At 45.7% G+C, this 72,089-nt stretch overlaps 1 protein-coding gene across 1 annotated transcript; it reads left to right on the top strand.

Annotated features, from left to right (window-relative positions):
- Positions 1–9,244: 9,244 nt before the first annotated feature.
- TMEM44 (transmembrane protein 44) lies at positions 9,245–36,355 on the top strand (the record flags this gene model as incomplete). Its single annotated transcript, XM_084232051.1, has 11 exons — positions 9,245–9,381; positions 11,855–11,981; positions 13,472–13,569; positions 14,581–14,740; positions 14,905–14,991; positions 16,691–16,861; positions 18,284–18,424; positions 19,949–20,053; positions 25,659–25,817; positions 33,813–33,845; positions 36,245–36,355. 11 exons carry the CDS (start codon positions 9,245–9,247, stop codon positions 36,353–36,355), a joined length of 1,329 nt encoding a protein of 442 aa, XP_084088177.1.
- Between the last annotated feature and the right edge of the window lie 35,734 nt (positions 36,356–72,089).

Below are 72,089 nucleotides of genomic sequence, written 5' to 3' on the forward strand. Positions count from 1 at the left end.
ACCCCAATTCACCTATGAATTCAGTTCAGAAGTCTTGCTTTAACCATAAAATATTTTTGAAAATGCGTTACATTGGAGAATTTTTAAGTTATACTTAAATTTATGTTCATTCACTAACCAATCATTTATCAACCACCTACTGGTGTGGCAGGAAGGGCAGTCTAGAATATAACAACGTGAGTAGGGCCCTGAAACAGGAAGCAGCAGAATGGAGGTCAGCAAGAGCCACATCACAGTGGACGTGTATACTGAAGGAATCCTGGCTGACTTCTCAAAAGCTACACTCAAACCAAGGAAGGTAAGGTACAAGATATTGTTCTACTTTGTTGAAATATCGGGTGAAAGGTTATTCAGTTCAAAGCTGAAATGGAGGAGACAAAACTAAAGATGTTTTAAGATTGTGATCATCTATAACATTCTGCTTTCAGTCATTCCCTTTTATCTGAGAAGTGGGGCAGTCAAAAGCTTGTAAGAGAAAAGAAACTAGCATTGGAGATGAACACACACTTTGGTCCATTCACTGAAGAACACTGACTTGTGGCAGAAATTTTCCTAATGAAAAGACAAAGCATGCACTTTAGATTGAGTTTTTCTCGCATGACAGTGTAGAAGTTAAAACATCAGACTTTTTAGAAAAAGTAATTAAATATGCTTACATGCCTTTGAATATTTTGGTAACAGTTCTGAGAAAATGTATATACTGTGTAAATTCATCATTACAAAGTGCATAGTTTGGTGGTTTTATGCATTCGAAGTTGTGCAACAATCACCACAATCAGGTTTACATTTTTATCACTCCAAAAAGATACCCAGTACCTTTAGCCATCAGCCTTCAGTCCTTTCCCATTCTGCATACAGCCCTAAGCAACCACTATAGAGATATGCATATTATGTGTAAGTGGCATCATACACTATTACAACCTTTTGTGACTGATTTTCACTTAGCCTGATGTCTTCAAGGTTAATATGTTACAGCATTTATCAAGACTTCATCACTTTTCTATTGTCAAAATGATACTCTGTTGAATGGATACACCAGATTTGTTTGCAGCCATCCTAGTGGGTGTGAAGTGATATCTCTGTGGTTTTGATTGGCCGCCCCCTGAGGGAAAAATGATGTTGAGCATCTTCACAGATCCCCAGTGGAGTTGAGCCCCTTTTGCCCTCAGCTGAAATCATCTCAAGTCACCCTTCATTGCTTTTCTCCTATGTCTCTTTTACTCCCTCACTTCTGCTTGGGAATTGCCTACCAAATAATCTAACTGAACCTAAGTCCTTTGTTAGAGTCTGGGCAGACTAGGACAACACAATAGGGGATTTCTAGTTTCACCTTTACCCTTGCCCGGGTTGTCTTGTTAAGCATACCGCAGAATTTTTTTTGTATTTCTTCCCTTGTAAAGGTTAGTAGTACTTTGGACCTACAAATTGCAAACATTATCACTTCATTATTCTGAAATTTCTTCCCGGATTTTATTACAAGGAATATACCTCCCATTTAAAATCGAGCCTGTTGTACATCTGTCATCTGTTTACTTTTTAGGAAATTAGAAGTTTTTGTCAAGAAGCCAATAGCCACATATGTTTTCTTGGTGGGAAAACTGGAATACTTGACAGCAAACCAGAAACCTACTTAGTGCCACCTTTTTTCAGTAGCCTTTTGCCCTCTTTGTGGAGAAATGAAAACCTGTAATAATCACCTCTCACTGTTGTGTTTGATGTACTCTATACCAGTTGAAAGTGAAGAACAACACAAACAGGAAAGGTCTTGCTTTCAAAGACTCAGTACAAAGAGGAAACAGTAATTCTGAGCAATCTAAAATCAAAGCCTATTATGTGAGACATGCCCAGCAGGTGGTAGACTGAATGAATTGTTGCATGTTTTATGGATGTGTAACATGTATAAAGTACACAAGCCTTAAGTGCACAAACAGCTGATGGAGACCCAGAAAATGACCAGTCCCATCATGCATCCTTGCAGTCACCTCAGCCCTTCCCAGGGTAACTGCATTCTGACCTTTTCGCTGATTTTGTATCATAGACAAACAGAATCTACAGTATGTGGGCTTTTGTATCTTTTCTTGAATCCAATATCGTGAGATTGGATATTCTGACTGTTCAATGAAGAGTAGTTTGTTCTTTCTCATTATAGTGTTCTGTGATATACATTTATCAGAGTTCTCTCTTCTATGATTGATGAAAATGTGGATATTGTTTGCAGGTTTGGGGATTTAATTTATTTTTTTCAGTAACTTTTACTTCGTGAAGGAGTTTTACACCCAGCAAAATTAAACAGAGTATTTTCCATATTGGCCTGTCCCCACACACACACAACCTTCTCCAAGATCAGTATCCCACAGTGGTACATTTGTTACAACCACTGAACACTAACACATGTATTTAAAAAAAAAACCACATCATTGTCACCCAAAGAGTGTTGACTTTTAAAAATGGGACTGCCATAGACATCCAACTGCAGAGCAGTCCAGTAGAACTTCCTGCTGTCATGGAGGAATATGTACTGTCCAGTAGTGCCTACAGCCATGTGTGAATGACTGAGTATATTAAGCACTTAAAATGTGGCTAGTGACATCTTCAGAAATTAATTTCCAAGGGGAATGATTGCTAAGTTCTGCCAGACCCAATAATCAAGGGTCAAAGTGGAGAGATATTTTTCAGGAGGGATATTTACCAGGTGGGCTAGGGGTACATTTTATATTTATAGTTTACACATCTTGGCTACTTCTAAAATAGCTAACAGTATTAAAACACTAATAATGTGAGAATTATTCAAAAAACAATTTCTTAAAAGATTCTTGAGCCAATATTCAAGAGGTGTGGGGGGAGGAGGAAGAAAAACTTATAAAGAACCACAGTGAAAACATGTCGGAGGCAAGATAGAATCACCACTGTGTAGCCAGCAGCAAAATCATGGCTGCAGGCAAAGGCTACCCACTCACCCAGAGTGAAAGGCGTTGGGGAAGTAGAGAATCATCCTAGACTGCTTATTTATTACATATGAAGGGGGAGTACCTCTTACAATGGGGCAATCTGGCAGACACCACCTTAAGCGAGTGACCAAACAGCAGCAGCAGTGGTGCCAACCCGCTGCCTTGCTCCTCCTGAAGCGATGCCACAGAGCCCAGCGGTGTTCTTGGAACACTTGGTCTTAATCTAATCACGAGGAAGCAGACAGACAATTCCAGATTGAGGATGTTCTGTAAGATGTGGGACTTGAACTAAAAAGGCACACAAGTGAATGAAAAAAAAAAGGATATTATTGGAATAGTTGGGTAATTTTTAATATGGATTACATATTAGATAATAGAAATGTGGTAGTGTAGGAGACTATCCATGGAGATACGTGCTGATTCATTTAAGGATATTGTCATCTGCAATTTTAAGTGCTTCTGAGTGGAGCTTAAGACAGAACAAATGTGACATGTAATAAATTGGTGAATCTAGGTAGAGTTTTTCACCTTTTCTGTAGATTCAAAATTTTTCAAATTAAAAACTTGGCAGGTGGGAACATAAGAGCAGACAGAAGGACAGAACCATACCAGGAGACTCAGATAGAATCATTATCACAATTAAGAGACACCTACTTCCCCTCCCTACCCTTAGCTGTGTTGGCTGTTGGGACATGAGATTATCCCACTCCCATATTGACAGGTAGGGACTTGACAGGATACCACTCTTTTTCTGAACTGTAAACTGCAATGAAAGCTTATATTTATAAAAAATATTTATTATTTCAATGTAAATATTTAAGCACAATAGACCCTTGAATAACATTGCTTTGCTATAACATAGAAGAGGGGAAAAAATTGACTCCAGGTTAGGGCCTCAGTGTAAAGTTTGTACATTCTCTTCATGTCCATGTGGGTTTTCTCCAGGTACTTGGGTTTCCTTCCATATCCCAAAGATGGCCTGTTAAGTTCATTGGCGTGTCTCAATTGTCCTAATCTGGGGGCGGGGTTTGAATGCCCCTTGTAATATACAGGATTAGTTCCTGCTTTGTGCCCCGAGCTGCCAGGACTGGCTCCAGTTACCTCTGTCCCTCAACTGGAATAAACAGGTTGGAGAATGAACGAATGAATGTTTATTATAAAACACTTAAAAAGTTTTATATTAACCCCAGTGGCGCAGCGGTTGAGCGCTGGGCTATGAAGCTGCCCACAGCCTCTGCAGCGCCCGTTCGATCCCCAGCCACCGGGTGAGGGTCCCATATGGTGTGCAGACCTCTCCTGCCGCGCCCGCTGCTCCCCTCAGCAGTATATTTCGTCCGTCTGCCTGTTCTGTTCCCCACTCTGGCTCTGGTGAATTCTCTCACCCTCCCGCGCTTCTGACTGTACCCAGTGCTTGTATAAATAAATAAATGAATCTTTTTTAAAAAAAGGTTTATATTAAAAAGCTTAATATAAAACATAGAGCTTAATATAAAACAGGTCTTTATTTAGCAGTTTGGTGATTTTTTGTGATAACAAATTAATTCTTATTTATATCAATTAGCCTATGGTAAAATTGGCTTCTTCCTTATACATGGTTTCACTTCCAGTAGCTTACTCTCAATAATCTATCGACCTTAGTGAGAACTTACTGTACTGAATTCTATTTAGTTAGCTCTTTTAAAGGTGAGTAGCCTTGCTAATAGACAGCACTCATTGATATTTGCCTCTTTTAAAATTCTAGTTTTCCTTGCTGTAGTGGTTCAACATCTGCCCATTCCATTAGTCCTTGCCTAGCTTCTGAGTACCATGAAGTGACTTGAAGCCATCAGGTATAATAAATGAGGGTGTGAGAGGAGAAAGTGAACTCCACAAGAGCAAAGTGATTAGAGTTTTAAATAGAACCCTGGGCCCCAACAGCCTTACCATCTGCTTCAGTCAAGACACTCCAACACGTCCACAATGGATTAAGATTTGCAAATACCATTTACTTCAAATGGTTTCTTTCAGAATTGATTTTGCTCTATTTATAGCAGGCAAATCAAACTGATGTGGAGTTGTTTTCTTTTTTTAAGGTTATTGTGTGAGTAGTAACCATAAGCCCGTCCTCTAAACAATGCATTTTACAAGAATTTTGGCAGCTAACAACATGTCCTCAGAAGAGGAAACGGTTGAGGTACTGGCCTGGCCCCCCCAAGGGCAGCTGGATTCATGGCCATGACTGGCTGCCCACTCCTGCAGGACTGGCCAGCTTGCTACTGTCCTGCCTTCTACAGGACAATGCTGGGATGCAATGCCTCTGCCAACAGGAAATGCCTCTGAGCCCTGGAGGGAGGGCATGTTATGGTCCTCTTAGTTTTTCTTTTTGGCAAACTGAGCCATGGCAGAAGGAAAACATTATCCTTAGCTTCTGGGCAGGCCAGTTGCCAGGCCTGTGAGCAGTCTGGTAAAGGAACTGATTCACTTCCTAAACCTGCCTGTGTGCGAGCCCTAAGGAAGTCCTGGGAGAATGTGGGAGGGTCCTAAGGGCAGGGAAGCAGTTGGTTTGAATCTTTCATCCTGGTATTCCCTGCAGGATGAAGTCCTGATTCCCACTTGACAGAGCCCCCACCAGATTCTCCTACCTCTTCTCCCTGACCTGACTGCAGGGCCTCTGCATTTTTGCCTGGATCCATGGCCCAAGTTCTTCCTACCTGCAGGAGGGCCTCTTCAGGGACTGGTGCCAAGGCCTCACTGCCAAAAGCAAACTTACTCTCCAAAGCCCAGCTCTGTTTCTTGAAAGCCTTCCCTGACACCACCCCCCTGCACATACAATGTTAGGTGTTGCCAGAGAATTTAAATATGCTGTTGCATATCACATTTTAATGGGCTCTTTAAAATCAATTTATTCATTTGGTAAAGGTTTTCCTTGTTCAGTACCAGCACTGAGCTGGAAGCTGTGGATACCAGTGTGAGCTAAACAAGCCTGGCTGTTAGACGCTCACAGCTGGGTAGAAGGGCAATACCTATCACCCTTTGAGAGGTACCCTAACAGGGGAGGAGTCCAAGCTCCAGAGCTGTGTCCCTCTAGGACCAGGAGACCGAATCAGCCTGTGTAAGGAAACCTGACTGTGCAAAGCTTTGAGAGGAGAAAAAAATAAGTGTTTGTTTAGATGTGTTCAATTATATACACAAGAAGAGATGTTGAGGAGCAGTTGCATACATGAATCAAAAGTTAGGGGGACAGTCTGCTCTGGTCCTCCCCATTCAGGAGCACAGGCATAGGGACAGTATTTAAAGCCCCCAAGAGAGGGTAGGTAGAGAAGAGAACCAAGAACTGAGCTCTGAGTCTCCCCACTGTTAGTTGATCTTCCTCATCTCATTTCCTTCAAATCACATTTTAGCAGGTCTGAGCTCTACCTAGGAAAGACAGTCACAATAACAATTCCTGTGTTGACATGGATCAGGTACTTTATCTGCCAGCTTGAGCCTGCTCTAGTGATTTCAGACTTCTGGCCCCATAACTGTGAGGGTTGAATTTCCGTCACATTAAGCCACGAAATTTGGAGTAATCTGTCTTCACAGCTCTGGGAAATTAATCCATGCAGATTCCAAGGGCACATGCCCCGAGATTGAATTTAATAGGTCTGCTTTTTGACAGGCAGCCAGGGTGACTCTGAGAGAGAGGGATAATCTATGGACAGCAATACCCCATCTGCTCAGGCAGGGGACTCATAGAAATGAAACCTTTCAACCAGGAGAATTTTGTCTGAGGTCTGTTCCTCCATGGAATCCATAGTTTAAGTTCAGGGGCTCCAAAAATGCATCAAGATCACATGAGAAACTGGATGTGCACACATGTTCATATTTTTCACATTGTCTTCAGATTTCCTGAGGGGTCACAGAAAAGATTGAGAACTAACTACTATTCTAAAAAAAATCTGTTGCAGTGTATAACCTGGTCTGAGGTGGGGTGGGGGAGAATGAAGTATTATTAAATCAGGCCCAGCCTCCAGAAGTTTATACTGAGCCTGAGAGAGAGGGAAGTCTTATAATGAGAGCATCATATGAAATAGTGTTATCTTCGTTTCAAGAAAACAGAACCTACAAGATAGCCCCACGGTAGACACAGGTCTGTCTGGGGCGTGGCCTCCGTTCAGCAAGACTGGGGAACACATAGGCAAACAACCTTGCAGAAGAGGTAGGCGACCACAGGTCAGCGCTGACAAGAGCGCAGAGCAGAGAGGACACACACGAACCAGCAAAGAACCAGAATTTCAGATGGTGGCCATTTAATGTTTATAGACTGTGAAAACTATAGATTACATATGCATTTTCCCTTTAATTTTGTCTTAGTTGGAATTGATTTTTATATCACAATATCTTGGTCATGTTACTATTTTAATTTTGGTCCCTGTGTTTAATAACATATTTTAATTTTACCTCTTTGCTCAACTGCTTATTTAATGTCTCTCTCTCTCCCTTTCCTACTGAACTGTAAAATCCACAAAGGTAGGGAGCCTGTCTGTTTTTCTCAACATTGTGTCCCTGGTGCCTGGCACAATGCCTGACATATACTGTTTCACTTCTGTGAGTGAGCATAACTTTTAAAAAGGAATGAAGAGTTAATACAGTGTATCTGCTTTAGAAAACAGTCTGACAGTTCACTGAAACCTTAAACATACAGTTACAATGGGACCCAGCAATTCCACTTCTAGGTATATGCCAAGGATATACAAAACTTGTACACTATAGATACAAAAGTGTACACAAATACACAAAACTCATGCACAAAAGTTTATAACAACACTATTCCTAAGCCGAAAAGTGAAAACAAATGTCCATCAACTGACAAACGGCTAAATAAAATGTCATCTATCTTATTATTATTACTCCGTCATGCAAATGAAATGCTGACACACATTACAACGTAAACCAACCTTTAAAAAACATCATGATAAGTGAAAGAAGTCAGTTATGAAAAGTTGCATATTGTATTTATAGGAGATGTCCAGAATAGCATTTATAGGAAATGTCCAGAATAGCAAACCCATAGAGACAGAAGGTAGGTATGTGGTTGCTAAGGGCTGGGGCTGCTCATAGGGAAGGAAGAACTGCTAATGGGTACAAGCTTTTGGTCTGGTGATGGAAATGTTCTAAAATTAGGTAGTGGTGCTGGGTGCACAACTCTGGATATACTATAAACTGAAATGTATATGAATATGTGTCTATGAATGATGTTGTAATAAGCTGCTATTTTTATTTTTTAAAGATTTATTTATTTATGCATACAAGAACTAGGGTATAGGCCAGAGGTGTGGGGGGTGAGAGGACTCACCAGAGACAGAGTGGGGAACAGAACAGGCAGATTGACCATAGTTCACTGCTGCGGGGAGCTAAGCCGCTATTTTTTTTTAAAAAATAAAATTAAATAATGGAGTCATGCTCTTTAAGCAAACTAAAATCTACAATGAAGATTTTAAATAATAATAATAATAAGTTGTTTTCAGGAAAACAGCCCTGTGTGCCAGAAATGTGTGGCAGTGAGGCTGGACGGACTGGGACAGATCCCCGAGGTGACAGCTCATTAGTTGCTGGAGGTCTCGGTCTGGCCGCAGAGTGGGGGCCGAAGGTGCCCTTGACAGCTGCAGAGAAGAAAGCAAGAGCCGGTGCAGGGGATTTGCTCGCCAGCACTTTTGCTTCCTCCTTCCTGGCCTCCCAGCGCACCCTCTGCATTGTGTCCTGTTAAACCAACCGGCCCAGGACCCACCGCTGCCTCGGGATGCCCAGCAACCAAACGCTTCGCCAGGCGCGAAGTATGTGTATTGTTTGGCTTAGAAAATGGGATGAATTAATGAACCGACAAGGAGCCTCACAGTGACCCGAGAGGTCACTGTAATCCGCTCGGGTGTCGGGGTTTTGGAGGCGGGTGACGGCGAAGCAAGGGGTCCACCCCGCGCCGAGGCGCGGCTGCTGCCTGGGGGCGCGGCGACCGCAGCCTTTGTGCAGAGGTTGCTCCCGCTGCCGCCGCTGGGGGGCGGCCTCCCGCCCTCGGACCCCCGACAATAGCGCGAGGGGTGGGGAGCCCGCACTCCCGGAAACTTTTCCCTCGTGCCTCAGCCGCCGCAGCCGACGCCCGAGAGCACCGAGCTGGGAGCGCCCCTCTTCGGCCTGCGGTGTGGGCGCCGCGGAGCCCGGCTCGGGGAAGAGGGCTCGTGGCGGGCGCGCCCCGGGGCTCCCCGCGACCCCGGCCCCGCGTGCGCTCAGGTCCCCGGCCACGCCGAGGCTCGGCGCTGGGCCGGGCGAAGCCGACCCGGGTCATGGGGGAGGCGCCCAGCCCCGCGCCCGCGCTCTGGGACTGGGGCTACCTGGACCGCTGCTTCGCCCGCCACCGCGTCTGCATCTCCTTCGGCCTGTGGATCTGCGCCTCCTCCTGCTGGATCGCCGCCCACGCGCTGTAATGGGGGCCGGGACTGGGTGGCGCGGTGGTGGGGGCCGGGTCTGCCGCAATGGGAACTGGCTCGACCCTCCTGCTAACTCCCTTTTGGAAACCTGGAGGGAAGGAGCAGAGAGGGAGCAGGCAGCAGGTAGGGGCAGCACAGTTCCAGGATTGAAACTAACATTTCGCTGCAGACTGAAGTCGGATACTTCCTTAGGAATCCCGAGCTCAGGGAGTCTGGGCTGTGAGCCAGCAGGAGGCGGCGGGGTGGTGCAGTGAACGGGGCCCTGACCTGGAGTCCTTTCCCTGTTGACACAAGTGAGCTGGGCAAGCTGCAAAACCTTTGGGCCTCGTTTTCCTCGTGTGATTGGGGAGGAAAACTTACTGGAGACATGGGAAGATGAAATGAGTCCAGGAATAAAGCTCTTAGTAAGCACTCATTAAGCAGTATTGCCCCAGCTCTGCCACCAACCCCTGGCAGAAGGCAAAGACACTGGACAAGTCTCAGAATGTTTCTGGCCTCAATTTCTCCAGAACCTCTTAGCTGAGAAGAGGGGGTGGTGAGCATCTGGCCCGGGCCACAGCCTTTGCCCTGGTCTGTCCAGCACCTGGAGCACTTTGGCTGGGTGGTCACTATAACCTGTGTTCTAAGGGTGAAGTCTGCCTAAAGGTAGCCTACAGGTCTTTGGCTACCCAGTCCCAAGCTCAAAAGGGTGGTGCCACCCACATATTCCCTGGCAGAGGAGAAGGGACCAGCACCCAAGGAAGGCTGGCACCATCTCACCTCAGATGGTCCAAATGACATTCCTTTTAGGCTTTTGGTATTGTCACAGATTCTGCAGTCCATTAACCAGTCAGTGGTGTATGAATTAAAAGACACGGAACATTTACGGTGGCCTAGTGTCTCACTGGCTCTTATAAGATGTGCTGCAACCCATGGGGCAGGGACTGTTCATCCCCTTTAGGTGAGGAAGCCCCTGGGTTCCAAGAGGGTAGATCACTGGCCCTGGTGACTGGAAAGAACAGAAGCCCCATCCTTTTGGAAAAGAGCAGGTGTGAGGCTTAAACTTCCAACTCAGAGGGTGGAAACTAAGGGCCCTGGGTGTGTGTTCTCACAGCTACCCTCTGAGGTGGGCATTACTGGCCTGGCTACTAAGGAGAGGTTAAGTAATCCACAGTGGTCAGTCTAAGAGCAAAGCCTCTGTTTTTTCACCTGATCTCACACACCCGTTTGTTTTCAGGACTTTGTCACCCTGAGCCTCTTGGACTTTGGGGAAAACATCTTCTCTGAGTTGCATGAGGGTTAGGTGAGGGCAGCCTGGGATCCCTGGCTCTGAAATAAGTTTAATGAGTACTTATTAAGAGTTGGGAAAGTGGTTGAAGGACACAGGATACACAGCAAAGCCTCCATACGTTCATGAGTCCAGAAGGCTTGCCATTTACTTACCTTATCACCATAGGCCTGATAGGCCACCGTAAGTTCTCCCTCAAATGGGAGGACTGAAATAAATCATGTCTAATCTGGCTCCAAATCAGAGAGTTTCTAATTTAGAGTCTTTACTGTTAAGCCTTGAATCAGCTTAAGGAGCCTAAGCCCCAAGTCAAAGTTTGCTGTTCCCAACGTGGACTTTGGGCTTTATCTGGCAGGCCAGGGAGTGTTTGGGAACCCAGTATCCTTCCATCCTCACCCACTAATCCAGGGCTGACACCTAGAACCAGCTGACATGAAATGAGTACTATACTGTGGTTAAAGGACCTGACCAGGGCTGAAATTGTGCCACTGTTTCCCCATAGAAATGAAGCAGGGAAGAGTCATCGCTTCTGAGATCCCATCAATGGTGCAGACACAAAGAGCTCTGGCTCCTTCCAGCCTGGCTTCCCTTTCTGCACTAGTTCCTGGGTGTGTGGGGGCGAGAAGCCAGCAGTGGGGGATACTATGGAGGTCAAGCCAAAGTGCCAAGGCATCTTCTGGGAGCTTTGCTCTCCCCTTATGTAGAGAGCATGCATCCAAATGAAATCAACTTGGATTTCAGTTGGCACAAACCAGGCCACCCCATAGCATGAATGGATGAGAAAGGGTTCACTTTAATCTCAAAGATGCAAGTTGCCTTCTAAATTTAGTCAATTAGCTGTTGCAGTTGACTGCAGTGATTAGGTTACTTTTATAACCCTCCTGTTTCCTCTCAAGAAATAAAACCTGACAGCTGGTTTGTCAGCACTAAGTGGTGGGTCATGAACTGGAGTCGGCCAGATTAGCAGGCAGAAATTCCACTTATTAGAGAGGTGGGCATTCCCAGGTTTCATGGGGCCTGGCTCCTGCCTTGGGCAAATTGACCAGAGGCTCAAGAGTCTTTCGAGTCTTTCTTTTCCCAGCTATAAACTGAGATCCCAAACACCTGCTGAATATCACAATTGCTGTTTTTAGACACCAGATCTGGTGCCCCAAACTCACAACTCCCCTGTGGTGCCTACGCCCTGTCTGTCTCCACAGGCTTCTGTATCTGAGATGTGTGAAGAATTCCGGACGGGACCAGTCGGCACTGTGCGCTGCGTGCTGCCTCCTGACCAGTCTGTGTGATGCAGTTGGGGCAATTCTGGCCAAACAGCTCACCATCCAGGTGCATGGATCCCACAGGCGACAAGCTCAGGCCAGGCCAGGCCTGGCCACCCTTTCCCTACCGCAGTCATAGTGGCTTCTGCCTCACTCCTTTACTATGAGAGAGTGTTTCACATTGGGCTGTGGCCTCTGCAGGTCTTTCTGTCCCAGTCCTGCTCTTGCACCATAACCATGGGGTGCACAGATCACCTCCTTCAAGTCTCTGCTTAAAAGTGACCTGTTTACAAGCCTCTCCCGTAGGTGCTCTAGATCCTCTCCTCCTGTTCTGTTTTTTCCCCAGAGTTTACCCCTAAATACCTCTACTTTATTTACTTATTATGTTTAGAATACTAACACTGGGATGCCACCTCCAGAAGGACAAGAATTTGTATTTACTCCATTGTCCCCATCACTTAAACATCACACAGTAGATGCTCAATAAATAGTAGTGGTTGTTCTTGGTTTTAAAACCTGGGGCCAGCGCCAGCTCATGCAGGGTATTTGAATTCTTTTCCTAGCTGGGAAGGTGGATACTGGAGAGACTAAGAAGCAGTTTCCAGTTTTCCTGGAGCCAATGCTCTGAGGCAAACCTGCCTCGAAGAGGCCTATCTCAACACACATGTCCCAAGGAAAACTTGCTAGGCCCCATTTCAGGGCACCTGATGGAGCTAGTCATGGCTTTGTGCCACCAAAGTAAACACGAAGGAGGGTGACTGAGTGATTGGGATGCAGGTTTGGAGAGATCTAGTCCCTGCTTTTAGCAGTGTTGTCTCAGAAACAAGTCCCTTTCATTTCAGGTGCCCAGTCTCATTAGCTGATAGGATGCAATGAGGCCCAGCTCAGGTCAGTCATGCTGATGTTTATTTAATACTTAGCTACGTGGCACTAAGGGCTTTGCAAGTAGTAACTCAGCTAATCCTCACATCCTATGACATGGGTATTCTCATTCTCTGTTTCACAACTCTGGAAACTGAGACAGAGAGAGGTTAGGTAACGTCTGTAAGGTTATCCTCTAGTAAGTAGCAGTGCCAGGATCCAAGCACCAGAATGCACACTCCTCACCACTAACTCTGCTCCCACAGCAGTGTGCTTACAGGTAAGTGCATCTTACTTCCCCCAGATGCACTCTCAGGACTTTGCACATGTTGGTGCCTGTGATGTGCTTCATATCGAAGAAGGCAGTTTTCAGAGGAGGAAACTGAGGCGCAGAGAAGTTCAGTGGCTGGGCCAAAGCAGCGATTACACTGTGCTGGGGGGAGCCTGCAGGGGACACTGAGGACTGGTTCTTATCCTGTCCCCAGGAGGGGCAGCTGTACCCCAGCATTGGTCATAGCAGCACCCCATCTTCTTATCAGTCAGATGGAGATGGTAACCATCTTTCTGGAGGTTGGGAGGTATCCCTGGAAGCACCATGTCAGAGGAACATGTGTGGAAGAGGAGCCAGGATGAAAGGTACATCGGTTGCTGAAAGATGTTTGAACACTGAGCCTCTATTATTCCTTTTTCTCCCAGGTTTTCACTGGTGCCTACCTAGCAGCGGTTGACTTGGTGAACTTTGTGTTCATTCTCTTCCCAGTCTGCGGCTCCAAATCCAGTTCTCATTCTGGTGAGTGGGTGACTTTCTGTTCCTGTCTTCGTTCATCCACTCATTCATTGGTGCTGAGCACCTACGCCTCTCACACCCAGGCTCCATGGGTGAAGGAGCTCCCTGACCTCAGATGAGGGAGACAGGCCTCGAAACCATAGTTCCAGCTGCTAGAGAGGAGCCCAAGATGCACTTTGGGGAACAGAGGCAGGGAGAGGGTGGCAGGTGGCAGAGAAGGGGCAGGAAAGGGCGTTCAAGGTGAAAAGAACAGCACGGCCACAGCCCGGAGGAGGGTTGGGGCCTGGCTTTGGGGTACAAACAGTGACAATCTCGTAACTTACTGAAATGGATGCCAGGAATGGAGGCTACCACAGGCCAGAGGGGGCTGGAGGTGGCATGAGCAGCCCTGAGGATGGGGGGCTGGCGTTCCTGAGAAGGGAGAGTAATGTCTTGTCCAAAGAGGGAATGCTTGCGTCACTGGGGTGATAGGAGGTGCCCTCACCTGCTCGATGCTGCCCAGTGGAGAATGTTCTCATTAGATTATTCAGAGGAACATCTGTCTCCAGGAGGGGAGGCTCTCCTCATCTGCTCACAGTTTTGGCGCCCTGTCACAAACATGTCCACTCACGGATGCACAGATGCCAAGCTCCGCCAGACGGTGGCAATTAGAGAAACTGCCAGGGCAGAGTGCCTGTCCTCGGGAGTTCCAGTCTAATGGAGACGGTGCTGTATGTACAGATACATGTGGTAAAGAATAGTGTCACTCCTGCTTTGAAACATAAAAGGCTGTGAGAGGACCTGGGAAGAACAGAGCCAGGAGCAGGGATTTGTGGGGGGACAGGTTAGCATGACCCAGAGAGAAGTGGGAGGAAAACTCCAAAGATGTGGCATGACCACAGAGCCTTGAAGGATATGAGGCATCTGGGCATCCATCTGGCAACAAGGCTGGGGTCAGCACCATTTCTCCCCACTCAGCTGTCTGTCGAGTTCTAGATCCAGGAGCCATGTCCATGCTGGTGTCTGTTACAGGGACCAGCTGCCAGGAGAGGAAGAGGAGGAGGAGGCTCAGGACTGGTGTGTTTGCTCTGGCCCTGCCACTGAGCCTGGGTCCAGGCTGGGCTGTCTGGGTTGGTGTTCCGAAGGCTTCAAGCCCCATCCGTGGGCCACAGCGGAGGCTTCTGGGAATCCTGCTGCAGGTGAGGCTGAGCAGACTGGAGGAGGTTTGGGGGTATATGGTTCCCAGGGCCCCAATAGCGTGAGACCTTGCATTATTTCAAGGAACCCACTAAAAGCAGAAAAGGCTGGTATGGGCACATGAGCAGTCTCCTCAGGGTGCTGAGTGTATCTTCTGTTCCTGCAGGATAATACAGAAATCCTTGGCTATCTGCTGGGTGGCATTGCTGCCCTTGGCTCCTGGGCTTCCCGGATCCCCCCACTCTCCAGAATCGTAAGGCTGGGTTGGGTCTGGGTCTGTGGGTCACTATGGCAGGTCTTAGGGCATCTGGGAGCATCTTTGAAACTCTGGGTCTTTGGGATGGAGAAGTGGGAGGCGTTACCGTGTGTGTGTGTGTGTGTGTGTGTGTGTGTGTGTGTGTGTGTGTGTGTACGTGCACATACTTACCCAGCTCAGGGAAGATTTTGAGGCCTGCTAGAGCCTTGCCAGAGAGCCCGGCACTGTATTCTATTTCTTCTAGCGAATGAAAAGCAGGCTTTCAGAAAAAAAGCCCTGTGTTGGCTGAACAAGTATCCCGCTAGGGAATGAGAAGGTTTTAGAGAATAGACTCTCAGCCCCTGGGTTCTTGTATAGAGAGCATCTTACTGGCATCCAGGCTCCTGGGGGAGGGAAGCTCCTTGTTAACCAGTCATGGGGGCTGCGGGGATACAAGCATGAGCTCACAGTCTCCTGGAAGACACAGCCATGTCAAGTAGCATATTTTATTTTTTATTTATTTTTTTTATAGAGGCATGTTTATTTATTTATTTGTTTGTTTGTTTTGTTTATACAAGCACTGGGTACAGTCAGAAGCACGGGAGGGTGAGAGGATTCACCAGAGCCAGAGCGGGGAGCAGAGCAGGCAGAGGGACCGAAGTACACTGCTGAGGGGAGCAGCGGGCGGCAGGAGAGGTCTGCGCGCCATGTGGGACCCTCCTCTGGTGGCTGGGGAGCAGCCGGGGATCGAACCGGCGCTGCAGAGGCCGCGGGCAGCTTCGCAACCCAGCGCTTAACCGCTGCGCCACCGGGGAGGCCCTCAAGTAGCATATTTTAAAGCTCCAAGAAAGATAGACTCAAATGTTTGTTGTTTTGGAAGACAGAGCGAAGACTCCTACACTGTTCAAATGAGCAGGGTGAGCACTGTTCACACTGCCTGACTGAGGGGTGCCAGTGGAGGCCTCAGGTTGACGGCGGGCAGGTGGGATCTCAGAAGGCAGAGAAGAGGGAAAGGGAAAGACACTGAGGCAGAAAAGCAAGGAGTCCTGGTGATGTGAGGGCCTCGCTGAGGGAACAGTGATGTGAGCTAACACAGGAATGTTACGGGCACATCATTTAGTCTAATAACAATGACTTGCCTGAGAGTCATTGAATAGCCATCCCAAGAGAGTAGCCCTGGGAGAGGCAGGTGGGAAGCCACAGCCTGTGCTTTGCAACCAGAAACCTCATTGGCAAAGGTGTCCTAACCAGGTGAAGGGAGAGGTGAGGGAGCACGGCGCTCCATTCAGCCACCCTGGAATGGGTCTCTAGGCTGGTGTGAGGGCTGGAAAGCCATGTCAGCAGACTTCCAAAGGAACTGGCTCAGTGCCCTGACCACGGTCCTCATTTTCTCAGGCTGCCGTAGCAAAATACCACAAACTTCCACAACAGAAGTGTATTATCTCAAAGTACTGGAGCCAGAAGTCATATATCCAGGTGGAGGTGGTCAGGGGAGTTTTGCAGAGTTGAGGGTAAGCCAGGGATGAACAGGAATCCATGAGGCAAAAGAAGTGCTTGAGCAAAAGCTGGAAGCCCAACAGAAGCAGCTCCCCAGGGCCATGGGTAGAGGGTTTTCCCATGAACCTGCTGTGCAGCCAGGGCCTGGGTCTTACAATCAGCTCCGCGGGAGTTGGGGGTGCAGTGTTCCTTCCAACCCAGCCCCCTGCTGTCTGCCCAGTGCCAGGGTAAGGCATTTCCCGCCATCCACCTGTGGACCCGACTCCTGTCAGCCCTGGCTGGCCTCCTCTACGCCTCGGCCATCGTGGCCCATGACCAGCGCCCTGAGTACCTGCTTCGGGCCACACCCTGGTTCCTGACCTCCCTCGGCCGTGCTGCGCTGGACCTTGCCGTATCCACCCAGGCCCAGAGAAGTCCTGTGCCTCATCTTCTCCCTGCCCTACCATGTTCTTGGACCTTTTGCTAGATAAAACTCTGCCCCAGCCAACAGGGAGGTAGGTGGTTTGAAGCCTGGGGCAGACAATTTGCAATTTTGTGTTTGTGGGGTTTTTTCTTAATACAAAGACCTATCTCTTGGCTGGAGCTCTGTGAAACAGCAGAGAGGGGTGTGGAGGGTCCTGGTCCTGGGGTCAGAGACCCAGTTTCCTATGTCTGTCCTGCTTCTGCCCGGAAGAGTCCCCACCCTGCTGGGAGCCGACTGTCTTCATCTCTGCTTGCCATTCTCACAAGGGGGGATGGGGCTCTGCCAACTGACCTGCCACACAGGGGCAATCTTGCCTGTTCTGTCTGGAGCCCAGGTGGAGAAGCAGAGTGAAAATCTGACCTGGGCTGCCCTTGGTCATTGACCATGAGCACTCTCCTGGCTCCCCAGGCAGGGCTCTTGGCCTGAAGTGCTCACACCCCAGGAACCTTGGCACTGCAGCCTCAAGGACAAATTAAGCTCAGAGAGTCTGTGGGTGGTGATAGGGCAGTGGGTGATGGCTTTGCTGTGCTGGTATGTGTGTAAAAACACCCTACGGCTCTAGCTAAATAGTTCAGAACTATGAAGTTCTCATGTACTGTATGAGTTAACTAGTGCTGTCATAACAAATTATAGGAGACTTGATGCTTTAAACAATAGATATGTATCCTTTCACCATCCTGGAAGCTGGAAGTCCCAAATCCAGGCAGAGCCACGCTTCCTCCTAGGCTCCAGGGGGAAGCCTTTGCTTGCCTCTGCTGGCTTCCTTGGCTCCTGGTGTTCCTTGCTTTGTGGCTGCATTATTTTAATCTCTGTCTCTGACTCCACAGGGTCTTCCTCCCTTTGTGTCTCCTGGTGTGTCCCCCTCCTCCAGACATAGGGTTTAGGGTCTTTTCTAATCTGCTGCTACCACCTCTTAATTAATCATATTAGCAATTTACATCAGCAAACTAATTATGTCAGCAAAAACTTCTTTCTAAAGAAGGTCACATTCGAGCTTCCAGGTGGAAATGAATTTGGGGGGACACTAACCCACCACATGTACTGTCCCTGTAAACCAAGCCCTTTAGGGAAGATGTTAAACAAAACATCAAAAGATGTGAATTTTTTGAAGAAAAGGATTCTTTGAGGGACAAATTTACAAAGTGGTTGTTAGAGATGGGCTCTTGCTGGGTGCTGGGTCCTGGGTGGGGAGAGGAGCTAGAGTGGCAGACCTGGTCCTGCCTTCCAGGGAGCTCGGGCCTGTTCCCTGGGGCCACTTGGGGAGAGCACATGGGGTGGGGGGGCACACTGGGGAGGCAGCACTGGTGGCTGAAGTGCTCTGCTTCCTTGAACCTTAACTCCACCTCTCAGATCATTCTCCTTTCCTGGGTGATGAAGAGCAAAGCGAGGCGGACCTTGGGCTTTACCTCCGAAGCCAGAGAGAGCCCTGACACTCAAGCCCTTTTGACATGTGCAGAGAAAGAGGAAGAACATCCCGAGGCGAGCAATGAGGCAAGTCTCCTTGGCTGGTGAATCGCTGTCCGGCCGTGTTTGCATTCTGGGTGGGCAGAGGGGGAACCTTGCCAAGGCAGGCTTGGGAATTCTGGAGTCCCTGCTAAGGCGCCCTGAATAAACAGAACTCTCCACTTAACAATTACAGCATTTTTTAAAACTTTTTTTGATCACTTAAAAACTTCATTTTTAACAATGTATATTTAATCAAATGTCCACTGTGCTATTTATTAATTTACCTGCTCATATAAATATTTAAATTCATATACTACATAAATTAACATATTAATTTAGAAATATCTTAAGTTTTGCCCTTGTATTTCATAAAAACACGTATTCCCACTTTTGTATGCATGTCTGACATCCACATCATCATCACCAACACTGTGTTTTTTGTAGTTGACAATGCCAAAAAGCTGATCTTTGAAAGTATTGTTTATAGCAGCACCCACCATCTACAATTATGTTGTACTACCAGCAAGAACACATTTTGAGAGAACTCGCTCCTTCCTTTGTTGATTTAATCGGGCAACTTCTAGAAGTAGCCAGAACTTCTCTGAGGTGCTTCGTCTTTGTCAAAAGTCCCTGGGTCCAAATAATGAAAAAATGCTTCATAATACAAGAGTGTTTGTAAAGACTTGAACATAAAGCAGATCCATCTTTTCTAAGATAATTTTTCAGAAAAAAAATCTTGCCTATTACCTGGGTCAGAACCACTGGCTGAGACATTTGGACCAATGAAAGGGAATACTACTCCTCCGAATGTTCTAGTTCAACAGTATAATCTGAGGTCATCTGACTATAAGGTTAAAGTGTTGGTATGGTGCTTGAACCAGAGTCAAGATCCTATGAAGGACCTAAAGGGAGGTCATTTTTGTTCCATTACTCATTCATTCCTTTCACTAAAATTCTTAGAGAGCTCTGTGTGTTTGTGTTCTGAAGGAAGAAGTAGAGACCTTTGCAATGACTTCAGCCTGTGGCCCTTTACAGAAGGGCCCTCAAAGTGTGGTCCCTGGGTCAGCATTGCCTGGGAACTTGTCAGAAAGGCAAACTCTAGGGCTCTACCCAGATCTGCCAAATCAGAAACTGAGGGAGAGGTCTGGAAATCTATGTTTCAGTAAGTCCACTGGGTGCTTCTAAGGCATAAAAGCATTTATCTAGCACCTACTGCAGTGTTTCCCGAACTTTGCCATACTGGGGGGCTTTTAAACTTTCCAGTACCCAGGTCACATCCTATATTCAATCTTAGGATGTCTGAGGGGTGAGGGCCAAACATCAGTTGTTTCGCTTCATTTTTTTTTTAAGGTCCCAGATGATTCCACTGTGCAGCAAAGTGGGAAACACTGAACCACTGTGTATTCAAAGAGAGATAAAAGACAGCTTATAGGAAGCAAAAAAAATGATATATTCCATAAAAAAACAAACTACTTTAAAGATCCTTTTGAAGAAAGTGGGACCATATTTTTAGAAATATCTTCTGACTTTAAGTATCCCTCTTTCTGTTTCCCTGTCTTCACTTGAAAGAATTCAGATTGGGTGCCTCTCACCACACTACCACACTGCAAGCCACTCAGGACAATGGCAGCCATCAGTCGCTACATGGAGCTGACAATTGAACCTGTGCAGCAGGTGAGTGGTCTTAGGTCACAGCTGGTTGTCAGAATGGGAGCAATCAGAGAGGGCTTCCTGGAGGAGGTGGCACTTTAGCTACAGAATGGGCAGGATGAAGGAGGAAAAAAATGTTCTCCAAAGGAGGATAGGGCAGATGGAGGAGAGTTCAGGAAATGAAAGGGTGGTGAGGAGACAAATTATCATACTGCAGAGTCTCATCTCATCCTGAGGCAAATGGAAGTCCAGGAGCCTTTGGGATTAGATGTGCATTTGAAAGCTACCATTCAGGCGGTATTGGGGAGTGAGTGGACTGGAAAAGAGGAGGCTAGAAGCAAGGTGGCCAGTAAGGAACCTTTGTAAGCCCAGGAAAGAGGTGTCATGGCCTAATCCAAGGCCAAAGCAAGAGATGGAGTGGAGGGAGTTGGGAGGAGATCCTGGGGGAAGGGGTGAAGATATAGGGGTGAAGAAGTCTGAGGGCACCAGATGACTTCCAGGGTTCTGACCCGCACTCGAGGATCCTCAGAAAGATGGATTGAAGAGGGAGAAAGATGATTTCACTATCCTGCTAAGACGGTTCCTGTGAAGGTTACTAGTGATCTCCAAGTTGGAACATCCCGGGGTCATTCAGTCCTGATTGTATTCAGCTCATCTTGCCACTAGCTTATTCTAATTTCTCGCACTCCCACTGTCATAGGCCCTCTTCCCCCATCCCTCCTGCAGGCTCTCCTGATAAGCTTAACTTTAAAGCTGGAATCCCCCCTGCTCTGCCATAGGAGGCCCTCTTCTCTTGGTATATTCTCAGTCCCATAGACCCAAAACCCTACGTACCTCTTGCAGATTTTCCCAATGTCTGTCTCCATCTTCCCTTGTCCCCTGGGTTCTGGTCTTGGCTACCTGGCTGCCAAGGGCATCTCGCATTCGAGGTCAAAAAGGAAATTCTGGATTTCCACATCCATCCAGCTTCTCTCCCCCAGGGTCCTTGTCTTAGTAAAGGACACCACTATCTGTGCAGCTGGTCAAGCCCCAAATTCCTCTTTCTCCCTCACTATAGGCCCATGCCTGTCCATCCATTTGCAAGTCTTATAAATACTGCTTTTACAATAGATCCAGCAGCCTCCTAAGGGTTTTCTTCTCTGACACTGTTCTTGTCCCTCCTCCATATGCAGGGAGCAGACAGGAGGGTTTCTTACAAATGTAAATTACACCTTACCCCCTTGGTCTAAAGCACTCCTCTGGCTTCCCCCATTTGGGGCAGAATAAATCTAAACTCCATACACAGACTTCCAAGACCCATGAAGCCCAGCCCAGCGTGTGATTATTCCCTGCAGTATAGGAGTATTCTCTTGCTCTGTTCAGTCCCCTGGCTGTGGGATTTCTCTCCATTCCTTTGCTTAGATGTTCTTCCTCTTGATTATCTTACATGACTTTCTCCCTTGATTTTCAAATGTCAGGTAAATATCACCTTTACCAAAGAACTTCCTGACCACCCATTCAAAAGTAGCCTCCACCCACCCCCATCCTATTATTATGAGGCAACCCCTGTTTTTATATCAGGGTTGCCCCATAACACTATTACTTCTTTTTTTTTTAAGATTTATTTTATTTATGCATACAAGAACTGGGGTACAGGCCACAGGTGTGGGGGGTGAGAGGATTCACCAGAGAGAGTGGGGAGCAGGACAAACAGATGTACTAAAATACATAGCTGAGGGGAACAGTGGGTGAGACAGGAGAGGTCTGCTGCACCAAGTGGGTAGCTCCCTGCCGGGGAATCGAACTCGTGCTGCAGTGGCTGTGGACAGCTTCATAGGCTGTGTCTTAATACCTTGCACCAGCAGGGAGGCCCTCCTATTACTTCCTAATGCCTTTTTAAATGCCCTGCAAAGCACTAGTCACTATCTCAATTTTCTTGGTTGTCTGCCTCCTGCCCGGATATAGATTTTGTCTCTTCTATCTTGTTTGCCCACACCCTGGGGATCATGACAGGGCTCTCAATAAAGTGTGTCTGGAATACTGAGTTCAGTGGTGGTGGCCTTGCTGAGCTGCAGAGAGAGTTTGGGCCTGAAAAGTAGGTTTTACTTTATGTTGTTGTTCCTTGGTGCAAATAACCCTGTGTGTGACATAAATGGGATTTAGAAAGTTTCAGGGCATGCTTTCGCAATTAAGAGCCCACTTTAGCCATTAATCCCTTCTTCTATTTGGAGGGTGGGTGGGGAGCCCTGGAAAAGCTCAGGAAAATGGCAGCATCTGGTCAAAGCTTGGCAGTAGACATTTTATTTTTTTTTTTTAAACTTTTATTTATTTATTTATTTATTTATTTATTTATAGAGGCATGGTTTTTTTAATTTATTTATTTGTTTGTTTGTTTGTTTTGTTTATACAAGCACTGGGTACAGTCAGAAGCGCAGGAGGGTGAGAGACTTCACCAGAGCCAGAGCGGGGAGCAGAGCAGGCAGAAGGACCGAGGTACACTGCTGAGAGGAGCAGTGGGCGGCAGGAGAGGTCTGCGCGCCATGTGGGACCCTCCTCCGGTGGCAGGGGAGCAGCCGGGGATCGAACCGGCGCCACAGAGGCCGCGGGCAGCTTCGCAACCCAGCACTCAACCGCTGCACCACCGGGGAGGCCGCCCGGCAGTAGACATTTTAAAATCATGCAACTTCTAACAATAAGTGCAGTAGTACATTCACTTTAGCCTTACCAGTATGTGACTCTTACGTGGATTCCTGCTAGGGAGCAGACTCCATGAAAGAAGAGTGTGTTTCTACTTTACTTTCTTCTGTCTGCACATTTTTTGAGCAATATCAATACTTCCTCTCAGCCTCTTCCTTCTTCATCCACCAGAGGGCGAGAGTTAGTGCTGAGACAGCTCCCAGCAGGGAGCCTGGCACCTCCTCAGCGCTAGAGCCTCCTTCAAAGAGCAGAATGCTTATTGAGGGCTACCTGCTTGCCTCAGTGCTTGTTGAGGGCTAACTGCTTGCCTTCTTTGCCAGAGGGCTAACTGCTTGCCTTGTCTGAGTAAACAGTCACAGACAACATTTCCATACTGCTTATTGGGGCTCAAGTTCTGTTTTCAGTGTTTTACATAGATTAACTCTTGTTTAAGCTTCACAGCCAACCCCTATGGTTATTATCCTCATTTTACTGATAAGGAAACTGGGCTCAGAGAGGTTAAGAAACTTGCTCAAGATCACAGTTTTCAGTGGTAGAACCAGAATTCAGACCTTTATCTCCCGGGTAGATAAAGCCCTTAGCTGCTGTGCTGTATTGCTTCTTGCTTGATGTAATGGCTGGCACCAAGTAAACATTTGATAAATGGCCACTTTTTAAAATTATTAACACAAATTCTCATAACCCTGGGAGATGAATGTTATTATTATTTCCATTATTATGTATTAATAGCTAATAACTTTGTTATTATTTTAAATTAAACTGTAGTGAGACTTAAGTCACTTTCCTGAGATCCTGTAGTTGCAAAAGCACAGAAATAGGTTTCAAACTAAAGTGAACACACATTCCATGCTGCCATTTTGTACCTGCTTGGTTAGTGAATTTTTCCTTTATTTGTGAGAATCTCCCCATGGGCAAGGCTGTGTGATGCAGGTACCCTGTGGCCACTGATGTATGTCCTGTTGGACAGTCACCCAGAAGTGGGTGACAGGAGCCACCGGATGGTCACTTGTCTTCCCAGGGGACCATTCCGAACACTCATTCTAGGAGAGAGTTTCCTGGAGAGGCGGCCTGGGTTGCGATTAGTTGAGGAGCGGAGGGCAGGGCAAGCACGGGGATCAACAGCCTTAGCCTCAGCTTGGAGCACTGAGTGCTCCTTTTTATCTTTTGACTCAGGTTTGACCAGATCCTGGGAATTTCTAAAATTGAGCATCCCTGTTGCCTGGGAGGCCTCTGCACCTTACTTCCTACCCATAGGGTTCTCTCCCAGGGGCCTCCCTCAGGTTTCTGCTCCAGTAACCTTCTCAGGCCAGCAGCAAGGGTCCTCACCTGGGTTTCCTGCTGCTTCCAGAAAGCTGGATTTCCCCCCACCTATCCTGTTGACTGTGTACTTTTAACCCATCCAGGGCTGGAGTCCCATGTGATTTGGGGTTCAGTAGAGTAGCTGTTCTTCTCATGTGTCCAGGGCATTTACAGCTGAGCCCTGTGACACCCCTTAAAAGGAGCCAAGGCAGGGATCAACATCTCCTTCCCTAGATCAAGAAGTGGAGACGCAGGGAGGATTCATTTCTTGCCAGGATCACATGGTTACTTGGTGGAAGATGCAGGTCAGAAGGCAGGTTGTTCCCCTGTGGTGTGTCTATAGAATGACCCAAATCCTGTCTGGTGTGAAACCCTGGTTGAGGGAGGTTGAGAAACTCTGAGGAAGCCTCCCATGAGCCCTGGGAGGGAGGGAGGATGGATGGATGGATGCTCTCACAACTCTCTGCTTCTCTTAAAATCTTCCCAACTCACTTTCTTTCTTTTTTTAAAAGATTTATTTATTTATTTATACAAGCACTGGGTAAAGTCAGAAGCACGGGAGGGTGAGAGAATTCACCAGAGCCAGAGCGGGGAGCAGAGCAGGCAGAAGGACCGAAGTACACTGCTGAGGGGAGCAGCGGGCGGCAGGAGAGTTCTGCGCGCCATGTGGGACCCTCCTCTGGTGGTTGGGGAGCAGCCGGGGATCGAACCTGCGCTGCAGAGGCTGCGGGCAGCTTCGCAGCCCAGCGCTCAACCGCTGCACCACCGGGGAGGCCCTTTTTTTTTTTTTTTTAAGATTTATTTGTTTATAAATACAAGAGCTAGGGTACAGGCCAGAGTTGGGGGGGGGGCGGTGAGAGGATTCACCAGAGACAGAGTAGGGAATAGAACAGGCAGATTGACTGAAATACACTGCTGAGGGGAGCAGTGGGCGAGACAAGAGAGGTCTGCTGCGCCATGTGGGTCAGCTCCCTGGTTCGGGATCAAACTCATGCTGCAGTGGCTGTGGATAGCTTCATAGGTTGTGTCTTGCACCACCAGGGAGGCCCCCCCCCCTTTCATATGTTGCTGGTGGGTGTGAGTTGGTGAAGCCTGTCGGGAGTGCACTTTTGGCAACTGCTATCCAAACTGCAAATGCCCATACTCATGGACCCAGCAGTCGCACTTCTAGGAATGTATCCTTTAAATACCCAGGAATCTCAGATATGCAACATAAGTTATTGCAAGAGATATTATAGAAGCAAGAGATTGGAAATAGCTTAAATGTCCTTAAATGTCCATCAGTGGGGGACTGGCTAAGTAGCTTTCCAGCACCTACAGAAATGCTACCCCCCCTAAAGAAAAAACCACCTGATAGAGATCTCTAAAACATATTGTTAAGTGAAAACAAGCAAGATGCATGAGAGTGTAGAGCCTGCTCTTTGTCTGTCACATGTATTTGATCATATATGCAAGGGATATCTGGAAGGATACGCAGAAACTGGGTACCTGCTGGCTCTCTGGGGGAGCTGGCTGGCTGGGAGATGAGAGTAAGGTAGACATTGCTTTCTACACCCTCATGTACCTTAGGAATATGGGCTATGTGTATATTTTGACAAGTCACAAATCAATAAACCCAAGTGTCCCCACCTGCCCTTTCTCACACACCTTGCAGGCAGGATGCAGTGCCACCAGGCTGCCTGGCGACGGACAGATGAGTTCTGGAGACGCGCCCCTGCAGGAGCCCCCCTCATACCCTCCGGTTCAGGTCATCCGGGCCCGTGTGTCTTCCAGCAGTGATTCCGAGGCCTCCTCCATCAACTCCGACCTCGAGGTACACGCTTATGTCTGCGGCGGGTGCTTGGGTGCTCTTGCGCAGCTGCCTGTCTGCTGTCTCTGTACATGCCACCCTCCCGCCTGCTAAATAATGGATCAGCACCTGCAGGACTCTGGCAGCTGGCCCCAGGAGTTTCCCATTCTGCATCATGCTGACAAAAGGTTTTCACCGTCAGATTAGTCAGGGAAATACTGCATATTGCAGTGTGAAGAATCACGGTCAAGTCTTGTAGAAAAAAATGCACAAATGATGATAAAAACACTTTAAGCGTCTCAGTGTTTCCCAAACCTATTTGCCCGTGGAGGCATTCCTCCACCCCCAAAAGGAGCACCAGCTACAGCCTGTTATGCTGAAGGGGTGGGGACCATACATGGGCCCCCACTCCCTTCATGGGCACCATTCCTGGCCCTTTCATAAACCTTGCCTTATTTAAAATTTTGGATCTGTCACATTTCAGATCCCACACCTGAGAGTGTAAGTCTCAGGCCTGAGCTGGGCTGTTACTTGGGTCCCTTAGCCCCCTCGACCAGGAAGTTTCCTTTTGTCTCTCTGAACATGGTGTCAGCAGGAGGGTATCGACTCTCCTTGGTGGGGGTGGGGGGGTGTTCTTCATTCTGGGCTGTGTTCCCCTATTATCATGGTAGTTAAATATCCTTTGGTGAGAAGATGGTAATTGTTGGTGGTAGCTGGTACTTGGTTTTTGGGTTTGATTTTCATGACCTTATTGGGCAAAATAATCAATTAGTCATGTCCTGAGTCAGTTCCTCAAACTTAGTGAGCTCATAGGGGACCCTGAAACCTGAAAGATTCAGAGCCATTGCTTTGGGACAAAATCCAGGGTCTTTAGGATGATGTCCTGACCCTTTACACCTCCACCTGCCTCATGCCTTCATCTGTTCACTATGACTGTGAACTGTACCCCGTCCCAGGTCTCTGGTCTCTCCTCCTGCGGGTTTCTCTGGCCCAATTTCCATGTGTTAGAATCCTACCCAGATGCCACCTGCTGTGTGACATGACTCCACCACCACCCATATACACATAGCAGAAATGAATGGCTCCTACTCCTGGGTGCCCAGAGCATCTGTCTCTTACACAACTTCTACTGTTGGCAGTGTAGCCTGGTGACCTGTGGGGCTGTGCCCCTCCAGCCTGTGCCTGAGCCTTTAGGAGTAGCACCTGGGCCACCTTCATCTCTCTCTCTCCCGGGATCCTGGAACACAGCTGGGAGCCCAGAGCTGGCTTTGGCCTGAGAAATTCTGCACTAGACTGAGGACGCTCAGGTTCATGTGTCATTCTAGGCCGCGCATGTCTTGGATCTGGTTTCTGAATTTGTAGGATGCCTGAGGTGCTTGGTAGCCTGGAGTCAGCAGGCTTGGCAGAGGCCTAAGGGAACAGAATGAGCCTGGCCAGAGTGTGTCTGGTGAGGAGAGGGACGGTGGTCAGGAGGAGCTGGAAAGAGCAGGAAGCGATGTTCCCTCTGTGGAAACAAGGGAAGCTTTCATCACCCACCCTCAGTGGAGGTCAAATTTCTCTGTGACTGGTTTGAGCCATTTCTCTGCCTTCCAGTCCTGTTCTTCTCCCACTCCTTTAGCTCTCCTTTTAGACTTTTTTTTTTAACTATGTAAATTCCAAAGAGACAGAGTCACACTCTTCAATTAGGCAAATGGAAATGAATGCTTTTGTCTATATTGAAAGGAATTTGTTTTTAGAAGTTCAGCTGCCCCAGCCCACCCTCTCCAAGACCCACCCTGCCAATCCCCAGCACAGTCCTCCTGCCTCATCCCTCATACATATGTTAACTACTAGTCACAAAACGACTGAGACCTCTGAAGAAATAACTTAGAATTTTACTAAAAATACACATGAACGGGTCACACAGTACCATAAAGCTCCAAGCACAGATTGTTTAGTACATGAGCAGGAGACAGGTAGCTTCTTTCAGGGATGTGATCCTGGGACCTTCTGCTAATATATATTTTCTGGTCTTAAATCTAATAATTGTTTATTGTAGAAAACTTGGAAAATGTAAAGAAGGAAATGAAAATTCACCCACAGGCCTTCCAGCCTGCAGTGGCCTCTGAGTGGTGAATAGTGTGTACTTGAGAGCCTATTCTGCAGTCAATAGTCCTTAAAGATTTGTGTGCACGTATGGCAGATAGGAGCAAAAGCCGGCAGGTGCATCTCACTTCACCTTGCTCTTTGGTCACTCATTCTGCAAACATTTTCTGAGGGTGGGAATTTGAAAGAAAAATGCTTGAGGACAAATGGTGGTCTTTGGAGGAGGTGGGTGGATTAATTATACTGAGTCAATTATTAGAAGTAGAAAGAATTCCCTCAGGAAAACAAAAGGTCTAACCACCGGCAAAGGTGTTCACATATTTGAGAGCACAGCAGTTCCGCCTCCTCTGGCCTCCTCAGTCGCCAGAAGAAGCATTTTCACTCTCACTGCCCAGAATCGAGGGAAAACCTTATTCCACCCACAGGGACCCACATAGGCGCTCCTGCCTGAGCTCCTACCTTCCTCTCCTTCATTGCTGTCCTACTCAGGGGCTTCCCAACACTCAAGTCCAGCCCATGGCCAAGGCCTTCTGTGGGTCCCTGCTGCTCACAGCTGAAATCCAAACCCTTAGCCTGGTCTCCAGGACGTCTACCGCCCCACCCTGGCTGGGCCAGCACTCCAGGTTCTTCTCTGCACACTCAGCTTTCCCTTCTCTGGGTTCCTTTGCTTATCTCCGTCCTTTCCTCTTGCCGTTCCAGGCCCTGGCTAAATCCTGCTTCCTCCAGGAAGCCTTTAGCAGGGTTGCTTAATTTAGAGTGCAAAAAGTACAGGACACCCAGTTAAAGCTGAATTTGAGATAAACATACACGACAGCATTGTTACCTGAAATTCAGATTTCACTGGGTGTGTTGTGTTTTATCTGGCAGCCCTATTCCTGACCCAAACTTGATCATACCCACTTCCCGACCTCCCCTAGACCACGTCTTCAGTTCTTCAGAGCACCATTTGAATAGCAAAATTTCTTTCCAAATCAGGAACAGTTGCAAGGCCTTTCCCATGGTGGCTCTTTGGAATTGTACCTGTACGTGGTATTTGTGTTACAGGGCAGGGAGAGGAGCAGCCCAAACCCCGCAAACCTGCCTATTCTATATAGGGTTCTGCCATCCTCTACATTAACATAAAACATGAGACTTTAATGGGAAGGAACTTCAATACAATTAGGAAACAATACAGGAAAGGCAAAGAATCTAGTTTCTAAATCAAGTACCCAAAGTTACCCGTCCCCATGGGTAAAACTCCATCCAAATGGGATTGGCCCAGAGCAGGGTCCCAAAGCCTGCCACAAGTCTAAAGCATCTTCCAGTGGGGAGCCACAGAAAAGGGTCAGAAACAACCAGACAAGCCCGGAAGGAAAAGAGCAAAATCAACATCAAGATAAAAGCTGCCACTGACACCTCCCCACGAGTCTCACCCACATCTGTGTCACCCAATTCACCACCAAAAGGCAAGTGCAGTTTCTTCAGGTGTCTCTAGGCTCCATGTGCTTCCTTCAGGTCTCCTGGCTCCATCCTGCTTCCTTCCTCAGTCTCCTCTGCAGCTTCTTCTCTCCCTGCTCAGCTCCACCCTCCCTTGGGTAGGGCAGGAAACCTGGAACCTCCCCCTTTCCTGGGGACCACCCTGTTACATTTGTACCTCTTTCTTTTTTTTGTTAAAGATTTATTTATTTATTTATTTATTTATTTATTTATTTATTTATTTATTTATACATGCACTGGGTACAGTCAGAAGCGCGGGAGGGTGAGAGAATTCACCAGAGCCAGAGCAGGGAGCAGAGCAGGCAGAGGGACCGAAGTACACTGCTGAGGGGAGCAGCGGGCGGCAGGAGAGGTCTGCGCACCATGTGGGGCCCTCCTCTGGTGGCCGGGGAGCAGCAGGGGATCGAACCAGTGCTGCAGAGGCTGCGGGCAGCTTCGCAACCTAGTGCTCAACCGCTGCGCCACCGGGGAGGCCCCATTTGTACCTCCTTCTGACTGTAGTTCAGAGCTGCTCAATCCAGTCTCCACTGCTCAGCATTTGTTTTTTTATTGTTGTTTGTTTATTTCTTTTTTACATTGGGAACAACTTATTTTTTTATTAATTTTTAAAATTTTCTTACATTGTTCACTTCTTTCTTTTTTTTTAATTAAGAATTTTTTATTTATTTTACACAAGAACTGGGGCACAGACCAGATGTGCGGGAGGATGAGAGGATTCACCAGAGACAGAGTGGGGAGCAGAACAGGCAGATTGACTGAAACACACTGCTGAGGGGAGCAGCGGGTGAGACAGGAGAGGTCCACTGCATCCTGTGAGAATGTCCCCGGCCGGCTGGGATCGAACCCACACTGCAGAGGCTGCGGACAGCTTCACAGCGCTGTGCTCAACAGCCTGCACCACAAGAGGGGCCCTGTTGTTCATTTTTGTACAGTATTTGATTTCTCCCCTCAGGTGTAGTCACTGTAAATATCTCACCGCCATGTCATCCGTGAACCGTCACCATGGTCCCTTGTGCTCTTCCAATCCTGTTTTGACCCCTTTTCTTCCCCCTTCCTTGCTTTTATCATCAGATCTATAGTTGTATACAAGTTTAGTCTTTTTTTTTCCTGTCCTTTGTTTGGTTTCACTATAGTCATCCTATAAGTGATATCTGATTTTTTTTTTTTCCTTTTGACTTATTTCACTGGATGCTCAGTGTTTTAACACTGTGGCATCTCCATCTTGACCTGGGGGCGATCCTGAAGTGATGCTGTGTCATCTTCATAAAGCAAACATCTGTTATAGGGCAGCCCTGATATTGAACAGGTTGCCTGGCTGTGGGTCCTCACCCGCGTGCTTAAAAGTGACTTATTAATACTCTACTACAGACACACACAAAAGGTTAATAAAAGGTTTATTTACAAGAGAAAAGGAAATAAGGAAAACGTACAACTCAGGGAGAAAATAGGGAAATAAAGTCTTTAATGCGTCCTACCCGATCCGCTGACCTGGAAACCCAAAGGCACTCTCAACCCTGGCCAGACGCTGCGAGCTGGCGGAGAGCCAAAATGGGGGACCCTCCAAAGCCCACGTGTCTGGCCTTATACCAACCTGGCTGCTTAACCCCACCCTCAGGTCCCAGCCACCTTCCCTTTGGTGGTGATGGGATTTGGAGTTCCCAGTGTCTTTGGCTTTGGCCTGGGGTGGGGGTGGAGTCCACATAGCCTGTATGGAATTAGCTTTAGGACATCCTTTTCCCCCTAACACATCCATGTGGGTCAGAACCTTTCTCTTACTCACCCATTCATGACTGGCCTGTTCAGACCTCAACAGAGAGTTTTTTTTGTAGTTAAACCACCCAGAGTGATGAATAATTAGGGAGCATTTTGCTGCAAAAGCCTTGTTCTGGCATATGGCCCTGCATAGCCAGTGATGCATTTTCTCCTCTCACGTTCCATTTCCCCACAGCATCCGGGAAGGAAGAGCAACTTAGGGATTTAGGGCTTTACCGAGGAGGAGAGAAAGCTTGGGGAGTGAAACTGTGCTTGACCCAGAGTAAATGCTATAGAACCCTTATTAACTGACTACAAATATGTGTAAGTAAAAATAAGGAGGTTCTTAAAAGGATGAGCTCCTCAAGCATACACTGTGATTTTTAAAAGTCACTCAGGGACCACCTAGTGAAAAGGAAATGAACCCATGAAATCCAGGAGGGACCCTTAGCCAGTGTGTACCTGGCCAATGTCAAAATTTTATCAGAAGAAATAAAAATAACATTGTATGTGGCCCCAAGCCCCAGCACCATCTCACCTCCCCAAACCTGGGGAAGTCCCTTCTCCCCAAATGTAAGAGGAAGGAGTTGGCCAAATGGTCTGTAAAGGCCCAGCCATCTCCCCTTGTCTAGAATGTAAGCCTGGGAAGTGACCTTTCTTCAATAGCTGAGACACACTTCAAAGTCTTCAGGAACCATGGGGAAGACACCATGTTGCAGAAATAAATTCTAGCCTTTTACCCAGGCAGGGGAAGAACAAGTGGTACTTCAGAAATGGTGAGGCCAGGAGAAGCTTTATCACTCATGCATGAGGTCTCAGACCTAGGTAAGTCCATAAGATCTGAGCATTGGTCTAGAGACACAAGTCTCTTTTATACAGAACCACTTTACGTTGATAAAGTTGGTTAGTTAGCATACAAATTCTTGACACAGGAAAAGGGAAAGGACACAGATCTTGGAGGATGGCCTGGGAGATCAATCAGCCTAGCAGGCTGCCAGCCCTTGTTTAGATATGCTTATTAAGGAAGGAAACTTGTTATTTACTTTACATTTCCAGGTCTATGACTCTTTAACAGGGAAAGATTTCCTTTTCTTAGCAGTTCCCTTTCAACCATAGGGGCCATTGGGTGCTTCTTGATTTCAGAAATGTGCTTCACAAAAAAGTACGCTTTTAAAAATAAAGGGGATTGAAATACTAAATTCTGTGCTTCATGGAGGTGATAGAATCATGTCCTAGAGATAATTTAAGTATGTAGGGAAATGTTTATTCCATAGTCAGGGAGAAAAGCCGTTAACACAATTTGATTGTGTGTGTATGTGTGTGTGTGTGTGTATGTGTATTCAGAGGACTATTTAATCACTTTTCACAGAAGCTCTCTTCCTTCATTCCAAACTTTATTTTGTTTTTGGAAAAAAAGCTTCTACAAAAAATGTATTTTTCTCTTGAAGTGTGGAGAACACTATAAAATATTTATTTTTACTTTGGGGGAGGGTGGAGAGAGACCTTAGTTACAAAGATCTGGATTAATTGTACTCCTTAGGCACAGCCTCAGCACTAAGTTAAAACTTAAAAAGAAATCCTGCCCGTCTCCACTAGAAGGCGCTCTTCTTCAGTTTTAGATTGCCCATGACAATCCCTACATTGTCATCTACAATTTCTGACTTTTGTAGATAGTGTGTAACCATCGTTTTTAGTAATTTTGTGTCTTCTCCAGATTCACCCCTTTCTCATTATATGTTCCCTCTACAGGATGTCATTAAAGAATGAATGCTATGATATTATCACTAATTTTATTAGATATAATAATGTTTTGCTTAATGTCCTTATCTACGAAATGCTGACATTTTTATAGGTGAAATTACTTTAAAACACTTTGGCAAGTAAAAACAATTGGGGAGCTAGAGAAAATAAAATAGGATGTGTCCACTGGTATCAGTTATTCTTTTACTTTGCATATGATTGAAAAACATAATTAAAAATTATTTAAAATGGAAATTTAAAAGAATTGAACAGTAAGCTTTGTTTTAACAGAACAATAATCCCAAATCCTATGGGATGTTCAGATTGACAGCTATTCAGTTAAACAGACAGTAATAGATCAATATAACAGACATGTGCAGATTCATAAATGGGTGTCAGAAACACAGTCTCCCAGGACTGCATGAGGTGCCGGAGGAGAGAGTAAACCATGGTGCCTCCCTTCAAAACTCTGACTCAGACATATTTGAGGCTTGGAGTGTCACCAACTGTGCAGTAAAGGCTGATGAAAATTGGCATCTTGGCTGGTAGCAAATACCCCATTTTTTCAAGGTGGAGATTTTATTTGCATTTCTCTTTCTTCATTTTATGGGTTTATGTTGACTCATCTCAGCCATGTGGTTAATAAATGGATTTATTATGATACTTAATAACAATAATTTCTAATAATAGTAATTTTTAAATCTATATAGATTATAATTTTCCTAAGGACCAACAGCCCTTCATAATTATCACAATTATCCTATTGAACATTTAAGTAAATTGTAGCTGCTAGCAGCACCTGCTTTTCTGCTTGCTGAAGTCTGCTTTTCCTTTTCCCCCAGACCAGCTGAGGGCCTGCCTCCTGGCTCTCAGAGCAGACAGGGACTAGCGCTGAGCTCTGCTCTGCTCTGTGATGGTGGTAAAATCAAGCCAACACTTTTTTCTATCTCTCTTTTTATTCTGCAGCAGAAGTATTGGGAAGCCCTAAACTCGGAGCAGGTATGGACAATCATGCTCTCTCTGTTCCCAAAGGGACTTCCTGTGGCTTGACTTCACTTCCTGTTTTTGTAAGACCCCCTAGGGTAGCTGGGTCCAGGCCAAATTCCTTTAGAAAAAAAGTGAATGTGAAAACTGAGAGGCAAGTAAGAGAATCGGGGAATTTTCTGGGCTCTCCTGATGCTTTCCTAAACCATCAGGAGGGACTCAGAGAAGATGCATGACCCCAGGAAAAAACATGGTTTGGAACATGAACTTGTTTTATGACCAAGCAGAATAGTTTCCAGCTACAAATAGTGGTGCTGGAAGTAGGTGCAGTGGTTGATGGGGCAAACACGTCCCCACATTATTATCCTGAGACCCTGGCCAGCTGGCTGCCATCTCCATGCCACCCTCGCCTCCAGGAGGGAGACGAACTCATGTTTTCTGACAATGCCTGGCCTCCATCTCCCAGGGTTGTGCTGATGAAGAGTAGAGCATAATTTGCTCAAATTCTCCTTATGTCTGGATTCCAGCAGTGTTTTTACTAAAGTGAGATTTTAAAACACACCCTTGGAATTCAGAAGAAAGAGATTTTAAATGTTTTCAAAGGCTTAAACCTCTTCAAAGAGCTCACCCAATCAAAGTGGCAAGCTCTTTCTGTTTGCTAACAGCTGAATTGCTCAGGAATAGCAAGAATAACTCTCACAAAGCATTTTCGGGTGCCAGCGCAGTGGTTCTGAAACATAAGGGATGCTGAGAATGACCTCAGGAGATTTTAACATGCCAAATTGTGGGCTCCAACGCACAAACAGGGAACAGAGTGGACCCCTCACATTGGCCATTTTGATGAGTAGCTGGATTGCGTCTGGTGTGGTTGGTCCAGAGCACACGCTGAGAACTATGATGTAGAATGCAGCCTCAGCTTGAAAACAGCATTCATCAGAAGCACATGTGTCCATCATCAGAGAAGAGAGGAGGGGCCTCCCTGGTGGCTCAAGGGGTTAAGTCTCAGCACTATGAAGCTATTGCCAGCCACTGCAGCATGGATTCCATCCTGGCCAGGGAGTTGACCCACATGGCGCAGCAGACCGCTTCTGTCTCGCCCGCTGCTCCCCTCAGCAGTGTATTTCAGTAGATCTTCCTGTTCTGCTTCAGTAGCAATGCCTGTTGTGCTTTCTCACTGGTTCGATGTGGGCATTATTTGTTCATGGCTCAGGGAGTCCTAAATACTTTATGTAGAACCTCTAATGGCTGATCTCTGTGATTCAGCTTGAGTATAGCAGCTAGTGGAGCCTTTTTCTTGGAGTGCGTGTCTATGCCTGGCTCTGTTTACTTGCGTTGTCTAAATAGATTCACCAGGGGAAAAACATCCTCAGGGACCTTTGCTTTGTTGTTTCCTGGGTCTTTTAATACTGTGGAATGTGATTGTATGACTCAGAATCATCAGTCACAGGAACTCTGAAATGAAAGAGACTGTATGACTAGTTGCTTATGTAGTATCCCAGCTTACACAAAGAGAAACCAAAACTCACAGAGGAAGCAAGTTAGTGGCAGAAGGAAGACTTGAACCTTCCCGCCTCCTACCTCTGTGGCTGGGATCACGAAAAATTCCCATGCTCTTGGCCAGGTGTGAAGTTCTTTCTCATCCATCATATTTGAGCAATAAAACTTTGGAAACAGCTTCATCAATGCTCATGTGTCCACTTCTTCTTTTAACCTTTTACTCCTACCCCTGCTAATTTCAGTTCCCATACTTACTGAGTCAAAATGATTAAATAATCACTAGCAGTCATCACCACTCCAAGTGAGGCTTTACTTGTTTTTGACATGTCTGCGAACCTGCGGTTTAGAGGAAACACCATGTGAAGGGCAAGGGCAGACTGGCATCCTGCCTTACAGAGCTCACCATCTACCTAAGAGGACAAGGCGCATGCCCAGAAAGGGTAGCATTGTCCTTGCCAGCTGAAACTGAGTGGTATATGCAGTACAGAGAGAGAGGGGGTGAGAGCTCAATGGGCAAATAGCAGTCGGAGTAGACATCCTAGAAGAGGGGGTACTTGCTTGGGCCATAAAATGTGGGTTGTTTTTGCCTGATCCAGGAATGAGTTAGCCATGGAGGTGCCCAGAATAAAAGGAACATGACTTAGTTTCACTAGAGGACTTGGTGAAAACAGGGGGAAAGAAGGTGGGAAGGGCAGTGGGGCTGTTCAGGGTAGCTGTCCATTAATTCCTTGATTTAGTTAGGCTTGCCCCACCAGGCGTGAAAATCACAGGCCTAGTTCACCTGTCATCACTTGTTTCTCCTTCTCTGTAAGTACCTGGGTCATGTGAACCAGGTTAGGAGCTGTTTGGGATGAGGTATTGGAAGAGATTGGGAAGGTCTTTTCCTTCAAGATACCATTTATGTCTTTTCTCCACAGTGGGACCCTGAAGATGTAAACCTTGAAGTGAACAAAAACAACATAGAGATGCTCAGATCCCAGGTGCACAGATTCTCTATGAGGTCAGTGGACTTGCCTTCCGATGAGTAGTGCCTTCTGGAGCCAGCCCATCAACTCAAGGCCAATATCAAGCATTTGTCAAAGACTGAGCAGGGATTCATTTAAGCTTCTGCAGAGACTGCCTATGAAAGCGAGGAACCAGAAGTTGTCACTGAGTTTGGCTAGTCTGCATCATGGCTCAGAATGCAGCTAAGACTTTGTATTGTGTGGACAGACCTGGACATGCCGAGTTTGTTCCAAAGATTATAAGTCCACAACCACTCTTGCTTACAATAATACAAACTTTCATCCAAAGGAAATTGGACCCTCGTTTCCCTCTGCCTACAGATTTCAGCCAAAGTCTGAATATCTACTAGGTCCCAGAAATGGTTTCATTACTAAGAGCTAATGTATTTGGACCTCAGCAGAGCCCTGTTTTGCAAGACCCGGCTAAGCCCAGGAAATGAGACTGGTGGGCCCACACATGGGGTTCTGGGACATACTCAGAGGTTCTGATGGGACCTAACAACTGCCCTCCCGTCACCCACTCAGATTTTCATCTGGAAGGTAGAGCTTGGACTGCTTGGTTAATCAGAAGTTTGTGAGATCACCGGTACTGCACGGGCAAGCAAAGCAAATCATCCTAGGTACCAGGACTTACTCCAGCCTGGCAAGGTATGTGCCGAGGGAATCAGGTGTGGACTGACTCTACAGGAAGTAAATGAGAGCATGCAGAGTGTAAGAGGCATGGCAGGGGGTGTTACATTTAAGGACAATAATCCCATTTTAGGACTATTTTGATGCTGTGATGATGGGAAAGGGGGAGGATGCAAGGAGTGGGACTAGGGTGGGTAGAACACTAGAGTGAATAAATCCTGATTGAGTGAATTAAAGTATCTCATTGTGGAGCACAGAGCTATATATGAATCCCAGCACAATCACAGAAGTCTGCCACCAGGGGAACTGGGAGAAATGCCAAGAAACACAGTTGTGCTCCTGGCTGGCCCCTGGCAGCCTGTATGACTCAGCTGCAGCTGCCCAGCTTCTCCTATGAGGGAGTGCAAGTCCAGCAGCATGATGAAGAGGGTGCCTCAGGGAAATGGGTTGGTTCTACAGGTCTCTGCAGAGATCTTAATCTCCTGGGTGACCCCTGAGTTAGCAGTGAACTTAAGCCACCTCATTTCTACCCTTTATCCAACTGCTTTGGTCCCCAGCTGTCTTGTAATGAATTTGCTACAGTCAATTTTGTATTGTAATCTTAATTACTGAAGCTATATTTTGAGGGAAGATGAAGATTTGGGTGAGGCGGGGTGGGAGGCATTCCAACAGTTTAAACTGTACAGAGGATTGAAAACAAGGAAGGATAGAATCTAGACAAGGAAGGAGCAATCTGACATGTCCAGACTGAAGGGTGAGGTATGGGCTCTAGAGGGCATGAAGAGGCTAGAAAGAACCAGCCTGTGGGCACTACAGAGCTGGTACCTAATTCGGTGGTTAACTGGTAGTCCTGGAAGATACATGAGTAAGGTGACTGGCATGCTTCATGTAGGTGACAGCTGATTGGTTTCCAACCCAAAAGTTTACAGAAAGCAGAAATGCGGTATGGATATGGATACAGTATGAGCATGGGGTCCATGCTTGTCTGAGTGGCAACAGAAGGGCTGGAGAAAAGCTCATCTTTAGAAAGGAAGAAGACGTGGGAATCGGATAACATCTCTGGAATCTGCCTTTAGCACATCCTCTCTCAATGAGAGGCTGACTCGTGCTGTGTGAGGCATCAGAAATTGGTTGGGTCTGAAGGAAATGACCATTCACCCCAGGACATCAGATGATCTCACTGACTTTGAGCAGCAAGAACTACTTAAGCTCCAGATGTTTCCTGTCCCCCTAGATCCCATCATCTTAGTCTCTTCCTTCACAAACCAGATCCCATGATCATGTTCTAAGTTTGTCTCAAAGCTAAATCCCAAGTCTCTTCTTCCAAAGTGAACTATTAAACTGGGAATTTTGGAAGCACGGTTTAGCCTCATTGTTCAGTGGGAATCTGCCTGTTATGTAAAGCTCTGGAACTCTGGAGCCTTTGTGAAGAGGTAGCAACCAAATGCCTTTCTCCTACAGTGCCCCTGCCCTGGGCCTCCACTGTAGCTTCATCTCTTGCTGCTACTCAGAGGATAATGGGAGTTATTTGCTCTGAAGACTCCCTGAACAGTGCCAAAGGTTTCCTACCCGGGGCAAAAGCTAGAGGACAAACTAATCATCCTCTCCTGTTCACTCACCTGGAGATGCGAGATGGTATAATAGCCCTAGCTATGCTGCCCATTTTCTGCATGGCTTAGAGCATGCTACTTAACTTTTGTGAATTCCTGAGGCAGACTAAGAATAATACCTATCAAGAAAGATTGTTGTGAAGACTAAGTGAACTAACATATGATACACGAAACACACAACACCTGACTCAAATTCGACAATGACGAGAGAGAGATTAGTTTCCTTCCTCCGTGTACTTCACCAGATATGCACTGAAAGGTAATTGGTAAACAATTATAGCCCATAGACAGTGGGATGTAACTTTTACAATTCCAATAAGTGGTTATCCAGTCTCTGCTTAAGTTCCAGGCAGCAGGGGGCCGGGGGGGGGGAAGGATTTTAGCCATTTTATCTCCCAAAGAAGTCTTAAGATTTAGGGATCGCTCTGATCACTAAGATTTTCCTAAAATCCTGTCTAGATTTTGAAGAACCAAAACCCTTCTCTCCCAGCAGTACTTCATTATAATGAAGAGGTTTATGTGCGCCTTCTGATTCTGTGCTCACACTATGGTTGTTACAATGGTGTGAGCGCCCCTAAAGAGTAGGGAGAAGCAGTAAGGAAAGAAGCATGGCTAAGCTCCAATTCCCAGGTCAGGTTCACTGTGATCCCTGTCAAGTCACTTCCCTTTCTGGGTCATGGCTTTCTCATCTGTAAAATGAAAAGTTAGGCCGGATTTTTCCCTTTTATGAATATGCCAGTGAATTTTTGTTTCCCACAAAAAAAGAGTGGCATCTTTTTCAACTCTCAGCGACATTATACTGTTAAGAAAAATTTCAGATATACTTTGAAAAAAGGTTTTATTGTAACATATACTCCTTTCTGTTTAGATTTTACTGTTTAAGATCCGGTGTTACAAAGATCCCATGTTTAATGCAACATGAAGAGATTACAACATTTGACATTTAAAAATTTTGCAGGTCCCATTTCATACTGAAAACCTTAAGATCTTGTTTACAAATCTGGGGATTCGTGTCACGTCCTTCACCTGTTTAAAATACTAACAGGCTCTATTATTGACAGGTAATTTTGGTCAAGACTCATTCCTGCTAAACTACTAAAATGAAGGTTTTAAGTGAACCGTCCTTACATGAAAAATATTTTCCAGCGCAAGGGGGAAAAAAAACCCCATATTAATCACTAGGAAAAAGAGGTGTTTTGGAGTGTCTCAAGACTAATTGTCAACACTTCCAAGATTCTCTTCACTTCTTTTTGTCCCTTAGTCATCCACCTCCATTTCCCAATTAGGCAATGCTCTACTCTTCTACGCTTCAAATTTACATTGTTTTCTCTAATGTCCAAGTCGATTTTTTTTTTTAAGGAGTTATTTATGCATACAAGACCTGGGGCACAGGCCAGAGATGGGGGGGGGGCGGGGATGGGGGTGTGAGAGGATTCACCAGAGACCGAGTGGGGAACAGAACAGGCAGACTGACTGAAATACACTGCTGAGGGGAGCAGCGGGCGAGACAGGAGAGGTCTGCCCTGCCATGTGGGTAGCTCCCTGGCGGGGGATCAAATTCAGGATGTAGTGGTGACAGCGCCGAGATTTAACCCCTAGGCCACTGGGGAAGTCCCCAAGTCAACGTTTTTTTCACAGAAGCTCTGCCTTGAACGAACTCAAGATTTGGTGCAAGGCTGAGGAAGATTTCTTCAAAAAGTTTACAAGGGCCCGTCGGCATTATTCTAGAAGTCCTCATGGGGAGAGGGACGATCTTAGAGAATGGAGAAATGGTGCTAAATCCGATGAGCTAGAGAGCCTCTGACTTCGTTTTTCTTCACCTAAATCTGAAAGCTGAACAAGGCGGCCGGCAGCCGGGACTGCTCTGGGACCGGACACGTCATTCAGCGGACCGTTAACGCCAGGCGCCTTCGGGCTGACTAATCTGCCGGCCGGAGACCTCGGCCTCCCCTTCCGCTTCCGGCGTCAATTTTCTACCAGCGGGCGGTGGGGCAGCGGAGGGCCCCGCGCTCCCCTTCCCGGTCGCCGGCGTCCGCAGCTGTGGCTGCGGCGGGCTTAGCCCGGTCGGCAGTCAGGCGGCTCGTCCCTCTTCAGCCTTCACTGGGCTCACCCACAGGCGCCCGGCGGGGAAGTGGCCAGCTCGCCGTACACTGCGAGTGGGGAAGCGAGGAGCCACGGTTGGCACCGTGAGGCCTGCCTCTGGCTCGTGCCGCCTTTCCCTCCCCACCCCCCACCCCCTGGCCAAGTTCCCTTAAACGGCCGCCCGGGACTTCCGGGAAGAGACGCGGCGCGCGGCCCCGCGCGTGCGCACTGCGCAGCCGCTGCCTCCCGCTGCTCGCGTGAATCCCGTGAGCTCCGCGCCGCCCCACCCGCGGCCCGCCAGCCGGAGCCGCTGCGGGGGACACCTCCTGGCGTGCGTTTCACAGCGTCAGTGGTGGTTTTGCTTTCTTTAATGGTAATTATGACTATTGGGGTAACGTTGCTTTACTACATTGTAAATGTTTTAGGGGTATAGGTGCACACCTTTACAAAAGCATAGAGCACGCCACACCCCCCGCCCACGCCCCCATAATCGCCCACCTTAGTCATAGCGCTGTTTTTAAGGAGATAATTACAAGATTATTGCACCGTAGCGTAGAGACCGTTTAACATTCTTTGTAGTGCATTGTAGATCGTTCTAGGTTCACGGATATTTAATCAAAGTAGTTCAGAATCTCGCTGCTATTTTGCACGCGCGTGCACACACACACACACACACACACACACAGCTGGGCTGAGCCAATTCGCCTGAGCATCGGCCCCAGACCGACGCGCGGACCCTTTGAGGATGCAGTAAGGGGAAACATTAGTATGAACCAGGAGAAACGCCAACTGCAGGCACAAGGATGCATTGTTAGGGAAGTTACTGTTCTCAGAAAAGAAGGTGCTTGATTGAACAGCAACAGCAGATGATTAAAACCCTAAGTTTTTCTTGGAGAAGTCAGGAGTAAACTGTCTCTGGTATTGAAAAGGTGGCTGTGTTCACAAACGAAGGAACAGCAACCCACTTTAACAACCCTAAAGTTCAGGCATCTCTGGCAGCGAACACTTCCACTATTACAGGCCATGTTGAAACAAAACAGAATGCTGGCAGAATCGTAAATAAAGCAGCTTCATGAGGGCAGACAGCCTGACTCGTTTAAGGAGACTGAAACTGTCCACCAGTCCGTGAATAGATAAGCACCGCTTGCTACTAGATAAGTACCGCTTGCTAGTGGAGAGAAGGATGATAATCAAGTTCCAGGTCTTGGGGAGAATTTTGATGAGGTTTCCAAGAATGAAGCAAACTGAATTGAGACAACTTTGGAAGAAGATAAAACTTGAAGTTATTGGGAGCTGCTATTTTATGACTGTTTTTAAAATTTTGTTCATGGGCCTGGTAAAATCTAGATCTCTAATATTTTTGAACTTGAGCTCCTTGGACACTGCAGCTCTTTTCAATTTGCACTTATACACAATTCATTTTTTAAAATATTTTATTAATGTATGCATATAAGAGCTGGGGTGTAGGCCAGGGGTGAGGGGAGTGAGAGGATTCACTAGAGACAGAGTGGGGAGCAGAACAGGCAGATTGACTGAAACACACTTGAGGGGAACAGCGGGTGAGACAGGAAAGGTCTGCTGCTCCATGTGGGTTAGCTCCTTGGCCAGGGTTGGACCTCATGCTTCAGTGGCTGGCAATACCTTCATAGTGCTGAGACTTAACCTCTTGTGCCACCAGGGAGGCCCCCACAATTCATTCTTTGCAGCTAATTAAGCTGAAGAAGCCTGGAAATAATGTTTAAAACAAAGGTTAATGAAGTTCTTTGCCTAGGGGGGAAAGAAAAGGTAGTTTAGGTACATGATTTTTAAAAGGAGAAACAGATTATTCCAAATGGCTTATGAAGAAAAGCAACAGTGTTTCTACTCAGACCCACTGTCCTATGTGTGTGTAGACCGGTTTTAATTGTTCTTACAATTCTTCTTCATTAGGTTTGATTTTAAATATGTTTTCCAACTATAAAATTATATAAGATTATACTTTTTTTCCTCGTCTGGATTATCTCCAGCTAAGATGAGACACAGGAGCTAGGACAGGGCCACTGGTGTATTGAAAACTGTATTAAGAACTAGCTTCACAAGCTGTAGGTTGCTGTACAACCTTGGTGCCAGGACTCCTTGGCTACGCCTTATTCCTGAGCTACAGTAGAACCTACCTTCTCACTCCAGACTGTTCTACTTTACATCTGCCTTCAGGGTAGCCTGGCAAGTTCTACTCCTCTGCACTGGGCTTGACCTTGCCCTTTATCCTTTACTTCTCCTGTATGTCCCTCCAGTGCAAGTTTCAGGGATTTCCTAAATTCACAACCTAGTCTAAAAGGAACAAGGGCCCCACACCCACCGTAGCTTCCTCCACAATCTTTTGCAAGGATACCCTGGCCTTGTACGAAAAGTACAATTCCTTAGCTCTTCTGACTAGCAGTTGCACTTTGGGGAATGTGTATATCCTAAAGCTCTGATTTGTCTGATACCTGTACAGATTCAGTTTCTTAGACTCAACTCTGGTGATTTCCTAGGACTGGAAATCTTTAGCAAGTTCCTAAAGTGACTCTTACAATGATCCAAGACCACTCCCTGAGGAATGTCACTCTAAGGAAACTACTTACCATACTGATCTATTTGGATGATTTAAAATCTATTTAATTTCAAAACTATTTAAAATAGGGAAGCAGTGAGATAAACTCCAAAACTGTACTGTTGAGAAAGATTAAACATATTTTAATGAAGCAGTAATATTTTACCATTAAACCTAAATAATTATAAAATCAAAGCCTGAAGAACAGACCTGAATTACCTTAATATAAAAATTTGATGCCTAGGTGACTTGCTCATTCTCACAGCATGAATTCCCAGTTATAACACAGTAATAATAAAAAAAAAAGTCTACCAAAGGCAATGTCAAGTAACAATAGTAGAACACAAGAGAGTGCCCGCTACCATTAGCAATTATTTTTAATTGTTTACTTTAAGGTCAGAAGAGTCTTAGAAGTTATTATAGTCCATTGTGAATGGACTATGTGAATTCTTGTAGTAGTGGTTTCCTGACGCTGGAAACATTTAAATGCATCCTCCCAATTAAGAAATAGCTCCCCTAAATACTCTCCTTAAAGTTTGCGGCATAAACACCTTTTATTCCAGGAGAACTCCCTTGGCTCAGGCAACTGCTATCGTTCTAGCTCATTGCCAGTCATATCCCATAAGACCAGAGAAAGATAATGGGAGATCAGATAGAAACTACTCTCATCCAGGGGAAATAGGCAGGAGAAAGCTCCTAGGAAAATATGACAGCTGAGTTGCTATTTCAAAGTAGGACAAGAAAATAAAAAGGACAGATTTTTTTTTTTTTTGGAGAGGTCTTAGAATGAATAAGAAAAGAGGCATATGAAAAAGGAAATATATAAGTAACTCTTGGATGTTTTTATAATTTCACCCTTTATAATGCTTTTTAATACTTTATAATTTTTTTCTTTTGGTGTATATCTATTATATAGACAAAACAAACTATAAACGCATAGGTCCTCCCCCAAATAAAATCCATGTAAACATTAGAAAAAGGGAAACTTATAAGTAACTCTGCTATTTATTGATACATGTATTTTTTCCTTAAATTGTGTGTATGAAAACATTATATTTCTTTATGCTTTTTGGTATTTTACGTCTTTTCTATAATGAGTTTGTATTTCTTTTAAAATTGGATTAAAATAAGTTGAAAAAGCAATTCACTACAATAGTAATTGACAGCTAAGCACTTTAATAATTGTCAAAAGTGTTGGGTGAAGGGTTATTGGGAACAAGATATTCACCTTGTCTCAAAGTATCTCCCCACAGATTATTAATTACAAATGGAAATGGCTTTCTTTACAATGGTGAAATGTGGACAATACCACCTTAACCCAGTAATCAAATTCACATTACCAAATGGGAGAAGCTAACAGCATGTGCCTCCTGCTGTAATCCTGAGCAGGCTACATCTACTGTGACATACTCTTGCCAAAATATTTTGATTGGAATCTACTTTTGAGGAAACAATCAGACATCAAAACTGGCATAGTCTATAAAACAGCTACTTTGGATTTTTTTTAATGGCAATATCATGAAAGACAAAGACTAGAGAATTGTTCTAGTTGAGGAATATAAAAGGGAGGGGTGAGAAGCTATATGGGATTATTGGGACATTTGGGGAAATTTGAATATGTAGCGTAAGTTAGTTAACATGTTTCTTTCCCTGAGAGTGGTGATAGTATTATGATTGTGTAGAGGGATGCCCTATGCCTAGCATGTACCTGAACTATTTTGAAGTATAATTTGGTAACATACTTTTGAAGGTGCTCAAATTAGACTATACCATCATCAGATTTGGTCTCAAGATTCCCTGCTCAGACTTGCAGATTATTTCAAACTGAGAACAGCAGATTTCCCTGGAGGCCAAGAAGAAGCTCTTTACTTCCCCCTAATCTTTTTGCCTTACCCCTAATTGAAGAACTGACCACTGCTCCCTCTAATGACCCAGAAGAATGTAGTTTGGGGGTATCACCCAGGTATAGATTTTTCAGTGTCTTCTCGGTCTGAGAAATACATCTGTAAGAGTAAATATGATGTCATCACTCTGCCCCCATCATGTAAGAGTCCCTATTTTCTTCTCAGTGCTCTGTACCCCCTTATCCTCTTATCCTCTTAAACCTCTTTCTCTCCAACTAAACGTAGGACCAGCATAATGATTATAACTCTGCCCCCCATTTGCAATTAAATTGGTTTTTACTTTGCTAACCTGTCTGGTTCTGATTACTCAACAACTTGAGGAGAACCCAGAGGATTTCCCCATGTGCTCTGACGTGTTTAAATGATCTGATGGAAAAAATATGTTTTTCAGGTATATATGTATAAGGAGAGGAAAAGATAAAGCAAATGTGGCAAAATGGGACCAGCTGGAGAATCCAGATGGATAGTGTAAGTTTGTTCATTGCATTATTCTTTCAACTTTCCTATAGGTTACGTTTTTCATAGTTAGAAATTGGAGGGGCAGAGAGACTCGCAGTCAGCTAGCTCTACTACGAGATGACTCTATCACACTAGTCAGTAAAGGACTCTGAAATCAGGGTGTTGTGAAGGAAACAGCTAAGTTACTAGGAACTGCTTTCCTTTTCCTTTTCTTTTTTTTTTTAAACATTTATTTATTTATTTATTTATTTATTTATTTATTTATTTATTTATTTATTTATTTATACAAGCACTGGGTACAGTCAGAAGCGCAGGAGGGTGAGAGAATTCACCAGAGCCAGAGCTCGGAACAGAGCAGGCAGAATGATGAAATATACTGCTGAGGAGAGCAGCGGGCGGCAGGAGAGGTCTGTGGTGCCATGTGGGACCCTCACCCAGTGGCCGATCAAACCAGCGCTGCAGAGGCTGTGGGCAGCTTCGCAACCCAGCGCTCAACTGCTGTGCCACCAGGGGAGGCCCTAGGAACTGCTTTTCAAGCAGCTTCCCACCCAGCATGGCTGGACTCTGAGCTGGCTAATTGTGGGATGATGTCAGGCACAAAGGGTGGACACATTCCAGTTTGTCTGGTACTGGCAAAAAATAGGCCCCATATCTTCGACAGCCCTGATAAGGCGCCTCCATGGATGTGAGTAATGGTCAGAGCCAGGGGATGAACCAGAGCCCAGAGAACTGGACAATAGAAAGCCTGAGCACCGTGACAAGGAAATTCTTCCCCTGAATTGCCTTTTCCTATTGAGATAAGATAGAATACAATAAAGCGCCAGGCTCTGAAGTGCTGCCTCCAGTCCCAGATGGGAGGCCAGCACTCTGCCCCGGCTGAAACACGTAAGTGCCTGGTGCTGTCAGCACCTGGGTGGTCTCCAGAAGGCCTGCTTTTGTCAGACACTTGTGGGCAGAGTCATTGACCTCTGACCCAGGAGGCCTGGGAGCAAGTTCTGATTCTACCACTCACCAGCTGTGAAACCCTGATAACTGTTATTCTTGGTGCATACACGCACGCATCTTCACTCCTTTCTTACCTGCCTTGATGGGCTGCAAAAGCTGAAATGAAAGGACCTTTTCAACTCCTAAAGACCATAGAGATACCAGTTTTTAATTATTACTCCCCAGGCATGAAGCAATTCATTTTGTAGCTCTCTCCTTTCTTAAAAGTCCAGCTCACCTGGATGTCTTCTAGGCTGTGAGTACATTTTTAGTATGAGGTTGTATGAGTAAATCCCTTTGAACTGAGATACTTTGAGATGCTCTACTTTCTCTTGAGCAAGAGGAGAGAAGCAGAGGATGCTCCTCTTTGATATACTTTAACAAAGAAATAGATCCCTAGAGGCAAAGGGTGACTCACTGAGTGAGTCATCTCCCAGCTGCACACTCTGCTGAAAGTGCTGTGAGGAAGGGGAAGCAGCACTGCACTCAATCCAGGGTGCTGGCTCTGGCATCTCCAGGGTGGTAGAGGAGAGCTGAGAGTAGAAAGGGCACCTGTTTTTTTATGGGTCTGCTGGAGAAGAGCGTTGAGCTAATGCGTTTGTGCAACCGACCACCTCTTAGTATAAGAAGGAACTTCCATTTGGTCCTGCCAAGCTGCAGTGGTTGCAGGAACCCCCAACGTAGACTTCATTCATCACAGCTCCATCATCCCTCCCCTGTGACATTTTGAAGAAGAGGAACTGTTATAGGACAGGGAGAGGGGCACCACTGACCAGACTGTTGGAGCAGTCTTTCAACCTTAAGAATCTGAGCTTCTTTAGCCTAGGAATGAATTTGCATGAACTCATTCCCTGTTTACTAGCCCTGTGACTTTAGCCATGTTCATTAGCTTTCTGAGCCTTAGTTTGCTCAGCTGTAAAATGAAATAATTAGCATCTATCCTACCTATGCTGTAAATGTTAGTAGAGATCAAGAAATGATTTCTGTTGATGTTATAAATGCCCTCACCTCTCTCTCGGTACCTTGTGCTCACAGTCCAGGGGGATCAGGTGAGTGCGGAACAGGCTCTCCCGTCTCTTGGATCAGAGCAAAGGTCACATGTGCTCAAGGGGTCAGCACTAAATCAGATTGCACTGACCATCCTCTGCCTGTGTTCATCACTTTGCCCCTTTTTGTGTTTCTTATTCCACTCTTTTCTCTTGCCATCGTGCTTATCCTATATTCATCAGCTTGCACTTCCTGTCCCAGGCACCCTGTCAGGCCAGGGTGGGTGAACACAATTAACACCCAGTTCTACAAGTGTGTCTTCCTGGTGGTGCAGGGGAACACAGAAGGGATGAGGTAGGTGGGGTTCTGAGGAGATTTGTGCTGTGGGCTCCCACCTTGGCAGTTCTTTGGTGGGGTGAGGCTGGAGGAGAGGAAGTTAGACCAGGGAAGTATTCACCAAGAGTAAGACATTTGGGTTTGAAGAACATAAATGATGCAAGTAGAGAAGGCCAGAGGAGGGCATGACCCAGGCATACTTGGCAATAAGTCGTGGCCCTAGGGTTTGAATTCTCTGTTCAGTCCTTACCCAGCTCCTTCCCTCAGGCCAACAGCCACTGGAGGCTTCTTTCGTACAAGAGGATTTGAAAACTAGAAACAGCCCCTGGAAACACTGCTGCCTGCTCCTTGCAGACGGTGAAGTATGACTATGAAATAAAGTCAATAATTTTCAACCTGGTTGAGTGCCAGAATCACCTGTGGTTTGTTTTTGGTTTTGTTTTTATTTACATAACTTGGGCCCACCCTTCATGTAAATCTGGGGTAGGTCCGGTGAAATGAATATGAGCAGCTTTCACAAATTGGGAGGCAGAAATATTGCCACCTCATCATAGAATTTTTAGTTCCTCGCTGAGAAGTGCACATGTTTTATTGTGGCAAGCCCCCAGTATCCCCTGGTGAAACTCCCACCAGGACTTCAGTTTTCAGAGGACCCTAAAGACTTAGAAGTTGCAAAAAGCAAAGGAGCTGGGGTGCACTCAGCCCGCTTCCATCCCCAGAGGGAAGAGAATGGGTGATGAGCAGTCCACGACTCAACTTCCCGGCGCCTCACTTTCTGCATTTGTGAAGTGGAAATAAAAGACATTTCCACCTCACATGATTGTGGTGAGAATTGAAAGACACTGAGAACACAAGAGCACTTAGCGAGTCCCAGTTCAAGAGGGCTATGTTGTGCAGGCAGCAAGACCTGACTAGCAGTCAGGGCTAGGGGCCTTGGAGCCCCCAAACCTGATCCTCAGCTGGCAGCTACTCTAATTGTATAACATATGTGCCTCACCTTCCTTCTCTGTGTAATGGGATGCTAATGACTCCCTTACAGAATTGTTACTAATTACTTAATTGCTATTAAATAAATGAATTAAGGCACTTAGATTAACACTGGACAGATAATCTTGAGAAATGTTAGCAATTATCATTAACTTGTGCTGTGACTTCTCACTGCCTCGTGGTGTCACTGTTGGACACTTGTCCTACTCCAGTCTCAGCTGGTGCCTGACAGCCTCTCCTAGCAGTCTTTCAGGCCCAGCGGGTGGCCCTTCTAGAAAGGATTTCCACCTTCCCCTTTGCTCACCTTGGCCCAGGGTCCCCCAGCCTGATCTCCTAATATAGCAGTTCACCTATACAGCCTCCTCCTGGGTCACCAGCTGAGCCAGACCCTAAGTCAGACTCACTTCCAGTTCTGCTAGCTACAGAGCCAGAATCTCCACTCTCCTGTCTTCACAGAGATCGATCTGCCCTAGGGGTCCATAGCTTTCTTTGACCATATTGGAACCCAAAGTAGTATCTGAATATATCCCTTTCCCTAGGCAGGGAGACTGCACTTTTTTTTTAATTGTGTGTGTGTGTGTGTGTGTGTGTGTGTGTGTGAGAGAGAGAGAGAATATTATTTTTTAAGATAATGTTGGTTTACAACACCGTATATGATTTAGGGGTATAGTCTCACACCTCAGATATATGTTATCCCACCACACCCACCACCCAAACAGCCATATCCTCCATCATAATCCATTGGGCCCCATAACCCACTGAGCTGCACTTTTAAAGGAAGTTACCAGGGTAAGTCCTGGGGTCCCACACCACTTTGTTCAGAAGGCTATTTGTCTTCTCTGGTGCCAAGTGATTGACCCTCGTAAGGGAGACAACCCCAAGAGATGACCAGATTCCAATACATACTCTTTGGAACCACTGCTGGAGATTCCAGAGTGTTTTTTTGCTGCTTTGAGAAGAGGCAAAAACCCACACACATCTAACCTCTGCTTGGAAACCATATTATGTGTAATTTTTAAAACCCACACATTTCTAACAACAGTCAAGGTAGAGAATCACAGAGTAAGAAGGCTGAGACCTAATGGTTACTAAGTCACCTGTACAAGTGGGAGGCTGTGTAGGTATTCCCTGCAGGCTGTCATCGCTCAGAACACTTCTATCTAGAATATTAGAGCTAAATCTGTCCTTAGAGAACAGCTGGCTCAACTATTCACTAGCTCAATGTGCAGCAGAACCCCTGGAGTGGTCTGCTTATCAACGGATTCTTAGTTCTTGCTGATTCTGTAGATCTGGTAGTGGAAGAGTAGGAAGATGCCACCGAAGATCCTTGGGTGCCTGGGCAGAGAGTTATGAGATGGGGTGGTGTCTCAGGTAGGACCAGGCCTGAGGGAGATGTCATCAGAAGTTGGAAACAGTTAAATCTCAAATTTCTTACCAAATGATATACCTCTTATTTGGCTGTCATGGCATATTTTCAGATGGAAGAGGAAAAAAAAAATGTATGTCCTAAGCAGGAATCCCAGTATCAGAGCCCGCCGTGGGAGCGGAGATGAACCCCTGGGAACGCAAGCCAGTAAGACAATTGCTGCCAATGGTCAGCAAGGAAAGCACGGGTTCCAATGACCTCATGGCTCTTTTTTGTCGCCGGTGACTAGCCACTCCCTTCCTCTCTGCCCACCTCCACCCACAGGCATATCAGACAGATGACCACATGAGCACAGGGGAAAAGTGTTCCCCATCGATAACACATATTTTCACGTGCTGCTGCCACTGCCCTGCCATTGCCTGTCTCATCTTCCAAAAGTCCCATGATGTCAGGTTGAGCAAGCGGGAGATGCAGGAATTTTTGAAAAGTTGCCTAAGGGCAGTGCCTGGTCATGCCTTGAATTCTTTGTGTGAAACTTAGCTCCAATAGCTCTACTCATTTTTGCCCCTGGCTCACTGCATGTGGTTTTGTTTTTTTTGAGCAGCTTTCATTGTGAGCCATAAAAGAAGATTTCCATATCTCCCCTCTGGAGGAGTCAGCCAGGCAGCCTGTCCAGTCATGAAGGAGGTAATTGCTGAATCAAATTAGGCTCAAATGCCACTGACCCCTTCCCAATTTGCACCTCAGGAGGAGTCCCTCCCACCCCTCTGGATTCCCAAGTGCTTCCATTCCTTCAATTAATGATAAGAAACCCAAGTCAAGGGGCCAGAGCCTTGGGGGTATCACCATTCCCAACATAATGCCAGAGGATAACAAAAAAGTCCTTTCCCCACGTTATGCTCTCAAACCTCTGACCGCTCCCCAACCTTCCCCAGCCTCCTACTTGGCTAAATAGTTGGGAGCTGAAACAATAGCCTTACTGAAGCAGTGGTGGGCAATTACTGGAAAGTCATGTGATTGTCTGAATTGAACCAATTTGTCAAAGACCATTTTCCTTTCACTCATCACCTCCCCCACATGGCACGATAAGATAGGGTCCCCAGAGCACAATAATCCTTTCCTGAGATACAATGTAGAGCCTCCTGAGAAAAAAAACACAAGTGAGGCTAATTTGGGCTTTTCTGGGACTAAAGCAAAGCAGGCAGGCAAGCCAGGTCCAGCTCAAGGAAGCCAGGGTGGGCCTTGTTGCGTCTCCAGAGTATCTGCATAGATCTCTGCGGGATTTGGAGAACAATACACGAGGGGAGGGGGAGAGGGAACAGAGCCACATTCCTGACCAGCCGCCACCACCAACCTTGCCCAGGCTCTTAAGAGTTCTCTAAAATGACAGCCTGTGATTTCTAATTTGAATTTTTTTTTTTAAGATTTACTTATTTATACAAGCACTGGGTACAATCAGAAGCACGGGAGGGTGAGAGAATTCACCAGAGCCAGAGCAGGGAGCAGAGCAGGCAGAAGGACCGAAGTACACTGCTGAGGGGAGCAGCAGGTGGCAGGAGAGGTCTGCGCGCCATGTGGGACCCTCCCCGGTGGCCAGGGCTCGAACTGGCGCTGCAAAGGCTGCGGGCAGCTCCGCAACCCCGCACTCAACCGCTGCGCCTGCAAACTCCTTCACAATTAAATTGTTGATGAGTTGAGGCTCAGGGATTCCTTACAGACACACTGTGGTGCCCTTGCTCTTGAGGGCTCAGGTTGGAATATGTACTTTCTTCAGGGGTGTGGGTCCTTGACTTTCCTCTCGTTCTCAAAGAGATCTGAGACAGATCCAAAAAGGATGTGCACCTCCAGGAAGAGTAACTCCCGTCCCTCCAAGGAAGGAGTGCCTGTCCTTTATGACAATGCTGGTTGAATTTCAGTGTGCAGGGCCTCTCCGGTGGCGCAGCAGTTGAGCGCTGGGTTGCGAAGCTGCCCGCGGCCTCTGCGGCGCCTGTTCCATCCCCAGCTGCTCCCTGGCCACAGGAGGAGGGTCCCATGTGGCGCGCAGACCTCTCCTGCCGCCCGCTGCTCCCCTCAGCAGTGTGCTTCGGTCCTTCTGCCTGCTCTGCTCCCTGCTCTGGCTCTGGTGAATTCTCTCACCCTCCCGCGCTTCTGACTGTACCCAGTGCATGTATAAATAAAACAAACAAACAAATAAATAAATAAATAAAGCATGCCTCTAAAAAAAAAAAAAAAAAGAATTTCAGTGTGCATTAGGATCTGCTAGGTATTGTGTTGAAATGTAGGTTCTGACTCAGTAGATCTGGGTGAGGCACAAGAGTGCATTTCTGACAAGCACAAGGTGAAATAGAGGCTGCTGAGCTATGGGCCGCACTTTCAAGCTGCAGAGCTTGATGGCAAGCGGTGGTTCTCACCCTACTCCTATATCAAGTTCATAGCCTAAAAAGTGACCTCCAATTCACCCACCTTCTGGCCATCAAGTGACCTCAATGCACAGTTCTGATCACTTTCTTCCCCCTAAAAAAACCTTCTATTTCCCCAGCTCCCCAGAATCTACAGTCAAGATGTTCCATAATTTGTCTTCTACCTTTTCTCTCATTTTATTTCTCCATAAGCAATTAACTCCATCCATATTTGTCTACCTAAGAGCAAGACTAAAGGGATAGGATAGTGTCTGAATCCTGTCCCTGCCATTTACTAGTTTGGGACCATCTGAATTTCAGTTTCTTCATGTGTAGAACGGGAATAAAAATATTAACCTCGGGGCCTCCCTGGTGGCACATGGGGTTGAACACAGCACTGTGAAGCAATCCATAGCCTCTGTAGTATGAGTTCAATCCCCGGCCAGGGAGCTACCCACATCGTGCAGCAGACCTCTCCTGTCTCGCCCGCTGCTCCTCTCAGCAGTGTATTTCAGTCAGTCTGCCTGTTCTGCTCCCCACTCTGTGTCTGGTGAATCCTCTCACCCCCCTGTACCTCTGGCCTGCACCCCCCAGCTCTTGTACACATAAATAAATAAATCTTAAAAAATCAACCGTATGGAGATAACATGAGGAGCAAATGAGCTACAGTAAGTCCAGCTTTCCACACAGTGCCTGCAGAATAAATGCTCAGTAAGCAGTAACTGTTGTGATTTAATCATAATATGCCTAGAGTTTCTATTTCTCACATGATTCCTTCCTTGGAATGTTCTCCTAATTTCCCTTTTCTTCTCGCTTCAAATGCTACCTCTTCCTCAAATCCTCCCTGATCTCTCCAATCACCATCCAATCTTTTCATCTCAGTTGTAACACCATGGGCAGCTGCTTTCTACATACCCTTCCTACAGCAATGCCCAGCTTGATTGTGCACACATGTTGATAACAGTCACTGGTAAGGTAGCATGAAACTGAGTTGTGTTCTCAATTATTTTTGTTGCATATTTATAATCAACGCCTACTATATCTACCCCTTAGCTACAAGGATTATATATTATCCTAGAATTGGAGAGGTGAGTTTGGTTATTTCTTTTCTTCTCCCAATTAAATTAATCCTTAGAAATATCTCTTACTTCTACCCTGACAAGTTGTAGATCTCAAGAGAATGTGGGATTAGGATGGGCATCACCTTATACTGGAATCAGTTCATTCAACAAATATTTATGGGCATTTTCCAGATACCAGCCACAATAAACAGTAGTATGATGATCATCATAGTTGCCTGGCAACAGCACAGGTGCCTGTAGGAGGTCTTGGCTCTGGGACAGCATTTGCCAGCCAGGGCAAATAGGACAGGTCCTATGCCGAGGTGTCCCTCTGCATCCCCCATTGTATGCCCTCATGCAGTCCATAAATATGGGGATGTTCCAGAGAAGGCCTTGGCAAGGAACTCAGGAAGATTCTTTCCAATTTGGGATATATATTTTAATTTCCTGTCCTTTTGAGAATTTGTATTTCTATCTGAGCCTCGATTTCCTAATTAAGAAAGACCCTCATTCAAGCAGTCCTTACAGCTTACCAAGATCTTTCATGTACTTTACATTACCCTGAGAAGAGGCAGGGCAAGTTCCCCATTTTAAAGTTGAGGTGTCAGAAGCTCAGAGATATGAAGATCAGAGATTTTTTTCTTGGTAGATGCAACTTTCTGTGACTGCTTTCCATCTGCTGTTCCTCAACTGTTAGCAAAGTTATTTTCTTGGTAGTAGCATCTGTGATCAGTGAGCTCACCTCGGAGAATATTCAGAGTAATAAGAGCTAGTGTATCATCCAGCAGTCCTCCTGTGTGATGTCCCTTCATTGCTACCTTTAGGATAGGGAACAATTTTTATTGAAGAATCCTCAGTGTCTACAGATGGAGACAACAGAGTTTTTCAGAAACTAATGTACTTTAAAATGTTTTTTAGCTTCTTTTTTGTGTGCGTAGGCCAGAAGTGCAGGGCAGTGGCAGGGGTTGGGGGTGGGGGGAGGTGGTGAGAGGATTCACTAGAGACAGAGTGGGGAGCAGAACAGTAAGGTGCTTTTCAAGGGTTGAGGTTCACAAGCTTTGAGGCTGCCCATTAACAGGGTGTTTTGTGCCAGGACTCCACTCCTCAGCCTCTCTTGAGAGCTGGAAGTCACGAAGGGTTAAATGATTTCAGGCTTGAGTGCACATTTGACTCACTAGAGGGAACTTTAAAAAATAAAATCTAAGCAGGGGCACCATCCTAAGATTTTTATTCTATTGGTCTAGGAAAGGCAACGATATGGTATTTTTTCCAAGCTCCTCAGGTGAATTAGTGTATAGTCAAGGGGAAGAAACAAACTGGGTTAATCTCCGAGCTTTCCTGAAGAGCTGGGCGAGGACCCAGGTGTCCATGTGATTTGCATTCCACAATGCAGACACTCCAGCCTGTAGACTCAAGTCCATGAAATGTCAGCACACAGAGCATGGTGCAGAGGCCTCATACAGAGGCAGGCCCGCAGCAAGGCGGGACAAACAGGTGTCTGGGCTTCCAGCCCATGTGCCAGCAAATCTGACCTTGGTAAGCCAAGGAATGACTGGAGAGCAAAACGCACTTTTGCCCAAAGTTCCCCTGGTCAGCCTTTCACCTAGTGGTGCTTTGGAGTTTGGAATTTGATGATTGTTTACTTCTTCCTTCTACAATTAATAACTATGTGTCCAAGTCCCAGGGAAGTAGATTATAATTATCCACAAATGAAGAAACTACAGGTGAAAGAATGAGACCTGTCCTGGTCACCAGCACAATAATAGCAGGGCCTGTGGAATTGAGACAGAAGTCCTTGTTTTCCTGAAGGAAAACCCTTCCTTTTCACCATGACTTCGCTGTTCAGAAGCAGCTGTCTCTGCTGCAATAAACCCCATTGAAGACAGGGGACCAGCTGCCTGGCTGAGGTGCTCTGTCCTTCCCGTGTCCCAGAGAGCACATTCCAGGCAACACTTCCCTAGTGGGGACAGCTGAGCTTTCGGCACCTGGCTATCTCTCACATGTTTACTAAGCCCTTCCACATTGTGCCTACCAGTTTTCCCTGGCCTTATGCTTAGGCACCAGCTATCTCAGGTATCCCGAGCCACCTCATTCTATCCGGAAAGGCAAAGTGACAGGAAAGCCCCCAACAGGGGGTGGGAGGTGATGAGAAGGAAAAATGTCAGGCACTCAGCTGCCCTGTGGCTCAGCTGAGCAGCTGCAGCAGTCCTCCAGTACCAGAGCTGCCAAAGTGGAAATCCTGCTGGCTCTTCCAGAGCGGCCCATCGCCACACATACATATGTATGCTTTCTGTGTACCAAGGGTGAAAAGACTGTTTTCATCCCAGTCCACTATGTCTTGTAGATTTCTTTTATTCTTTGCTTTGTGAAGGATCATTTCCCGAAGCCCTGTTGTGGCTTCACTATACCTTCTCGCTCAGCTCTAAAGTTATTAGCAGCTACAGACAATGGGTGTCAAAAAACTGTACCCCATAGACATGGAATGAACCAGGAGTTGGTTCAGCCCAGCTCAGGGGCTTTGTATGGCTTTATTTTGAAGATCCCAGCTGATACGTCCCTCTTGAGAAATTATGCACTTTCTACCTATGGAAGGTTATTTGAGCTGATGAAAATATGATAAATCAAGAACACCACCTATAGACCTTGTGGTTAGAACAACCAGTAAAATGAAGCCCCTCAGTCAGCCACTGCTGGTTGCCTGCCCCTTAGCCGCCTGCCCGTACTGCCAGGATCTGGTTTTAACTGACCTCTGTCACACCAGGCATGGCAGCCAGCTTTTAATGATCCTCATCTTTAGGTATTCACATCCTGCATAGTCCCCTCTCATGAAAAAGAAGGCTGATCCAGGGGGCCATATTTCATACCTGATGGTGTGTGACTTCCCAGACAAGGTCATTAACAAAAACTACAGCTTCCACCTTGGGACTGTAGTTCCCTCTGGCAAGCCAGCTGCCATGTGTGATGAGGACAGTCAAGTAACACTATGGAGAGACCAGGTGGGGAGGGCAACTTCCAGCATGATCTTGCTGGGCATATGAGTGAGCTCCCTGATACCAATCTCCCTTTGTTCCTCTTTGCTCCTCTATTTTAATGGCAAATCTTCCCCCTAGCTTTCTTTTCATTCTGGACTTCTCTCAAAAAAAAAATCAGGTTTGTTTGTTTTTCTCTTTTTGACTAAAGAGACATAGACTCTGCCTTGAGAAGACGTTGCCTTGGTAGATGTTATTAATACAGAGGGAACACTTAGCAGGGCTGGTGTGGGAGGGATTCCAGCAGTGATTTCAGAGGTGCTATTCAACCGTGTAAATCTGTAATTATTGAAAGACTCAGATACTAAGGTAACTTTAAGAATACTTGGAACTGTAGTTATTATAACCCCAGAATTCAGACTTATCATAGAGCACCAAAACTGGACGGGATCATTAAATCATCTGTGGGATCTCCTCCCCTCTAAAATGTGAGCTCTTCCTTTAGAAATGATTCCTTCTGTTTCTCACAACTGTTGTCCAAGTTTCCTCTGGGAAACATATACGTCTGCCCTGGATGTTTTCTACGCCTCTATGACTGAGACTGGCTAAATCAGATGCACTGTTTTCTCTCCAGAGCTCTTCATCCTCCTGACTTTCTTATCTCAGTTAAGGATCTCTTTGCTTGCAAGGAACTGGCTTCTGCAACTGTGACAGCTGGGTAAGTAAGTCTGAATTCCATAGGGAAGACCATCAGGCAAGTAGACTCAGACTCACAGATAGATTTCTGCTCTTTTCTTTCTACTCTGAAAGGTCTATTCTTTCTACTGAAATCTACCTTTCAGTAGATTGAATTAACTCATTGTCCCTGGTGGGGTCTCCAAAGGAAAACCATGGAGGCCTGCAGATGTCCCATTTGAATGCTCACCAACGGATAATCACAGCAGAAGGAAAATTTAATAATCTAGTGGATTATTAAATTTAATAATCTAGTCCTGTCATTGCCTACAGGGTTATGGACAAAGTGGAAACATTCAGAAAACATGAACTTCCACTCACAGTGTTAACCTTGCTACTGCTGAGTGCCCATCTGCCAGCAGTGGAGACTTTGGATCAGCTAGCAACCTGGTAACAATAACATTGGACCATTTTCATCATGGAAGGGCTGATAGAACTTTGTTCTAGAATAGTGACTTCATCTGGATATGGATTTGCTTTCCTGCATATAGTGATTCTGCCAAAACTATCATATGTGGACTAACATCTCCATATATCCACTACCATGTTATTGCACACAGAGGGGTTTCTGATCAAAGAACTCACTTTATAACTCATGAAATGCAGTATTGGGCCCATGTCATGGACCTAATTAGTTTTACCATGTTTCCCATGATTCTGAAGCCATTGACTTGATAGAATGGTGGGATGGCATTTTCAAGATGCGATTATAGCACCGGCTGGCGGGCAGTGCCTCATGGGGCTGAAGCAATGTCATCTAAGGAGCTGTATGTTCTCTAAATCAGTGTTTGATGGGGCTGCTGTTTCTCCCATAGCCAGGGTTTATATGGGTTCCAGAACCACGGGATGAAAATGGGCATAATTCCAGTCACTATTGCTCCTAATGATCCTAACAAAATTTCTGTTTCCATTCCTTGTAAACTTACTTAGGCTCCACTGGCCAAAAGTGTTAGCTCTACAGGGATAAACAGGCTCCCACCAGGAAATGCAACAATGATTCCATTCAATTGGAAGTTAAGACTGCCACCCAGCCACTTTGGGCTCCCGCATGCCTCTTTGTTAACAGGCAAGAAGGGGGTTCCTGTCCTGGGCAAAGGATGAGAACATTTTTAAAGAAACTTGAAACAAAGGCACATTTTATCAGTTCTTCTTATAAGAAATAGAAAAAAGAAATAGACATACAAGTGCAGTGAGTCACTTCCAAAGTTATAAGATAGGTAGTTGAGGGACATGATGATCATTTTTAATGGGTCTACTTGACTGACTATAGGCCCCAGCTATTCAGTCAAACATTAGATGTTACTGTGACAGTATTTTGTATAAGTGATTAGTTGACTTCAATTAGTTGACTTTAAGTAAGGGAGATTATTCTAGATAATGAGTTAATTTGTTCTACTGAAAGGTCTTAAGAGTAGAGTTGAGACTTTGCTATACAAGAAATCTACATATGAGTCCTAGTTACCTTGCGAGATGATCTGCCCTATGGATTTCAGAATTACCTAGCCAACCATCACAGCTGCAGAAGCCAATTCCTTGTAATGAATCTTTTATTACTATGTATCTCCTTGTTCTTTTCGGGTCACATTGTGACTGATAAAGACATTAGTAGCCCTTTGCTTGGCACATTTTATTTATTTTTTAAAATTTATTGTATGGGGCCTCCCTGGTGGCACAAGGAGTTGGGATGCAACCTATGAGGCTGTCCGCAGCCACTGCAGCACGAGTTCGATCCCCCGGACAGCCAGGGAGCAACCCACATGGCACAGCAGACCTTTCCTGACTCGCTCACTGCTCCCCTCAGCAGTGTACTTTGGTCAGTCTGCCTGTTCTGTTCCCCACTCTTTCTCTGCTGAATCCTCTCACCACCACCCCCCATGCCTCTGGCCTGTACCCCAGCTCGTGTATGCATAGATAAATAAATTTTTAAATAAAATAAAAATTTATTGTATGGTTTTAATGTTTTATTAAGAAAGATTTTATTTATTTATGCATAGAAGAACTGGGGTATAGGCTAGAGGTGCAGAAGATGAGAGGATTTACCAGAGATAGCGTGGGGAGCAGAACAGGCAGATCTACTGAAATACACAGCTGAGGGGAGCAGCAGGAGAAACAGGAGAAGTCTGCTGAGCCGTGTGGGTTAGTGCCCTGGCCAGGAACCAAACTCAGGCCATCATAGTGGTAGCACTGAAACTTAACCCGTAGGCCACCAGGGAGGCCCTTGGCACATTTTATTGTGAGTTTTCTAATTCTAAAGTAACATTTTCTTTCTCTCCCATGCCTCATATGCTAGAATTTATTTATTTTTTTAAAATTTGATTTATCATTTGTTTAAGAAAATATTTGAATTTGGGGATTAAAACTTAACAGCTCTAAATGTGTCTCTGCCCCATCACACCTACCACAAAAGTGCTAGTGCTAGTCTCACTGTCAAATTGACTTCTATCCTTTCCTCTGCTTTCCTTCTCCTCCTCCGTTGGCAACCACCATGTCTTTCCAACAGTCAAAGAGTTATTTTTGTTGTGTTTTGTTAGTTTACTTGCTTTAGTTATTTTTATTCCACATATGAAAAACACCACCTGACTTACTTCACTTAGCATAATCACCTCAAGTTCATCCATATTGTTTCAAAAGACAAGATTTCATCTTTCTAAATAGCTGGGTAGTGCCGCAGACCAGCACAGCAGTAGAGGATGAGGCCACCTCAGGGTTGAGAGAAGCGTGCAGGGTGGTCAGGGAGTCGGCGAAAGAAATGACAAACAGACACACTTCAAGAGTGAAAATCTGAGTGTAATTTTCTTTAAGTTTGTGACTAGTATATATATGTTTTCTAAAAGCACAGGAATGAATATCAAAGAAATTAGCTTGCTCGCTGGCTCAGTCTATCACTATCAGGGAGGTGATCTACATAACAAGCAATGACCATTATAGAAGAAAGGAGGAAGTTTAGAAAGACAGATAAGGGATTAAAGTTTGTAGTTCTAGGAAGACGGGATAAGATTTTTAGCATTCTTGTAGTGGTTCTTGGTGGTCGTTATCTTTTGATAAGCTTCTGCCTTTTCAGGGAACTTCTGCTGCACTTTCTCTGCTTCAGGCTGTTCTCCCCCCCCCCCCCCCCCCACGCGCTGGTTGCCCAGCCGGATCTAGGGACCCTGGCGAAAGCCATTCCTAAAGATCACTGCGGTGGGAGGTGCAGCAGGTAGGGTTTTGCTGTTCTCCCCCTGCGCGCTGGTTGCCCAGCCGGACCTAGGGACGGTTAGCCCTAAAGGTCACTGCAGGGGGAGGTGCAGCAGGGTAGTATTCCACTGAGTAAATATACCACAACTTATCCATGCATTGACCCATCCATGGGCATGTGGGTTATTTTCATGTCTTAGCTTATGTGAATAACGTGGCTTTGAACATAGGGGTTCGTGTGTCTTTTTGAATTAATGTTTTCATATTCTTTGGATAAATACCTAGGAGTGATATGCTGGGTCATATGATATTTCTAATTTTAGGTTTTTTTAAAAAAAGATTTATTTATTTTTATACAAGAACCAGGGTACAGGCCAGATGTGCGGGAGGTTGAGAGGATTCACCAGAGACAGAGTGGGGAATAAAACAGGCAGACTGACGAAACACTGCTGAGGGGAGCAGCAGGCGAGACAGGAGAGGTCTGCCATGTGGAATTCTTGCCGGCCAGCTGGGATCAAGCCTGCGCTACAGAGGCTGCAGACAGCTTCACAGCGCTGCACTCAACCACCTGCGCCACCAGGGAGGCCCTCTAATTTTAGTTTTTTAAGGGATCTCCATACCATTTTCCATAGAGGCTGCACCAATTTCCATTCCCACGAGAGTTTCTTTTTCTCTATATCCTTGCCAACACTTGTTTCTAGTCTTTTTTATAGGCTATTCTATAATGGTATTTAAAATTGATGTCAAAATACTGATCTACTAAAGAAGTCATTGGTCTTTCAAAAAAAAAAAAATGAAGCCCCTCTCTAAAGCCCCTCCCATTTCTCACCTTTCTTTTCAATGGAAACCCCAAGAATCAGGCAGGAACATGTAGGTACACTGTTCTCAAGTTATTGAATAAGTGAGCACATAACAGTATAATTGAGAAGGCGGGGGACCTCTGTATCCCTACACAATAAAAGATTAAAATTTGTTAAAAAAATTAAAAAATGTTAACAAAAGAAACATGAGCTACTTATGTAGGTTCATTGATATTTAATCCTTTTTCTTTTTTTTAATTGAAATATAATTGACGTAACAGTGTATAAGTTTAAGGTATACAAGGTGTTGATTTGATACATTCATATATTGCAGTAAGATTACCACCTTAGTGTTATCTAACACTTATATCACCAACAATTAAGATCCAGTCTCTTAGCAACTTTGAAACTTGCAGTATTGTTGACTCTAACCGCTATGCTGCAAATATTAGCTCGCTAGAACATAAGTAGCAAGTTTGTAATTCCTGAGGTGTAAGACTTTTCTTTCTAAAATATTTGGGGGGAAAACAAACTGCACTCTGAAATGGAAGTCCCCTTCATCCTGGATGGCCTTTATTTCCTTTATTGTGTCTCAGAACCCCCTTTTCTGTATCCAGTGGAGAGAGGGGAGAGAAATGCTGGAGGCTGTACAGTGTGCAGACACAAGAGGGGACTGGCTCCTGGAGAGTTCTGTTAAGATTGTTGGTGATTAAGAAAGCGGTGTGGGAAGAACTAGGGGGTGGAGGAATGGATTGCAGGGAGTTTCAAGACGGAAAGAGGGACTGCTAGAAGGGAGAGTTCATGTTAGGAAAGGAAGGCACAGACACAGGTTGTAGGTCAGGGCAGTGAGGCCCCAGACTTATGTTCAGAGCAAAAAGACAATGCCTGACCTGTCTCAGTCCACAGGAGTCTATGCAACTTGCATTCCCCACTGGAGCTCTGAATAAAGAACTCCTCACCCTTGCTCAGGCCTTAGGGTCTAATAGGAAGGGGGAGACTCCCTCCTCCAAGATCAGTGTCAAGAATTGAAAACTTTCATTGATGCTGCCAAGGGAGCAGTGAGGGATACAAAGAAAAGTGCTTTTTGCAAGCCCTTCGCAAAGTAATCCGCCCAGAGTGGAACACTGGGTGGAAGCTACAGGGTGACAGAATTCATTTGTTCTGAGAAATGCTTTTTAAGTGCTCTTTCCAACTAAAAGAAAAATAGGCTGCTTGGGAGGCAGTGAGCTTTCTTGACCCTGTAGGTTTTAGCAGATACAGGGTAATCACCTAGCAGGGGTGGTGGGGAAAGGATTCAAGCATGGATGCTGTGGTCTGTTCAACAATACAATTCTATTGTCACTGGACCTCTTAGATACTGAGATAGCTTTAAGAATATTTGAGCCAGGATTATAATATATACTCTACTATAATCTCAGAGTGAAAACTCATCATAGAAGATCACAACTGGATAGGATCTTTTTTTTTTTTTTTAAAGATTTATTATTTATTTATTTGTACAAGCACTGGGTACAGTCAGAAGTGCGGGAGGGTGAGAGAATTCACCAGAGCCAGAGCGGGGAGCAGGGCAGGCAGAAGGACCGAAGGACACTGCTGAGGGGAGCAGCGGGCGGCAGGAGAGGTCTGCGCGCCAAGTGGGACCCTCCTCCGGTGGCCGGGAGCAGCCGGGGAACGAACCAGCGCTACAGAGGCTGCGGGCAGCTTCGCAACCCAGCGCTCAACCGCTGCGCCACCGGGGAGGCCCTGGATAGGATCTTTAAAATCATCTTGTTTAACCTCCTTTTCCTCCCCCTTTTATATAAATTTAAAAAAAAAAAAAAAAGGACCCAGAAAAAAGTGACTAACTCAAGGTCACACAGCTAAAAAGTGGGAGATCTGGGCTAGAACCTGCAACTTGTAAGCAAGTCCAGCTCTCAACATCTTTGCTGATCTCATTATTAAATCTGCCCAGCAATATTTGGAAACCTGCCAGGAAAAAAAAATAATGGGAACAATTAAACCTTGACAAATGACAGCTTCTTCAGATATCATTTAAACACAAAGAAATATAAGGAACTCAACTGCTGAAAGTCCTTGATAACATCAAGGAAAAAGAGTCATTTCACATAAATCTAAGAGATGATGTCATCTAAACACACACGCAGTTAGTGGAAGTTCCAACTCATTATGAAGGAAATGATTCTTATAAATAGTTTTGATCTAGAGATATGTTTGGCGTCTTCAAATCGTAGGTGCTGGAAATAGGAAGACCTACCATAGAGGTCATCTGGTCCAGAGCCCGCTGATCCTGCAAAAATTGAGCAGGGTTACTGGCCCTCTTAACAACTTGCCCTGGTACTTGGTACCTGCTACTCCTTCTGCATTTTGCGATCAACTGAAGTCAAACAAACTGAATGGAAGTTTTTTTCAAACTTTAGGGTTTTGCCTAATTATAAAATAAGCATGCTCATTGTAAAATTTTAAACACTATAAAGAAGTATTTAAAATTTGCCAGAATCTCACAGCCCGAGAAAACCATTGTTAACATTTTGATGAATGATACTCAGTTATTTCTCCATGCCCTTATGTTCATATCTGAACATCCATAATTTAGCAAAATTGGGATCAGGATATAAGTGCACCCTCTCTTCACTTAATTATGTATAGATCTACATTTTATTTTAATACTGCACAAATAAACTTTAATATGCTGCATGAATAGGCTTCAATAAGTGAGCCAGTCCCTGGCTGATGGATTAACTGTTCCCAGAGTTTTACTAACTGGGGGAGTTATTTCCTGCTGAAGGGAGAGAGGTCATCTTGATCACCCTTGGGAGGGTGAATCATCTCTGGAAACGAAAAGAAACTTGCATCCTCCAAAGTGGCAGCATGGTGATTGTGAGGCTGAGGCTCCCTGGAGCGCTAGTGGGTTGGCTGTAGGGAGGGAATATAAAAGGGCACTTGGTGTTTCTGGAGAAGCTGCCACTCTCCAGGATGAGACCCCAAGGATAGGTTGGTGACTGGAGCCCATCTGACCTTGGCTGACTTCCAAGTCAGCTTGCAAACCCAGCTCTACAGCACCCACAGCAATAGCCAGCGTTGAGAACCAGCCCATTCCCTGACCCAGGACGCAACTCACCCAGGCCAGCTGCTGTGCTCTGACCAGGATATGCCTTGAGCAAGAGATGTGGCTACCTAATTCCTCGGTGACAAAATGAGGCCAAAGCTTTGTTTACTTTTGGGCTTCAGGTACAGATTACCAAACCAACTGCTACTCTGTCACCAATACTTCCTCTTACAACTATAGTGGGAGATACCACCATCAATTAATTCCCATGGGGGCCTTCCTGGTGGTGCAGGGGTTAAAGACAGTGCTATCAAGCTATCAGCAGCCACTGCAGCATGAGTTCAAGTCCCCCTGCCGGCCAAGGAGCTAACCCACATGGCGCAGCAGACCTCTCCTGTCTCGCCTACTGCTCCCCAAGCAGTATATTTCACTAGATCTGCCTGTTCTGCTCCCTACTCTGTCTCTGGTGAATCCTCTCACCACCCCAGCACCTCTGGCTTACACCCCAGTTCTTGAATGCATAAATAAATCTTTAAAGAAACACTTATTCCCATGGGGGCAGCTTTAGCACCTACCAACACCCTGGGGACAGCACAGGACACAAAAAGCACCATCAGCATCACTTACATCTTAGGAAGAGGGGAGATGACAAAGCCATAATGAGTACATTTATACATATGATAAGATTCCTTTATATATTTAGCCAGTCATCTCACTATAACTTCATCTACATGGATTTGCTAAGTCTGTGAAAATATGTTAAACAAATCTTGCTGTGTGTTGCCTGGGAAGGGCCAGCTGATCTAATGCTGAGAACCTTCCCAGAGTAGCAACATATTATAGAAACAGTGACTGTCCAGGCTCTGGCCTTGAAGGTTCAGAAACTTGATCCCATCAGTGTCCCAAAGTTAAGCTGACTCACTCAGTGGAGACTGAGGGACTAAAGCAGAATGCCAAATGATCAATTTATAATGAGATGTATAAATGCCAGGTGAAGCAGGCATTTGGGTTCAGCCTAACTGCACTGTTCTCTCTCATGGTGGGAAATCAGTATGAGGAGCAAACCACAATCAGAAGGCTAGCGAAGGCTCTAGTGGAGTAAGGAGAGTTAGTCAGGTTATCTGAATGGTGACAGATGTGTCCTCTCTTCCCTTGGGGTGAAATGTGCCTGTCACATGGCAGTGGCCACAAAGGAAAGTCAGGTGAGTTAAGTACAGAAGCTGCTCAGGACTAAAGTGAACCCCAGATGTTCTCTCAGGGTACAGAGAGGTGAAATGCTATAGGGCCCTTTTAAATAGCTAATCCATAACTTTTCTATTCATTTATTCACTTATTCAATAAATGATGGTTGGGTACTAATCAGGTCCTAGGGAGACCACCGTGAGCACAACAGATAAAATTGCTTTTCTCATGGTACTCACATTCTAGCAAGAGAAAAATACAATAGACATAAAATCACATACATACAATATAATATACTCATTAACCAAAATATATACAATATACCAAATAAACACAATATATACAAAATGCACACAATAATCAAAAGAAATACACCATCAAATCAGAAAGAAATACACAGTAAAAACCTACATGCAAGTTATTAGATGGCAGTATTTTCAATGAGTGAAAATGAAGCAGGGTAAGTGGTTGTTAGTGGTAGTGTGGAGGTGGAGAATGAATTTTATAGGGTGATCAGAGGAGGGTCTTTCTGATAGGAGACATTTGAACAAAGACCAAACTATACCAGTACTTGGGGCAATGAATTCTATCAATAGTTGGGGCCTGAGCAGTAGCATTTGCAAAGGCCCAGAAGCAAGCATGGAAGAGGAATGAGATCAATGTGGCTTAAGTGTGCAATCAGGGAAAGCAGTGGTAGGAACTGGAGTCAAAGGAGTTGGGGAATTGATCTTGCATGACTTTGCAGACCTTTCTATTGTAAAAGTCAGATTTTATTCTGATTAAACGAGAAGCCACTAAAGTCTTGGTGATTGAATGAAAACCCAACTTTTATAAAGAGGCTGACTGCTGAGTGTGGAATAAGTTGAGTATTCTAATGGGTCAAAAATGCAGTCATTGCACATCAAGGAAGGGACCTTGGTGGTGGAGACTCCTGCCACTCATAATGTGGCTCATGCACCAGAAGAATTGACTGAATTACCTGGATCATGTTAGACATGAGAATCTCAGATCCCACTCCAGACCTCCCGAATCCAGTTCTGCATTTAATAAGATTCCTGGTCCATGTCCACATGGAAGCATGAGAAACACTAGTCTAGTCCAATCCCATCTTACAAGTGATGAAACGAAGCATTCATTTTTAGAAGTTGCTTACAGTCAGCTTATCAAAGGACTGGGACTAAGGCTCTACCTATGGCCTCACCTGCTAAGAGGTAAACTGAATATAATCCATTCATTTTAGCTAATCAGTCAATTCACTTACTCATCATTAAGGCACCATTCCATAACCATATACAATTATCTCTACTAAAGATTTTTACCCCTTAAGATCTAAAGAGCAAGTCAAGAGAAATTGACAATATCTAGGCCAATCTACTTAATTGACCACCTACACTGATAAAGCAAGTAAATAAAAAGCCCTAACCTAAGTAATACAGGCTTCAGCTATAATAGTTCCTGCCCCACCAACCCATCTTATCATCTGCTGAGATTTGCTGGAAATGCCCAGAATGTTTAGGTGTGGTGCCCCCTGAAATGTTTCTTCCTCTACAGGGTGGGAAAAAGCACAAATTGTATTGTCTTCTCAGCAGAAAAAATCCCTTATAGCCTGAAACAATTTTCTTAAAAAAAAATCTTTATGTGGGTACCACCCCAGAATCTTGGCGATTAGACTTAGAAACCCAGGTCATGTCCCAAAAGGGAAGAGTCAAGATAGGAAGGACTCTATTTTAAGGAATTGATAGGGTGAATGGCTGGAAGTTCTACAATGGAAAAAGAAGGCGGGGTTATCATCTCTGTCATTGCTATTATTGTTGTTGTTATCAAAAACTTGTAAATAGTGCTCTTAAATTATTGTCCTTTTAAAACAATAAAGGAGATAACAGACTTCTGTGAGCATTTGTAAATCCAAAGAGAATGTTGCCATTTGCCAGCAACTTTGCTTAGGGAAAGTGGCCCAGGCAATTCAGGAGCAAGATGAGGTGTGTTGTTTGAGTGCTAAAGAAGAGCAGAGGACCCTTCAAAGAAATGGTTCCTCATCAACAGTTGATACAATAAAGGAAGATGTGGTACACATGCACAGTGGAATACTACTCAGCTATAAAAAATAAATGATATTCTGCCATTTGCAACAACATGGATGGAAGCAGAGGTTATTATGCTAAGCGAAGTAAGTCAGATGGAGAAAGACAAACACTCTCTGATTTCACTCGCGGGAGATAAAGAAACAAAACAGGTGAATGAACTAAACAAAACAAAAACAAACTTTACGCTATAAGAACAAAATAGTGGTAGCCAGGTAACTGTGCCATCAACGGTATGATGATGGGTGGAAACTAGACTTCTTGTGACAAACATAACACAGTGTCTACTGATGCTGATTTAAATGGCTATACACTTGACACCTTTACCATGTTGTAAATCAATATTACATTAGAAAGGGAGAGGCAGGCAGGAAGAAAAGAAATGATTCTGACTATGTGGGAAGAACACTTCCAGGGGGAGAAAACCCACTCTCTAGGAGGCTACTGGAGCTGTATAGGTGACAGATGGCAGGGGAAGTGGTGAGGGAAGAGTAGACTGGAGACACTGTGCAGTTAGTCTTCCATGATAGGGCAGAAAGAAGGACTTAAAGATGTCTCCAAAAGATCAAACCTGCGGGAGGAAAGGAATTTGTGGGTTACACGGAAAATGACTCAATTTCCATATTAACTTAATTTCCATATTAACAAGCTGCTGTGCACCATCCTTCACACCTCATCTTAGTATTTAGCATGACAAAGGCTTATTTATTTCTCATGCATACAAGTGGTGTGGGTTGGCAGGTGGGGTGGCCCTCCTGCACCCCTGTCTCCCGGAGATGTCAGCATCCTGGTTGGGCCCTTGTGGTGACCTCAGCATCTTGGAATCCTTTGCTTCCAATCAGATGGACAGAGAGACAGTGAAGCACTTTCTTTCTCACTATGAACTGGAAGTGAACTATAACTTTCTCTTGCCTTTGTTGGTGGAGTCACATGAGCCCATCCAGCCTCAGGGACTGGGAAATCTCTTGTAGCTGCGGGCCCAGAAAGCACACCAGGCTGGGGCCACAGCCAACACTCCACCCTGGAGCATTACTCATGGAGCCACTCTGCCCATACCTTGTGTGACTGTGCCGCAGGCCAGCTGCTGGCAGGAAGCTTGCTCTGTTAGGAGTGGGGAGCTATTGGTGACCCTAATAGAGGTCACTTTCTTATGGTGCCTCCTCACCCCACATCATAGCCTATGGCTCTATCTCAGCCATCCTAGGTTAGGGGTGGGTTTGGAGGTCACCAGGGACCACTGTGGCTCTGGCAACCCTCCCCGTAACTGACAGAGCCTGTACTTGGTTGTTCATTGTGGCCAGGTCCTACAAATGTTAATCCACCAAGATTTGATGATGATTATTCAGGAACTTTGGATTTTTACCATTTCTACCAGTAGTACCTGACCCTCTGATACCAGGAGAGCCCCCTCTTCCTGGACCTTAGTTCCCTAGCTGCAAAGGGAGTGGGTTGGCCCAGACCTTTAATGTTCTTTCCAGTCCTGAGAGTCTACTTCTCCATAGAGCCCAGTTTGAACCAACCCATTTCTGCCTCTCCTGAGCACTTGGAAAGGGAGAAGTCCCCCAAAGCCTGAAGTTACTGCTGTGAGCTTTGGCCCTCCCTCATCCTGCCCCAAATTGCATAACAAACTCTAAGACTCTTTCAGCCAGGAGCTGCTTGCTTTCAGTAATTGGCAACAAGGCAAAAAAAAAAAAAAAAAAGGAAGACCTGATGGGTAGGGGGAGAGATCCAAGGGCCTATGCCAGGGCCAGAGGTCAGATTTCAAAGCAGCAAAGTGTTCTGCCAACTTGGACCTCTGAAATCCAGGGCATGAGCAACATCTGGAGCATCCACAGATGTCATACCAAGAAGATAGGTCCAGACTGGGCAGGTTACAGATGCATCCTCAAAAAATGGAGAAAGGAGGAAGAAGAAGAGCTTAATAAAGGAAGTGTTTACAAAGGTATAGCCAGAATGGTGCAGCGTCCAGGAACTAGGAACAGGCTTGAGGAGCAAGGGAAGGAAATGATACGACTGACGCTTTGAAAGCTAGTGTCCTGGCAGAGGGACCTTTTCTTCAGAACCTGAGTAGCAGTAAAGCAGGAGCAAGGCAGGGAAGTTGGGTGGGAGAAAGAAGGAATAAATATGTCAACCTGGACCCTCTTGTCACTGCCTCCTGTTGGTTAAACCCAGCGGGAAGCTAGGGGAACACTTGGTAGTGCAGTTGTAGACAATGCAGGGGACACAGGGCAGGACCAGAATGGAAGATGAGGCACAGAGAGAATAACCAATACAGGATTTCTGGACTCACTGCTCTTTCTCCCCATCTCTGTAAGAAAAGTTTGTGTGGGCCTCCCCGGTGGCGCAGCGGTTGAGCGCTGGGTTGCGAAGCTACCTGCGGCCTCTGCGGCGCCGGTTCGATCCCCGGCTGCTCCCCGGCCACCGGAGGAGGGTCCCACATGGTGTGCAGACCTCTCCTGCCGCCCGCTGCTCCCCTCAGCAGTGTACTTCGGTCCTTCTGCCTGCTCTGCTCCCTGCTCTGGCTCTGGTGAATTCTCTCACCCTCCCGCGCTTCTGACTGTACCCAGTGCATGTATAAACCAAACAAATAATAAATAAATAAATAAGACATGCCTCTAGAAAATTAAAAAAAAAAAAAAAAAAGAAAAGTTTGTGTGGCCCGGTGTTATATTTTCAGTGAAATTGCCACCCCGAAGGGTGATGACACCAACGATGAAGATGGTGACATTACCTTATTTATATAACCGTGTTCTCCTGTAACAATATCCTGTTACCTGGAGCATCTTTCACAGCAGGTCAAATTCTCTGCATCTCTCATTTAAGATTTCTTTTTAGATACAGGTTTGGACCCTGTTCAGCCTTCTTCTGAGTGGTAACACTAGCTGCTCTGTTGATCTTGTGAGAGTTGGAAGAGTGGGATAAATTTAGACCAGTGATTGTGCCAGAGCCAATATTTTAAATACTTGATTTTTAACATGACCTTGACCTCTGTGCCTTGCATAACCACATATTCTCTGTCCTCTGCTTGACCAGCTTCTGTCTGTCACCACCCCCAGCAGCTATGAGTAGTTGGTGTGTACAGTGAGACTGGGTGTTGGGTTGTAATCAGTTCCTACTCTGTCAGATACCATCACTGTCAAAACAAAGTCAGCTATGTGAAAATCCTCACCATTCCTCCTGCCTCCTTTTGGAATGCACTGTTCTGCCTGCAAGTACAAAGCAGCAATTTATAAGCATGAGTTGGTGCAGAAAACAAGACACAAAACCAAGAAAATTAGAATGACATGGCATAGCATGACATTCAGAACAGTAAACAGGGAGACAGAGATGAAATCAGGTGTAAGATGATGTTTTGAGATTAATATACATGAATTACGAGGGTCGGGAAATGAGACCTTAGCTATTTCCTGTATTTCTTTGGATGGCCAAGTTCACTATGGAGTTACTGTCAATGGATTACTTTCCTCTGGCAAGTTGAAAAGTTTTAAAACAAATGTGTTTGTGCATTTGGCCAGACTTTTTAGTATTTTAAAAAGGGAAAAAGATCAAAAGATTTTTTTATCCTGTCGTATATAATGCACTGTTTTCAAACTGTCAGTCACAACCCACTAATAGATCCTTAATTAATTTAATAGTGTGTCATCAGCATTTTCCCAAAAGCAAAATAGAATTAGAATCAGGGTCATCCCTGGTGGCGCAAGGGGTGAGTGTTAGCACTATGAAGCTCTCTGCAGCCACTGCAGCACGAGTTCAATCCCAGGCCAGGGAGGTGACCCACATAGTGCAGCAGACCTCTCCTGTCTCACCTGCTGCTCCCCTCAGCAGTGCATTTCAGTAGATCTGCCTGTGCTGCTCCCCACTCTGTCTCTGGTGAATCCTCTCATCCCACTGCATCTCTGGCCTGCACCCCAGCTCTTGTATGCATAAATAAATAAATCTTTAAAGAAATTAGAATCAGAGATTAGCATCAGAGTATATTGCAGGTAGTAAGGCTAAGTGTTGGGTAATGGGTGCAGAGAGCATGCGTGCTGCCTGCTGAGGTGGGGGGCCTGGCCACAGGCCAGTGGACTGCCTTCGCTGGGAATCAGTTCTCTAGCACACAGTTCTCCAGCACAGCTATTAATCTTCTGTGTGGCCTCTTCTAGATAGTTGTCCTCTCTGGCTTTAGTATCTTCATGTGTAAAATGATGCATTTGAACTGAATGAACCCTAAGTGTCTTTTAGTGCCCCCAGTTAACACCTAATTATTGAGCCCTACTAGGTGCCAAGGAGCAAAGATCTCGCCTTCGGTGAGTTATATGATGGAGGGAGCATCACAGACAAGAAACAAATGAATGGCTCAATGTGGACAGGCTACCTCCTTTCCTCACCCGTCCCATCCACTTTCCACCACT

Source organism: Talpa europaea (assembly GCF_964194135.1).
Source record: "Talpa europaea genome assembly, chromosome: 4".
Classification (NCBI taxonomy): domain Eukaryota; kingdom Metazoa; phylum Chordata; class Mammalia; order Eulipotyphla; family Talpidae; genus Talpa; species Talpa europaea.